Here is a 72,089-nt window from a genome sequence, read left to right as displayed (position 1 = left end):
AAATTGTTATATACATTTTATTTATGCGTTCATATCAAATCTATAAATTATGTGTTCAGTTTTTACATTTTTCATAATAAACATATTTATATTGTTTACTAAAATACAGAAAACTCAAAGCTTGAAAAAAAGTACCAAAAAACTAATCATTATTATCATATAAATCCATCATTTCAAATACCAAAAAAATATTAAAACATGAATTAAATTTAAACTTTTCACAATTCATTAACTTTTAATTATCGTTATATAACAACTAGCAAAAAAATAATAAGAGTGCAAAATAATTTTATTCTGATATCTCACGAACCGTATCGTGAGCCATTGTTATAATTTCATGTCTTTGTGATACGAATGTTGGAAATAACTCGATGTTTTGTCCTAAACAAAAATTTAATTGTGTTTCTGAACAAAGACGATATTTTGCTTTGACATTAACGAATTTCCGACAGTGATCGAATGAAAAATAATAGTTAAATCGATTCTGTAACGGAATAAATAATTATATTTCAGTTAAGTAGATGGGAATTTAGTTTAACTTTTGTTTCCTGGTAGAATTCCAAAAATAATGTTTGTTATAAATTCATATAATATTATTGGTACCATTATATTATTGGACCACCACTGTGTTTTCTGATACATCTTTTCTTTCTTCCAAAAAAAAATTACTTGATGTCATATTATTAGACAGTTGTAATTATTAAAATAAAATTAAATTAAATCTAAAAATTCAAGATATAAAAATAAATATTAAATAAAAATTCAAAATAATATTAACAAACTAACAGATTAATAATATTAATAGTCTGTGAGGCTTTTATAAACGAAGAATTAAGTTTATTATAATTTATAATATTATACCCTTAGAGTATCAGAAGCTTAAGTTCATATAGTATCACTTATATTACCAAAAAAAAAAATAAACTAAAAGCTTCGACCATATGTTCTACAATGCAAAGAAACATGGTTCCTTCATTTTTTAAACAATTAGATGCACTGTTTGCTTATGTAAATTATTCATAAAATAATTTCTTTCGGCAAACCTAATCAGTAGCATGTATGCGACCTTCAAATTTCTATGTCAAGATTATCAACTAATAAAAATTAATAAAAAAAAAAGCTTTATACCGAGTGCGTAGTCGTAATCAACCATGTCAAAAGTCAATGCCAAAAATGTTTTTATCAAATAACTGTAGTTAACGGTACCAAAATAAACAGTTATCTTAGGTAAATAATATAAATTTATAGCAATGTAATAACAAATTTACAACTTTTGGTATAAAAAAGTGTAAAATGAAATATTTGGAGTTGAGGAATTCAGATTGCCTTCAAAAATACCCAAAATATTTCTTAAGTCAATTTTTTTTCAAGCCACATATAATTAGCAGTGTGTATTATGTGTATTTATTATGAATTATTAAAACCTTTAGCATCTAATATGCAATGATATTTTCAAAGAAATTTTATCTTAGTGATCTTAATGATCTTTCTAAAAATTATTACTACTAGTTATTATTTAGGTAAGGAAGACATATGTTTCTAGCAATATAGAGTCTAGTGTTTTCAAAGAGAACAACATTTATATAAATTGAATAAGACACTTATTGAAACTGGAAATTAGTTGATATATAATATCCTACAAAGTATAAATGAAATATCAAGTTCTATTAAACATTATATGAATTCTAATAATAACTAGTAGTAATAATTTTTAGAAAGATCATTAAGATCACTAAGATAAAATTTCTTTGAAAATATCATTGCATATTAGATGCTAAAGGTTTTAATAATTCATAATAAATACACATAATACACACTGCTAATTATATGTGGCTTGAAAAAAAATTGACTTAAGAATATTTTGGGTATTTCTGAAGGAAATCTGAATTCCTCAACTCCAAATATTTCTCTGCAGTACAGAACGTGTTCTTAATGATTCTCTTTGGAAATTGATCATTACAAAATCCAAAATCAAGTATTAGCAATGACCATTATTTCTTAAGGCAATCACAACAGATTATCCTACAGGCTGATGTGACGATTTAACTTTACTAACTCTTTCGATTTTTATAGATGGCAACCCGAACAGTTGTCCTATCTAAATGGTGAACTATACATTTTATTTATTGAAGCAGTAATATCAGGTAAGGGCTATTTTCACTTGGAAGCATATTACTGCCTATATATTTAAGTGGAAACCTGTGTCATTGCGGCTTGATATCAGCCTGTCCAAGACGGACATAAATCCTGAAACTTCTGATAGAATTCCCATAGCATTCAACACTAAAGGATATAAAAATACTTTGACGATAATATGTTTCATATCATTATACTGCAATTTGTTTCCATTGAAGCAATTAAATTGTTACCAATTTAATACTAATTGTTATGAATAAAGATGGAAACGTTCTGTAAATTTTGTTCTGCAGAATTTCCATCAAGGATCTAACAGATCGATGTTCTAGTTTCTAGTATGAAAGTAAGGACATAGAAACTCAAAAATTAAACTAACGACCCATCGATCAATTAACTTGCCCGATACAGTTTTTAGCATTGAACTAAGCAATTAGAAAAAATCTTGATAAGAACTACCAATGACAAAGAATTGATACAAGTATGCGCGGAAGGTCAAACAACGCAAACACATTGTACCACGCGCATACAAAAACAATCGTAATGAAAGAAATCAATACGATCGGCTTTATTACTTATTTTGCAGCCAGGTGAAAGTTGCGCACATGTTGGAGAAGAGTTGATAAGACATTCGTCTGCAGATGTGGTAAGCTTTGGAACGTGATTTTTACCGATACCGATCTTTCTACGAGGAATCATGATCGGTTTGACGTATTATAATACTAATTTAAATGAAAAACAAGGAAATAATTTATATTTACTGTTGGGGATCACGTGGTAACACACACAATAAAGTTTGAAGAATTTTGTGGTATAGATTAAAAATCAACATTGCACATCATTACTTTCATCATTCTTGCTATAAATTTCATATGGTGCCATAAAGCTCCCCCGGAATAATAAACTAAAATCTTCTTGCTATACTATTACGTGGACTTTTGCTGTCTTTTACTCCGAAGGATTTCAGGTTGATGATCAAATCTTTGCCCTATATTAGGAAACCTTTATTTTCAAATATTTATTTTATTTACTTCATAGCTCAAAAATATATTGAACAAGAATTCTATTAGAAGCAAGAATAATATGTACCCAAAGTATAATAAACAAAAAAATTGGGAAGTATGTATACTGCATCAAAAACATGAAAGAATGTAAGAAATGCTTTTACTATTACAGCATATAAAGCCATAGTTAGTCTAATGGCACTAAACTGACTAATTTAGTCATCAATTAATTTATTAATTAATTCAATAATTTCATAAGAAGACCTATTTTTTCATGTTTATGAAGTAAACGAATAATGCACGGGTAAACTGCACAAATATACCATATTTTCATTGACAAATTGTAAGAAGTCTCAACGAAATTCAGGCTTTATACTAAAATTTTTAGTTACATCTTTACATATTTTATTTACGAATTTGAAGTTGAGAATACATGATCAGATACAATTTATAGAACAGTGGTCGGTAAATCGGGGTAAATTACCCAGAATCGGGTAAAAATGGAATTTTTTATGGTAAAAAGTATATATTTTTAATTGACATTTGCTACATAGTTGTGCTTATAGGAGTAATCTCTCTTCGCCATTGGGTAATATCAACTTAAACAAAAAAAAATTAGGAAAATGATTAAAAAATTTTCCGGACTGCTGTTATAGAGTGTAATATTTTTTACTTGGTTCCAAGACAAGTGCAATACTACCATACACGGAATCTTTTAATGTAAACATTTTTTGAAAATCAGTAACGCCACTGTCGGCATTTAAGTAGCCTTGAATAAAAGACATCCTATGAAAGCATTTAAAAATTTTATAACCCCTTGGTTATATTGGCCCATGGTTTGAATCAAAGTTGTAACATGGGAAGAGAGTAGCAATAATATTTCCAGAAACTAGCTCATCTATTGGCGGACTTTGCAGTTGTCCAAAAAAGAATGGTTTCGGTATTGTCTGATAGAATAAGGCATTTAAAGGAGATTGGTGGACTTCAGACACAACGTGGTGAAACAATAGTCTTTGCCAAAAAAAAAACAATACCAAGCGTTCCTAAATGAACAAAAATCTATTGCTCATCGACGGCCTTATGAACAAGATATCTTTCTTTTGCTTGATTAAACTTAGATTCTAAGACTTAGAATATGGTTCTTTGCTCGCCAAATGTATTAAGTACTATGCTCTCAATTAGGATTTATAACCGTTCAGGTTTTCTTAATAAACTATGATGAAAATAAGTCTAGGTGTAGCCAAATTAATGCTAATAACAAACTTAATTAAAAATAAATATCGACGTAAACATCCGCGCACGAGGCGACGGCACATCACAAGAACCGACGACGCCTACGAAATCGAATGAGATTTTACTTTCACCGTACAATGTACGATTGGAAACAGAATTAATTAATATTGCATATACATATATGCATATGGATATATGTATAGGCATTAAAAACTCGCGATATTTAATAATAGATTAAAATAAAATATAGATTTAATTGTAATCATTTTATAATCAGAATTTGATTTATTTGCGAATAGATTGTCGACTTTCATTTTCATTGATACAAACAATACAATTTTATTGATACAAACAATATATAATTTATAACTTTTTTTCTTATTCAGTAATGAATATGGTCTTATAACAAGAACGTGGGCTAGAACAAACTAGTCCCTACTTTGATCTTAATCTCGGCTAGCTCGCGATGTCAAGCAGTATGATATCAAATTTCCACTTGAGGTCGTAGATCTCAAGTGAAAAATCACTATTCTTATCTAATATAGTCTACACATGAGTTTAGAAGTGATTAACCACTGGGTTACCCTCTCGATAAAAATACTACCTAAGTCAGCAGTTCATCTAACACGTAATTCTAATGACCATTAAATAATCAAATAAAATAAAAAGTTTAATAAAAATAAATAAAATTTGATATTATAAAAAAATGCCCACCTAATATGGAGTCTAGTAATACACATAAATTATAAAACAAAGCTAAACAGAATACAATTGAAATGTACACTATAAAAATTGTATAATGTTATTTACCGTACACTATTATGTTTACATACATATATGTAATCAATAAACAATTATATTAATCATAGGCTTTCCACTTAATTATACTTCGCCAGCATGTTTTTTCTGCATTGTATACTATAAAAAGTGTGTGATAATTATTGCAACCATTAATGTTTTATTATTGGATAATTCATATAATTGAGGACAAACGCATATATACCTGACATAAAGTATGAAAATAATTTGCAATGGAAATTCCAGAATAACGTGTATTTTATTAGTTTTCAGATAAAATTATTACTTTATGCGGTGAAATATTATTTTCAAATACATTGATTGCTTTACTACTCTAAAAATAAGTTATTATTCATTCATTCAACATAATGCATTCAAAATATGTGAAACTAAATCAATTATAGCATTTAAAAAAAATATTTAAATGTAATTTTTTTTAATACTTGAAAATCAATTTATTGAACAACTTGGAAATAGTAATATATTCAATTAAGAATATAAAGCTAACTAAATACTTTGAATGAAATCCGTCAAGGCTTGTTTCTTCGAATTAAAGCTAAATTGATGTTTCTATGAAAGACTTGAGCAATACAAAATATGAAATATATGTATAACCTTTATGAAATATATAACCTTATATATAAAACGAACATAAAATTCTCGTAGTATACTGATATTACAAATGGAAATCAAATGTAAGTTTTTTTTATATATTAATAATAGATATTAAATTATAAAGTAATATTAAATACAATAGGGCTAAGGAAAAATATTGCATACAACACTTCCAGGTGTTGATAAAGTAACGACTTATTTCTCAGGAATCTTTGCTTAAATCATTTTAATTAATATTTTTATATTATATTAAACAAGATACTATAATAAACATATAAATAAGCAAATAAATTCAAAATTGACCATTAATTATCAAAAAATATCTTTCATAATAGTTTTATTAAACGTTTCTCCAAATTATGAATTATGTTTTATTAATTTGAATAAATTAGGCAAAAGCTTATCTTTCTTCATTTAGTAAAAAAAATAGTTGTTTTTTATTTACTTCTTACCTACTGGTATTATTATCATTATTGATAACGTGCGCAAGGAAATCATTAACATTGAATATTATTCAAAACCATAATTGCGGTTTTTAAATATTATCTTGTTCCTAGTAAATTATTTAGCCACATAAACATTTACTATCATTCCAAAGCGATTGTCGTGCTTGAAAAACCCGTTGATAAGTGTGACAAATTTTTAAATTGTCGACGATTCAAGTCCCAAATATGCATGATTGTTTGCTATTTTGCATAATAATACAATATTTTTATGCAAATTATATCTTCAAAAATATAATTGAGCGATTTTCTTGGAAAAACATCGACGTTTTAGTGGAATCACAAATTATGCTTTGGATATTTTGGATAGTTTCTCATTTATATGAACAATAACATTGTAATAAACTGTATACTCAAACGAACCTAATAATTCGCACTTTCATTCATGAATTAAATAAATTAATTAATTAATTAAAATATTATTTGAGAAATATAATGAACTAATTTTGATTATTCGGTTTATTAAGGACTTTATCTTATTACGATAAATTATTTCTTGTCATATTAGATTATATAAAATAAATCATATAAATAAGTATTTTTCAGTATTTGTTGAGAGAGATGAGCAATAATCACGAAAGATACACTTTAAAAAATTCCATCAAAGGAATAATGTAAACAATTCGAAAACAATACCAAACTTGATTGTTTTTCTTTATCAGTATATAAACTTAGAAACAAAAATAGTAAATACAAATATAATGTGTAGAGTTTATTAGTTATGTTTTTTTGTTTGTTTTGTTTTAGTTATGTTTGTTTTGTTTTAGTTATGTTTGAGTGGAATTCGAGGCTTTAATATTTCTTTCTAAAACAAAGCTTCAAAGTTTCATCATTTTTATGATAATCTGAGGAAGAACTAGAAGATATTAAAAACCATTGAATAATTATATGTAATAATCTTTAGAATTTTTTTAATCATTATTTTTGAAGAGCAATCAGAACTTAAGGGATTTATGAGCTTTTGCAATTAATTTCTTCAATACTACGTTAGTTTTTTAAACCCAAATAATTGTCATCTCTATGTGATTATTTTTATTATTACAACTATTCTGACAATGACATTTTTTATTGGTACAGCAATGAAGGGTAAAGGCTATTTTCACTTGGAAACATTTTGCTATATATATTTCCAGATGAAAACCGATGTCACTACTGCTTGACATCAAATTGTTTGAAATGGGAATCGAACCCAGAATCTCTGATTCAATGAGTAAACCCATTCATTTGCACATGCAGGTATTGAATAGAAATTCTTGTGAGATATATAGACAATATAGATATATACTACATTATGTAATATATCCATATACTATATATGGACAATTGACAAGACTGAATGAATATAAAAAAAAAATTCCTGAAAGTAGTCCTCATAAGCATGTTATTTCGAAACTGATGGGACTGAAAAGATAAAATACATGGTGATATGTATATGAATAGAAAAATTGGTCATATTGCATCTATTACGATATTTTAGGGCTAATGGCATTAGTTAGCAAAGACAATATGATCTAACAAAAATGGATCAATTTTGTTTGTAATTTACAGTTCTGACACACGTTTGTAATTTGAAACAACGATACAATTACGTACAATAATGCATATAAATATTATTTCTGTGTCAGTTATTAGTCAAATTAATAATAATTAGCACATAATTGAATCAGAGCTATCACATTGCATATCACATTACAAAAGCAAGGCTGTCCAGGTGAAGCGTTTGTTATGATCGATGCAATATTGTTTATCGAACGCGCACGTCAGATCGCGAAGGTTGATATGGGAAAAGCCCCACGATTTATTAATATACAATACTGTTGAAATAGTAGAAGTACTATATAGAGTCAGTTATATGTTTTTCTCATAATATGATTTAAGATAGACGCAAATAGGAAGAAGAATAATACCTAAAACACTCAACAACCTGAGCCTATATATTGAATTATTTTTACTCCACTTTTGTATTGATACAAAATGATATATAAGTAATATATATATATAAAATTTATTTGCTTATAGAAATATATACACTTTATTAGTTTAAGAAAAGAGGAATATGCAAAAAGCATCTAACAAGATATGTTTCCTTACACTGTAAGATCTTTTTTTAATAACTTAGTTTCATAAATGTGGATACAATAACTCATAATTTAATAACGTAACACTCCAAATGTCTGCATAAACTCTTTATTAATCTTTCTATCATAATAAAGAAGTATTAAAAGGTATGGTATTAATCACAGTCAAGATTTCAATATAAGTACCATTTATTTTAAGAAAACACATGTTCTACTTTTTGAGACAGAGTTGCATATTCTGTAATGGCCATCAAAATGGAGCAAAGTGAATTTTATAAAATCAAAAGTTTATAAATCTTCAAAATCGTATCGAATAATTTTGAGTCATATATAAAATTTCAGAAAAATTTAAATAAAATTAATAATATTTTCATAATTAAAATGACAAAAGTTTTACAAGTTGTTAATGTATAATATTGATCGAAATATATTTGAATTGTATAAGGCAAACGCAAAAGGATCATAGAGAAAAGTTTGAGAATTAATTTCAATGTTAAATTTAAACATTTAACCTAAGAAAATATACTATCACTTTAAAAAACTGTATGCATAATGCATAAAGTAGATGTAAATGCATAACTGGTTAATAAAAAGACCCAAAGCCACATAAAATAAATAGAATATTTTTTCAAAAATGTAAAAATTATATTTTTTTTTATAATTACCTGCTTAAAAATAATTAGATAAAAATTAAAATTCTTGTTATATACTAATAGTTTACGTATTTTTAAACCTTTAAATTTGAAATTAATTCCATTTCAAAATTTCCAAGAATTTCAACTTAGCATCACTAGACGTATTATGAAAGAAATATTTCAGGCAACCCAATATAATGGGATCAAAATCCTTGGGAAAAACCAAAAACATTTTCGACAGTCCCTTCGTATTTCCAAATTCCAAAATTCCAATACGTAATCGGTAAATTAGTTATTTTAATGTCACCTGGGCACATTTGTATACAGGTATATGGAATTCATTGATTTTCTGATCATGCACGTAACAGTTTTGTCACAGATTGCAAAATATGTCCAAATTTATATCATTTCAACACAGCAATAAAACTTCTTATTTTAACCTTGTTACACGGAACCAATTTTTTATAATCCAATAATTTTTAAGAATTCGAAGATGATGAAGATACAATCTTGAAAATTCTTTTCAATTGTTCACCAATTAACAAAAACAAAAATTTGGAAGATTTAATGTGTAAAGAAAATGAACATTAATAACCTTTTTGATTTTTCTAAAAAAATGTTCACCAGAAGTATATTAACGTTCCCATTTCTTGAAGAAAATGAACATTAATAACCTTTTTGATTTTTCTAAAAAAATGTACACCAGAAGTATATTAACGTTTCCATTTCTTCTAGTTTAAATTCAGCTATTATTCATACTGTTAGTTTGATCATAAATTATATTTCATTTCTCACTTCAATTATTCGTAACTCTTTTTTTTTATTTATTTATTTTACATGGCTGTGGGTCTTCCGATCAGTATTCGTAACTCTTAATATTATTACTATAAATTCTTAAATTCATAGTAATAAATTCATTATAAAAATTTGCATGATTAAAATCTCTTATTAATTATAATTTCTTGCTCTAAAACGATGAAAGTACCTTCCTGAGAAAATATTCGCGATTTGCGCATTTAAAAAAAATCTCAGTATGAAAACCAAGCCATTCTATTTACACAAATATTTGACACATATATTTGACAATGATGTTTATGTAATTTGCAATAATATTTTTAGAAGACGAATCATCAGAATCAAATTAAAAAACAGGTCAATAGAAGAACGTTCTTGAACGTCAAGTACATGATGCATTGTACATTTAAATACGTCTTCAAGAAGTATAAACCAGTTTGATGAGTTAGAAACGCGCTCGATACGATAATTAGAATTTTTAATTATATATATATATATATATATATATATACATATATATACATATACTATATATATGCTCAAGCATTTATAAATAATTTTATTTTAAGTATCTCATTCTCTAGCAACACTACACTTTTGAGTTTTACTATTACCGAGTAAGTACGTTTTGGAAATTTATTATTTTCATTTTTAGCAATTTACGAAAATCTTAATACCAGACCAGATAATACAAGTTTTAATATAGATAGACTCGAAAATATTTCGATTATAAACTTAAGATTGTAAACAGCAGTGTAAAATAAGCACCAAAACTCATTTCAGAAACTACCTATGTGTATTAATAATTATGTTATAATTCAAAACGACCGCCTATTCTTGATTAAGCTTTCTTTATTATCTGAATACTTGAATGCTCTAAAACACATCATATAATGTCATATAGATCATAAATTCCTGTGTTTTGTTTAAATTACTAAAATTCAATAGTTTTGATGGCATCTCTAAATATATAAAGTTTGACTACAAGGTGTCGTGTTGTCTGTAGGATTTTTCAATAAGAACTTAGAAAAAAATAGAAGAGAGAGAGGGTTTGAGAAAAAATCACATGGGGTAAACGAAGGTCTAATAAGATTTCAAGTGTATTAATTTTTTACGTCAATTTAAAAAAAATACAAAATTTAATAAAAAATCAAAAATTTTTACGATTTTCTAGATACTAGTAACACACATGATATTTTGGGAAGGGTAATTTCAAATATATTAAGGACAATAAGGTGTAACCAAAGGGGAGGAGGTTTCAAAAATTCTTAAAAAAAAATTGATCACGTGATTCATGGACGCCCTCTCATCATGTTTTAATAATACCCCTTTCTCGGATTTAGCCGAAATTTTAGTTCAACAATATTTCCTACATCTTTGATTACTATGTTAATCAATTGAGGGACTCGATTATTTGAAGATGCTTCAAATCAGGCCTCATATTATTATCAAACCTTTTTGGTTTAATTTATTCTTTGATTTTGTTTGTTAATTTTAAAAATTCTGAACATATTTTAATATAATATTGCAAAGTCTTGTAAATTGATATCTAAACGTTTACATCGCAAAGTAAAGAAGTAGAAAGAAAAGCCAATGTGTACAGTTTTTGGCGTTGTTTTGAATAAAAAAAATTTATACTTTTCAAATTTTAAAACAAAAATAATTCAAGATATTTTCATATTTCAAGATATGAAAATTATCTTGTGTTGAAGGTACAAATTATTCCAGAGAAAAAACTTATTGAAGTTTATATCAAAACTGATACAAGCCTTATGATACAAAATAGTGTACTGGAAAAAAGGAAAATTATATAAAAACACAACAAAGAGAAAACAAAACAAGTAATTGAAAAAAAAAATAAAAGTGAGAGTAACATAATAATAATATAATATAAATACAGCAAAGGCATTGTGAAGATCGTCGCAGACTAATTCAAAAATTTAATTCGGATTTATTTTATTTATGGTACTAAAACCATTTTATATTTACTATCAAAAATGATTGATTAATGTAAAAAAAGAATCGCCTTGGATGAGCATCGCTTGCCATCCCGGCGCAATACGCCATTGCTGTGAATAATAACCACGTGCTTAAGACTTCTTAATCAGATCCAAAACTTTCATGTATCTTATTATTAATAATTGTTACTTCTAAATATTTATTTCAAAATTTATTATAGATTATTGTATGTTATAAATACATAATAATATACCAATTGGTCCGCGTTTTTAGATTGATAATTATTGAATGTTTAGGCAAAAAAAATTGCGTGTCAAATATGATGTTTTTATTTTGAATGTCAACAAAAACCAATGCTGTTTTAGTATTACAATAGAAACAAATATGGACTATAGGACGCCTAGCAAAATAGCTTGATAATTAACAATACATACCTATTAACGTCATGATTTTGCACTTATATAACACTTAAACTAATTAAAGAAAAAACCACTTAATATTAATTGCAAATTCTTTAAAATCCGCCTTTTTCCTAATATTCACAAACGATGCTTCACTGACCTATTATTCTTTCAAACTGCAGTTTTCGAAAAGCAGTCCGTCGTGTATATACTAAACAATCGACACGAGACGATGGTAACCGACAGGCCTCGACCGTCGATTTCGTCGAACCAAGCCAATGAAGCGATTTAGTGGTAAATGAAATCTGCGCGATGTAAACAAGTCGAAGAATTCAATTGCTTGGTCACATTAAACGAAAACGGCCGTCAATACCACGTTTGGGTTTTTTGTACAATTAATAACAATTCTGTACTGTTGTATGTAATAACATATGTTAATACGAGAGCACGCGACACACCTGTAAAATAAATAAATATTGTAATGAAAAGTCAGCGAATAGATAAAACCATTTAACTAACCGAAATAGTTCTTCTAGGCTTCTTCGTGGCTCTATAGAAGAGAGTCTATTGCATAGGTGGGAAACCTGCGGCCTCCGCGAGGTTTTTGTGCGGCCCTTTGCCACATAACACAAAATTGTAGAGTTCTTTTCAAACCACTATTGTACATCAACGTCATGATAGTTTCGCGACAAATCCTATCAAAGATAGTCATATTGTAATATGATGTCAGATGCTAGCCAAAAATACACGCATAAATTATTGTTCATTGTATTTTTTGTAATACTTTTATATTGTTTTATATGTATATTATATTTAATATTTTGTAGTATTATATTTTGCTTTTTCTATATAAAGTTGCTAGGTCAATCAGCCTATGCGGTGTCTCCTATTGCCGACCTCTGATGGTAAAAAGGTTCCCCACCTCTGGTCTATACCATCATCTAGTAAGAACTTGGTCTTTGCAACCCAAAGTTCCAAGTATCTGGTATCATCTTGATATCAAACTGCACAGATATCGTTTCCACTTGAAAATATATTTCTAAATAAAATATGTTTACAAGTGAAGATATCCGTTCCCCGGTATTGCTACAAAAAATTAAAAATTAATCATTAGCATTAAAAAAAATTAATAAGAAAAATATATCAATTATAGATAAACCAACCGTAATTAATCACAACTCCTAGGGCTTTTAAGTTCTAATAGCTGTTCGAAATATAAAAAAAATAAAAACATGAAGAACAGTTATCTTCGATTACATAATTATTATTCATAAATTAATTAATTATCTGTATTAATTTGATAGCAATCAAAACTTAACGAGTCGTGTAAGCCGTTGTGCTGACCTCTTAAACGACATGACTTTTTATAAATGGCAACCCAAACGGTTGTTCCATCTTTATGTGATGAATTTATTATTACAAATTACGCATAACTGAATTTTTTATTGATGCAGCAATGACAGGTAAATTTGAAACATCTAGACATATAGGTAAAGCTATTTTCACTTCGAAAAATATTTCAATCAATATTTCCAAGTATGTATCATGTCATTGCTGCTTGACATCAGTCTATTTGAAGCGGGCATCAAACTTAGAACCCAGGATTTAATTTCCATCGCTCTAACCACTATGCCACGAGGAAGCCCATTACAATAAACATGCTTTATTTATATAAGATTAGATTAAGGTGTAACTTACGCTTGCTTATTTTTTTGAATCAGATATATTTTTTTTGTTTCTAATTGTAAGCATTAAAATGAATATCTCATACATCCCTCGTATCGCTCACTGATTCATCATAAGAAGTCTTTTTATTTTATGCAACTAGAAACATTTACAAACATATGTTTTCTAAAATAAATCTAAAACAGTCTAAAAACGAGCAACTTTTTCAAATTGAAATCTTTATTCATAAATGACATATGTTATTTTCCATTCGTTACAAATTAATAAAAAAACAACAGATTTGAAGAGATAAATTTGACACTACATTTTTTCTAGTATGGATGTTGTCACTGAAGAAGACCTATATATATTGCTAGAGCACGTAAACTTATAGCCATATATAGGATTTTTTCTCTGAAATAGTAATAAACGAATGATATCTCATTGTACTTCAAAGAATCCTGTTTAACTACCAAGATTTTTATAGTATACCATTATGAAAGTCGTTTTCAAGTATTTTGAGGGAGTTATGCCTACAAAGTTTTAAAACTAAATAATGGACTTGAGCAATTTTTTTATTAATGATTAGTTTTATTTGAGTATTTTGTAAAAGCGTATACATGTGACTTTTTTCAAGTAAATGCTTCAAGATGACTTAATATGTTGCGTATTTCACCCAATAATTTTAATCCAAAAACAAATTGAAACTCCTTTTGAATACTATACCAATTTCAGTATCTCTGTGTCCCAGACTCTCGGCCCAAACTAGACATATATGTACTCTCGCAGACTAACAACATACACCTCCACAATCCTCTTAACACAGGTTGAACATTAACCGGAACTAACGCACACCGTCATATGAGGAAGATGAATCAGAGTGCTGGACTTTCTTCTGCACAGATATTTTGTTAATGACGATGACGTAAGGATACCACAAGTAGACGTGAGCAGACACAAATCCTAAGATTTTGTACTTGAACACAAAAGACTAGGGAAAAACGTTTATGCGATAACATCTTTTAAGGCAAATTAATAATTACCTGGAATGGCTATTTACTTGTAATGATTTTGAATATTTCTAAAACCACAAAAGATATTATGAGCGAAGCGAAAACAGAAGCTGAAGACAATTGCTAATTAAATTTTAATGTACATGCTATTTAAACCTATCAAGTAGATTTCTTGCATAATTTTTCTTCATACCATGAGTTGTTCTTCATAAAATTATTTCTCAGATACTTTTCTAAATAGTTGTATTGATAAAGCAAAATTCTTATGGAACAATAATTTTGATGTTGAATCGACATATCAAATTTGATCAGTAAGCAATAAACAATAAAGTAAAGTTTTATATGCATTAAAAACCAAAAAGCCAAAATAAATAGCAAGTGAATTGACAATCAAATTGTTCGCATAAGGGTCTAATCAAAGAAGAAACGTTTACACATAAAAAATAAATTTGTGAATTATAAATAACAAAATATATCTTGAACAAGCGGTACCTGCATAACGCATATAGAGTTTCTCTATTTAAGAGTTCAACGACTTGGAAAAACTGGGCCGACAATAACATGCTTTCCACGTTTGTGGAAATCGTTCCCGTTGACATTATTTGAATCTCAATTATTCAAAGTATCAATATTAGCCAATCAATGGATGAAGGCCAATTTGATAAGTGAATGAAATTTTAACCAATTTGACTATTTCTAATAGTACCTGACAGACATATTGTCAATGTGTGGTTTGATAACAAACGGTTAATGAATTATTCAAATGTTGTCACAGACATTACAAAAAACCGCTGTCGAAAATTTTTAGCTGATAGCTTTTATGTAGTATGATGTGATGTACATTTTCATGACGTAATAATGAAATACATAAAAATATTTCCAAGACTTATTATTTTTTATTTATTCCTATATTGGAATTACCTAAAATCAGCCAATTGAATATAACAGGAATACTTTATAAACCATAAATTTTATGATAAATTCTGTAGTTGAAGAAATTGTATAAGTATTAATAAGAAAAATTATTTAAATCAGTTAGACTCATGCATGGATGATATTTTCATTGGTATATCCCACAAAACTTATAATTGACTGATAAAGTAAACTAGTGGGGTGGGTGGCATCGTGCCTTAAGGCAAATTGCTGGAACTTCCCGTACCGTAACGAAACGTTCGAGGAATATTGAATGTTTTCAAATAGATTATTATAAATATTGTATTTTTGTCTAATATTTATAATAATTATATAAACTGAATTGCAGAGTTGAAATTATTTGTTTAAAGTATATTAGAACTATAGTCAGAATTAAAAATAAAATCTGAATTATTTTCGATATACAAAAAATTTAAAAAAAAAAAAAAAAAAAAAAAAAAAAAAAAAAAAAATGGTACAAATTTTTTTTTTCCAAAATCAATTATTTTGTTAAGACAAGCAGAAAGTTCTTTGAATCAATTGAATCGGACGCTTAGTTCTCTCAAAAACTGCCATTTTTTGTACATTTAGCTCTGTATCTCCGAAATGGCTGGGCCTGCCTTTGCGAAAAACTAATAACCCTTTCTCCCAATCATTACTAATGGAATGTTTTTTAGATCATTCAAATCGGATGCTCCGTTCTCTCCAAAACTCGATTTCTATTTTCTGCACTCTTTGCTCCTTATCTCCGTAACTGCTGGACCTGGCTTTGCCAAAAACTAATCAGCTCTTCTCCTTATTAATAGGAATCGAATGTTTTTTAAACCATTCAAATCGGTTGATCCGTACGCCCGAAAACGTGGACGAAAATTTGTATCCATACATACATACACACACACACACACACACACACACACACACACACACACACATCCATTTTTTCTGAGGTATGCCAAAACGTTCAGAAACCTTCAAAACGTCGAGAAATGTAAAAATTTTCAATTCCGATTTTCGGCCCATTACAATAACTTACCCTACGGGAAGTTAAAAAAGGAATTCCTATAGATAATTTAGTAGTTGAACGAATTTATAAAGATTTGTGCATGGATTGATTATTTCAGTTAGATAATTCATGCACAGGTGATATTTTTTATTAGCATATTCCTCAAAAATTATAATTTACGGACCAAGTTAAATAAATATATCTATTGGATACCTTTTCCAAAAAGGCACAAAATACACTTACTAGAACCCTGCTACGTAGAAGAAATTTAATTTTTTTTAATAATTTTCTTTGTAAAAACTTTTTTTACCATTGCTCAATTATATTCTACTAATTACCTATCATTCATTTATTATATTTTGGTTATTCTATTTTAATACGTTGTAAATTAAATGGTAAAATAAAAAAAAAGTGTAACCAACCTAAGAACGAGCATTCAACATGAAAATCTGCAATTTCCATTTGTACTTTATTTTAACAGTTTAATCGTAACATCAACAATAAGTCGAATATCGGCAACAATATATTTTAAATAGCTATATAAATTTTACGGAAATTGCATCTATTAAAAAATGTTGAATATTCTGTATATTTCCCAAATGTTTCAAGTTCAAACAATCCCTCTTAAACATTTGGAGAATATACATTATATCAAAATATTTTTCTAGATGCCAAGTCTGTAAATTTCAAAACATATTTATATACATACCATGGTATTTCAAAATTCTATAAGTTCATCTACTAATAAATTAGAGTATAATATATAAATATCGTTCATGTTTATACTGTAGGAGTTTGACCTGTCCAAGTTATTTTTGCATCCTGCCATCTGAAATAAAATGCTTCAAACATTATTTAAGAACAAACATAAATTAAATTACCTTTTTATAATAATATTACTTTGTATGTATTAATTTTTCAAGAGGTGTAGAAGCCATATCATCTTTGCAGGAAGGTGATCCATCATCATCACATTCTTCATTCTGGCCACGTGTATCCACAGTGAAGACCACGTGGTTACCACTTGTGGTGCAGTACTGCAATTCGAATCTAAAAAAGTGATATGATAAACAGATTATGAGCCAAAAAATAGCTATTTTACTTCATATATTCATGTCCAATTAACACTTTGACTGCGGAAGTGTTTGGAACCAGCGGTCAACGTGTTAAGAAAGCTATCAAACATTGATTAAATATAGCATTTTAGTAATATATTGTCAATCAATAATATTGCAATTTTATTTTATTTGTTGGCGTTGAAAAATAGTAATAAATAAATAGTAAAATAGTGGCGATCAAAAATAGTAATTCATTTACCTTGAATAAATTTTGTATATAATTCGTTATAGCATGATACAATATAGTAAAAAAACACGCGACAATGTAATCAAGTTGTTATTCGATAATGAAGAAATGGTTTCGGTTAATGTTTCTAATAAAGGTATACACCAAACATGCATTTGATTCAGATATGGCGATAAGATTCATTATTTGGGAATGAAATACTTTTACTTTCAGTAAAATGGATTAAAGTTATGTTAAAACCAAGCCAAAAATCAAGACAAGTTAAAAAAATATCTATATATTTATCTAAACGTTAAAGGCGCGTTTAGTGGCTGAGTTTTTTTTAGTTTAGTTGGTTAATGAATAAAAAAATTATTTTAATAATGTATGTCAAAACTAAATGTTTACTATGAGCCACTCCCTTTTGGCAATCTCAACAACATTGTACTGTCAAAATTAATGGATATCTTATGCTTACACACTTCAGGAAGACAGGCTTTGGTTAACCTTTAAAGAATTTGCATACAATGTAAATTATAGAAACAATCTAATTGTTATATAAGGTGGACAATATGCCACATTGTCATCTATAATTGTAACATTGAATTACTATAATTCAGTGCAAAATCATCACGTCCTTCTGAGGAAGGTTACAAATATGCATTACTTATGACAGCAATAAAGTTAAATTGCTTTCGAGAACTGGGAAATTTTGCTTCTCATAATAAATAATTGCATCAGTCTCCGGTATTGATTTGATGATAGGCATCAGCGGTTTATTAAGTGACGTTTGAATAAAATATTTATATTATGATAAACATATTTCAATTTGAAATATAAAATCAATCAAATGCCAAAAAACTATCAATGCCTTAAGAGATACACCAGTTCTTTGAAAATGCATAATAGATATATCGAACCAATAACGAGATAAAGTTATATGGGGAACCATTGAGTTTCAGGTTTTCTTTTGCAATTTTTTAGAGAAATTTTAAAATTTGATTAGGCTTTTCAGTTCATAGCTTCAAATTAACTTTTACTTGTAAAAAATCGAATAAAATCATTTTTAAAATTATCAATATCTGTTTCGATGGAATTCTACCAGGATTTCTGAAAAGAATGAGGTCATCGAAAAAATAATGAGGACGACAATAAGACAATAAATAATGTACCGTAATAAAAAAAGAGATAATGTTATCATATTTGGGTTTCTTGGATTAAACGCATGCAGCGATTATGCAAAAACAGACAGCTTTACACTTTTGAATGGCACAAGTAATTGGACTTTGAATAAAAGAGTTGGGTACACATTTTTTGTAATATAAATAAAATTATTTTAAATGTGCTTTTTCAGAATTACTAAATAAAAATTAAAATTTTCAGTACACACATACGATTTCTAAGCTGTGCTTAAATTAATGTTGCGTTGGCATAAGTTTAGGCAAATAAGTATGTTGTTGGGGGCTTCAACAAACTTTTATTTACTAAATCAATTATCTATTATATCAGAACAGTTGTTTAATTTTTATTTTCACTACTCATATAAAGCACGAACTCTACAGTACCACAGATTTAATACTAGCAGATAGTCAGAGAAGACCCTTTCAAAATAAATTACAAAAAAAACCTTTATTTTGCAATTATCGAATTACGTAAATTCTACAAACGTTAGTATGTTAGAGATCTATAAACGCAATTGATTAAAGAAATGAAGCATTTCTATACTTATCATAACCAAAGAGAAACTCTCAAAACCTGGTATTTGTTTTCATCTAACCTTTTTTCGGCATGATAATTTCTAAGCAATTCCATATTGGTGTTGAACATAACACCGTAATGCCCCTGACAACTCGTCACCCACACTGGCAGCCCGGGGGTCTTCAACCTCGAACCAGGTCGCCGAGACTCTTCGCCTGGTCCAAGAGCTGCATCGCCATCGTACACTAACAGACCTACCGCACTCCTGGACAACACTCCAAATTGCGGCATAGCCTTTAAGAGAAATATGATTTTATTTGAATGCGTAAATTATTATGACATAATTGTATTCTTCTTGTTTTACGAGTTTTCTTTTTCATCTTAATATAGTATTTATATTCAAAAAAATGAAAAATAGTCTTACTATAAATAGAAAATATTTTGCGAAAATCTTCAGTAACAAATTTAATTCGCACGCGCATATTCAAAACTTAGCATTTATTGGGAAGGGGTAGTTCGCAACCTGTTCGACTAGCTTAATTTTTTTTTAAATATAGTATTTTACAAATTTAAAATTCAGTTTTATACACGGGAGAAATTCTATAATTTGAATATATTCTTCTGATGTGAAAAATGATTTTATAAACGTAAAAAAGGCGGTGTTTATGCACGATTTATAGTCAAAGGTAATTACGTTTGAGCGAAAGTCTAAGTTCATATAGAAGTTTAAAAGGAGACCTCTCAGAAAGCATCACACCCATAACCAAAAACCACAAGGGATTTTGGCGAACGGTCATCGATAATGATCAAACTCGAAATGAAGTTCGAAAATCCTTCTCACGCTCAGGGTGCGACGCTACAACTCATCGTCGAGGTCGCATCAACTCCACTTTTGAGTGAAGAGATTGTGAAGACATACTACAGAAATGATCCTGTGAAGTATGATCTTGCCGAACCGACGTTTCGAACGAGCCAAGCTGATTCCTGTCAGGTTTGTGCGGCAATCACAGGTACAACGTGACGCTGGTATACGAACTGGAGACATCTACCGTCCTCTTTAACTGCTGCTAGTTATAGAAGAAGCGTTGTGCGTAATGCTCGTTTTTACTTTTATTATCACTTTTAACCCTTTCGACTCGGATGCCGCCGCTCCGACGACAAAATCCATAAATCTCGCAATTCGCGAGTGGAATGGGTAAAACTAAACACTGTATCATATATTTTATTAACAAGACTATATTATGAATTATGTATTAGAGTAAAATACCCCACTATATGTCAGTATTATTGCATCACAATTTTATTTATCACAAAGTTTATATGCGTTTATGTTATTGTTGTAAAAGTGTGTTTGAAAAATGAGTTCCTGAAGATAGAAATAAGTAAATGATAGGATATCTATATCATTCTTTCTAATTCAGCATTTATAATATTTTCTAAAATTTAATTCCAAACTTGATAAACCACCTTATCAAGTTAATACTGATAGTAAAATCATATATAACTAAATGTTTGAGTTTTATTTTTCTATGTAGCGCATGCCTTATCAGAATTATTCTGCCGTTCAGTCAGGTTGGCCGAGCGGTCTAAGGCGCCAGATTTAAGCTCTGGTTCCCGAGAGGGAGCGTGGGTTCGAACCCCACACCTGACAAAGCATTTTTTGTGTTTGATTACATAAAAATTTATTTCTTCGATATAAGCATCATTACCATTGGAGCACCAAATAAAAAAACATATATATCGGATTTTCTTTTTGTAAATTATAGTACAGATGTTTTAATTTTGGAACTAATTTAAATGATGAGTATATTAAATTTCGAGCAGTTTGAAATATGAAGAAGAGCATTGACAAATCTTTGTCAACGAATTTGATATTTTTATCAATTGATTTTTGATATTAGTCTTATAAGTCATTGAAGGTATTCCTGTTGAGAAAAGAAAGTTCTAACACGGAGCTGTTTTATACCCAAAGCGATCAATTTTATTTAACTTTGATCTCATTGTAAACATTTAATTGCTTTATTATTCTAGTACAACAAATAAAATAAAGTCAAATTGAGTAAGTTAAAAACGTATTTTATTTGATTGAACTAATAGCGTGTAACCATTTCTCGTCACATTTATTTTTTTGTACAAAATAATTTTATGTACATGTAAGGGAATTACAATAATTTAAATGCTATAAAACTAAAAAGCCAAACGACTATTAGCAGAATCTCAAAAAAAACATAGTTGACGAATGTCATTACAAATTTTGGAAGCAGTTAAGACAAGATAATATAATATTTAAAAGAGACCTCTCAGAAAGCGTCACACCCATGACCAAAACCCACGAGGGATTTTGGCGAACGGTCATCGATGACGATCAAACTCCAAATGAAGTTCGAACGTCTTTCTCACGCTCAGGGTGCGACGCTACGACTCATCGTCGAGGTCGCATCAACTCCACGTTTGAGTGAAGAGATTGTGAAGACATACTACAGAAATGATCCTGTGAAGTATGATCTTGCCGAACGGACGTTTAGCACGGAGTTATAACATATTCTGGCAGAACTATGCGGCGATCACAAGAATACCGTGATAAAATACGAAGCGGAGTCATCTGCCGTTTTATTTCGAACGCTAGCTATTTACAGACTCGTTGTAAGTGTATGTAATTTTTATGCGTGCGTAGTGGTTCGATATTTACGGCGAGATAGTAGGACGCATGTATATATACCATACAATCAAATTTGTATATTTATATACATACATATATTCTTGATAACATTTTTTAAACATAATTTGACATATTATATATCATCATTTATTGAATGAATTTCTTTTCCATTTTATTCACGTTTTTCTTCATGATTACTATATTTATTAATTTCAGAACCACTATTGTATATAAATGCATTGACACACGCTAAAATAATTTATCAAAATTCGAATAGCCGTTTTAGGAGCAGTTTAGTGACAACACACGTACAGTATATTAGATTTATGTAGATCTCCATTGTTTTTTTGGCGTTGAAAGATATTTGATATAATTAGCAACCATGGTATAATTTTTTTTTTACATTCCAACAATTAATATGTATCATGAATTAGTAAATCTAAGTAACAAATAGTTATTTCAAACCTTGAATATAATTTTTGAAATATCTTAAATCATTATTTTTTTAAATTTAAATTAAGTCAAAGTATGCATACAAAATTAGCTAAAACCCAAAAAAACAAAATTTTAACATATTTTTCAATAAGTAAATTTCGGTGTTAATTGCATATTGAGAAAAATTATGAATAGGAACAAAATATTGAACTAGTGGGGCGCATGGCATCGTGCTTTAAGGCAAATTGCTGGAACTTTCCGTACCATAACGAAATGTTCGCGGAATAATAAATGTTTTCAAACAGATTATTATAAATTCTGTAATATCGTTAAATATTTATAAGAATTATATAAACTGAATTGCAAGGTTGAAATTATTTGTTTAAAGTATATTAGAACTTCAGTCAGAATTAAAAATAAAATCTGAATTATTTTCGATATACAACAAATTTTTTTTGAAAAAAAAAATTGAAAAAATATTCTGAAACAATTTTGTTTTCAAAAATCAATTATTTTGTTAAAACAAGCAGAAAGTTCTTTGAATCATTCAAATCGGACGCTTAGTTTTCTCAAAAACTGCCATTTTTGCACATTTAGCTCTGTATCTTCGAAATGGCTGGGCCCGCTTTTGCTAAAAACTAATAACCACTTCTCCCAATCATTACTAAATGAATGTTTTTAGATGATTTAAATCGGATGCTCCGTTCTCTCAAAAACTCGATTTCTATTTTCTGCACTCTTTGCTCTTTAACTCTGTAACTGCTGGACCTGCCTTTGCTAAAAACTAATCAGCACATCTCCCTATCAATAGGAATCGAATGGTTTCTGAACCATTCAAATCGGTTGATCCGTGCGCCCGAAAACGTGAACGAAAAAATGCGGTCACACAAAACACACACACACACACACACACGTACACACGCATCCATTTTTTCTGTGGTATGCCAAAATGTTCAGAAACCTTCAAAACGTCGAGAAATGCAAAAAATTTCAATTTCGATTTTTCGACGATTACAATAACTAACCCTACTGGAAGTTCATAAAGCGAACATATTCACTACACTTTGAATAAATTTAAAAGAAAAAGTTTCATGAGGCAGTAATCAAAATATATCTAAATTTTAATACTTTTAAATCTATTACTAAATAACTCACATAATGGTCTTCATCACCGGCGTAGACAACACCATTGTGCAAAAATGGAGTCGCTCTTCCAGACACCAGCAAAGTCACTACACAAAGTGATCCTTCCTCATCAGGTCCTACCAGATGCACGTCAACAGGCTGGTCAAGATCACGCAATACTCTAATATTTAAAGAAAAAAATAATTTATATTGAAAGTTGAAGAAGTTGTATTGATATCTATATCTCGGAATAACAACAGCAAATAACTTAACAAATGTAGTCGATTTTAGATTAATGTTTAAAATAAAATAGGTTGTTATATTTTGCTCCCAAGATTATGAGATAGCAATATTAATAGTATATTACATAATATATTAATTTCCACATCGTTAATTAACTTACACAGGCGGTGATCTGGTAAGAACTGCTCCATATAATAATAACAGTGCACCGGCTCCCGGTTGCTCTTGAAACTATGCAGAAAAAACAGTATATTGTATTCAAAATCATATATATATATATATATATATATATATATATATATATATATTAGGGTGGTCCTTAATATGGACATTTTCAAATTTCCTTGCTACCAAGGGCTCAAATGGTTCCAAATTGATAAAAAAACAGTTCTCTAAAAGTTTTAGCTCTTAATATTAACTTTTAGATAGTGCGCAATTCAATCAAACTTCGTATGGAAATAGCATGGAAATAATTTTGAAAATTAAAAAAAAAAACAAAAAGTTTTAGGTATAACTTACCGACAAATTTTGAATAAAACTCATTCGTTTGTTCGCTAAATTATATCTAAAAACATTTTTAAAAATTTTGAAATTTTTTTCATGCTATTTCCATACAAAACTTTGATTGAATTGCGCTCTATCTAAAAGACTCTAAAGAGAATTGTTTTTTTATCAATATGGAACCATATGAGCCCTTGGGAGCAAGGAAATTCGAAAATGTCTATATTAAGGACCACCCTAATATATATATATATATATTAACAAAGTCTAATAATCGGGCATAACATCAATAAAAAACATGAATTTCTTTCAAAAATTTATTTTAAATCCATACGTTTCGGCTATAATCCTAGCCTTCATTCAGTGGAAACTAAAAATAAAATTAAAAACTAAAACAATTGAATTGGAGTGAAAAGAAAAAATAAAATAGTAATTAGTACTTACAATTAGTTGATCTTAGTGTTAATTTGGAAAACTTTAGTAAAAATATATATATATATATATATATATATATATATATATATATATATATATATATATATATATATATATATATATATATATATGAAATAAATATAAATTTATAAGAAGTTATGTTTTACCTACCATATGAAGATATAGCTTTATGAAGATCTGCAAGTCTTCCAAATGATTGAACTCAAATATTTTTAACTGCAAAAAATAATTAATCAATAATATATTTCCTTGATTAGTTTCAAGTAAATTATTCGAAACATTACTATTTTTTACCAGAATTATTTGCTACTTTACTAGTAATTAATTTATGCCTAAGGAAAATAAATCTATTTTTTTTCTGTTTACCTATTTTGATTTGGTAAATGAAAATATAATACACACGGTATTAAGGTAACCTGTTGTAGATTTTGTAAGCAATTAATTTCCTTTTCAAATGACTTCGATGACCAACAGTTAAAGAAACGTAATTAACATTGTTAACTTAACAAATTAAAATAGTTAGGTATTAGAATCAATTTTAATTGAAATGCGATGTTAAAAATAATTAAATTATGAGTATATTTACTTTTTCTGTAATGCCATCATGAAAATATAGATGTGACTGTTCGACAAATATTGTTTCGTCAGGTAATGCAACGCAAGCCGATCGTTTCTCGCCGACTGTCCATAATATAGAAGCAATGCAGGTGCATAAAGCCTCCGTTTGTGCAGCCTGTGATGGCTTCAGAAGACTGAAAAATTGACATCGTTAAATAATACTCCATTAACTTTGGCCTCTAGAATTTTACTCAGTTTTATATACTCACATTTCGGGAGGGATGCTTTTGCCTGTAGGGCGTTTATCAAAAAGAAAATGTTTGATCAGGTATGCCTGAAGCACGGATAATAGTCCACGACAAGCACTTCTTGGAGCACGAAGACAATATGCAAATTCCTTTAGTCCAAAGAGATGATTATTTTAGAATGAAAAAGTGTTATTTTAGCTTTATAAAGTTAATATATTACTTGTCCAGGTGTTGAGAATACGAAGCCCGTACGTAACCATTCTCCCTTCAGAGGTGAAGTAGCGGATCCAAATATTACTGTGCGCAACTCCTATAATAAAATTAGAAGTAATTGTAATAATATAAGAAATATTTTTATTGCCTATCATTTAACATTTAATCAATGATAAATTATCTTACTTATTACTAAAGTAAACTGGTAAACAAAAAACACTCACCAAAAGTAAAACATTATATTCAAAATGTTTCAAAAAAATTACATACCAAAATGACCCTATGACTAAAATCTGCAAGGGTTGAAAAGACTTACATAAATAATATTTCGTTTCAAATTATTATTTTACTTTATCTACAAATTGGCAAATGCGAAAGATAATCTTGCAGCAAGAACTAATGAATTACAAATACTACAGTTTTTTAATATTCTAATCTAACTGCATGTAAATAAACTCATCATCAAATTCAAGGCTTGATGTTTATAATAAAGTATTATTTAATGAATTGTCAAAAAATTAACAATAATATCGTGGAATTGAGTTCAGTTTTTGACTTCAGAGATATTATCATTCAACTAGACCTTAAAACTTCTGTTATGAAATGCATTAGCGTGTTTACCTTATAACAAAGTTTACCTTAATTTTGAAAATGAATTTGCTATAATGTTGCTTTTTATGTTTTATGGGAAAGCAGCAAATGAAGATAATATGTATATACGAACAACAATTATCAACAAATGGTGATCAAAACTATGGAAAGTAGACAAGGTAATATTATCATATTTAATAGGAGACCTCTCAGAAAGCATCACACCCATGACCAAAATCCAGGAAAGATTTCGGCGAACGGTCATCGATGATGATCAAACTCCAACTGAAGTTCGAACGTCTTTCTCACGCTCAGGGTACGACGCTAAGACTCATCGTCGGGGTCGCATCAACTCCACGTTTGAGTGAAGAGATTGTGAAGACATACTACAGAAATGATCCTGTGAAGTATGATCTTGCCGAACCGACGTTTTGACCGAGCTAAACCGATTCCTGTCAGGTTTGTGCGGCAATCACAGGTATAACCTGACGCAGGTACACGAAGAGGAGACATCTACCGTGTTCTTTACAATTCTTGCTCTTTATAGAAAGAATCTTGAGCGTATATGCGCGTTTCAGCCATAGTTTGTAAATGGCGTTTTGAAAATTGCAACCGCTTCTAATTATAAATAGAAAATAATTGGCCTACGTATACATTTAATATTTTATTGATTCTGATAATTGTTAGGTTCAATAAATCATTGAAAAAAGATATCAGGTTAAAATTTTGCGGATTTGTTATTTTTCTGAAATGGTTTGAATATATGCGCACAGGTAAATGCAAACGTTTTCTTTACGTCAAAAATCTATATCAGTATAAGGCCAATTAAAATTTACGAAAATTAAAATCAGTTAATTTTATATATGTGTGTATCGAGTTATCTATATATACATATATATATATATATATATATATATATATATATAGGGTGTCCCGGACTTGGACAATCCAAAACAGCTGTTGGGACGCCCTGTATATATGTATACATATTTGTGTTTTTGCGTGTGTATAATTAACAGCATAATCAATTAATAAATCCATCAATTATATCCCAGAAAAGTCAATGTTTATTATATGTAAAAAATGAAGAATAATTATAGATTCATGCGTCTATTGATACTTCTTGAATTTAAAAAGGCAACATAAAATAAAGCAAAATCTAAAGTACGACTGGGATTACCAGTATGATCACGCATACAAAAAACTTTATAATTATATTATATCTTGTTCGATTGATATACTAAACAAAAATTTAAGACAATGTGAATAAAGTGATGTAGTTTAACGAAATACATAATGAATAATTATTACAATAATGTACTACAGTATTTATTTATTTGGTAATATTTATTATTTACCACAGCTTCTGTTTGGGTTATGGGACGACCACCAGTAACGCGAGGTTTCGAGGACATTCCGCCTCGGCCACGTGGGTAAAGAATTCTTTCTGAAAGAATAAAAAGTTATTATGTTTATTAAATTAATTATTGATTCTATAAAACATTGAAATTTATGCAAAAAATAACACTAACAACACGTAATTAATTGAATACAAAAAATATTATTATTAATTATTTGTAAAAGTATTGCAATATTTCCAAAATGGTTTTTGATAAGTAAAAAGATTTAAGAACAAATTCTAAACTTTCGCACTTACTGCTTGCTCGATTTCGACTGACCGTATAAATTTGAAATTGAACTTTCAGCTACTTTTCTAGCTAAATACGAATACACTTTATATTGCATTGGCTATTAACACGTCAAAAGCTTGCATTGATGTTATACGATTTTCCTATAACTGACTCGTGAACTGATTTCAATAAAATATACTCATACGATTGTCTAACTGCACAAAACAAGTAATATAATGCATCGTATTTTACAATATTAAAAATTTAAATTTTTAATGTTATCTAAAACGTTTAAAACATAAGCACTATTCAAAGTATGTACGGAATAAATAAAAAAATCTAATGAAAAATGATAATTAACTATAATAAAAAATACGCTTTGAAAAAAGTTAGCACTTATTTTTATTTAATTTAAATAAATTTATTCAAATTTAGTTCAAGATTGATGACTAATAAAATCTGCTTGTTAGGAGATCTTGCATACAAATTCATTAATTATTTGTAAATGTATTTTTAATAATAAATCTTATAATTATAGTTGTCTTGTAACTATTTAGAAATAAGTTTTATAATTATTGCTGGCAATACAAGTGTAATATATTTTTGTTCAATTTATGATTTTTGTTACATTGTATATGAGTACTAATTATAATAGGGGATTTCAATAATGTATAGCAATTAAATCAATCATATGTTATATTTTTATCGATATACTTCCTGGAATTTGATGTTATAAAGTCTTGTAAATTAATGTGTGAATAACATTTAAAAAATGACAATATGTTGCTAATTAACATTATTACACCATTTCATGTACGATAACGAGTTTATATAAGCTTACGGTTTTAAAAAGTTTTGAAAAACATGTATTTCATTATTCGTAACATATTAAGAATCTTTTGTAGCCATATATGCATAAAATGTTCGTGTTCGTAAGGCATAAACGAATAACATCGTTTCAACGCGTTTGATTACAAATATGAATTGTCTATATAACACATAAGTAAAACATTCAGCCGATCAATCAATGATGACAATGTGATTGCTCTAATTCGTTATAATGCTGTTGGATTGTGCCATAGAATAATTTGGTATATGTCAGAGAAAATTGTTAATAATAATATTTCCAGTAAATTCAAAACACGAAAATATTTCTACAATTGGGATGGATGTCAATTTTCTTGGCGATCACTGAAATCGTTGTCGATTCAAATTATGTAAGCAATAAATAAAAAGCAAGTATACTTGATCCAACTAATAAAGCAAGTATACTTGATCCAACTGTGCTTAAATTTTAACTACATCCTGCTTATCTATCTTTTGAATATTATGATAGTTAAAGAACGCAAAGGCATTGCATTGGAAAGTTATGCCAATAAAGAAAGAAGAGGAAAATTAAGATAATAACATAGAAGCAAGTCAAGAGACCTCTCAGAAAGCATCACACCCATGACCAAAACCCACGAGGGGTTTTGGCGAACGGTCATCGATGATGATCAAACTCCAGATGAAGTTCGAAAATCCTTCTCACGCTCAGAGTGCGACGCTACGACTCATCGTCGAGGTCGCAGGAACTCATTCTTCTAACACACTTTTACAACTATAACATGAACTAGCATATATAAGTTCAAATTCAATACAATTTATTACTTACTATTAGACCCTAGATCAGTTTACTACAGGAGGTATTTTACACTAATAAATTGTTCATAACGTGGTCTTGTTTTTCAAATATATCATACAGTGATTTGAATTTAAAGTAACAATAAAAGAAAAAAAGCGCATTAAGCACAACTGAGCTGCAGTTGAAGAGGACGGTAGATGTCTCCTCCCGTCTGAGTGAAGAGATTGTGAAGACATACTACAGAAATGATCCTGTGAAGTATGATCTTGCCGAACGGACGTTTCGACCGAGCCAAGCCGATTCCTGTCAGGTTTGTGCGACAATCACAGGTATAACCTGACGCAGGTATACGAAGAGGAGACATCTACCGTCCTCTTCAACTGCAGCTCAGTTGTGCTTAATGCGCTTTTTTTCTTTTATTGTTACTTTAAATTCAAATCACTGTATGATATATTTGAAAAACAAGACCACGTTATGAACAATTTATTAGTGTAAAATACCTCCTGTAGTAAACTGATCTAGGGTCTAATAGTAAGTAATAAATTGTATTGAATTTGAACTTATATATGCTAGTTCATGTTATAGTTGTAAAAGTGTGTTAGAAGAATGAGTTCCTGCAATAAGTAAATCATAGAATATCTATATTTTTTTTCTAATTTAGCATTTATCATATTTTCTGAAATATTCTTCAAAACTGATAATCGACATCATCTACTGGATGCAGATAGTATAATCATATGAAACTAATATTTATTATATAAAACGATTTGTGGTAGTTTGAGTTTTTTCTATGGAGCCAATGCCTTGTCAGAATCTTTCTATCGTTCAGTCAGGTTGGCCGAGCGGTCTAAGGCGCCAGATTTAAGCTCTGGTTCCCGAGAGGGAGCGTGGGTTCGAACCCCACACCTGACAAAGCATTTTTTGTGTTTGATTACATAAAGATTTAATATTAGCATTACTTATAATACCATTAGGACAGCAAGCACGAACACTTATTACATCATACTTATTTCTTATAAATTATAGATGAATGTTTTAATTTTAGAACTAATTTAAATGATGCGAATTTTAAATTTCGCACGATTTTGATATATGCAGAAAAAAAAGAACGTTGACAAAATATCTTTGATTTTAGATATTATCTCCATAAATCAACGAAGATGCTTCTGTTGAAAAAAAACTTAAAGCGAAGTTAATTTATACGCAATGAGATCAATGTTATCTAACTTTGATCTCATTATCGGCGAACTTTTATGGACCGGTTCTGACAAGAAATAGACCAATGTGATGGCAAGGCTTAGTTACGTCGCGCTTGTCATTCAAAATTGGTACTAAATTCAGTCAAAATGCAATGTGTGTGCTATGAGATCAGGCGTTTCACACATAAAATATTACTTCAGTCATATGTTATCATGCCACATCACAAAGATGCAGATGTGGTAATATTGTTTTTTTACATTAGTGTGGTTTCATAATTATACAGTTAAACATAATGAATTATAACAAATATATGATGTAAATGAAAATTAATAAATGTTAATTAAAAACAATATCGATACAGTATACAGTAGTAACAGGATTCTAAAAAGTCTATATAGAAAATGTTTCTAAAGAAGGAAGAACTGTTCAAGCATCGATAATTCAAAAAAGAAATATTAGAAAGCAGTAAGATAATATACAATTGTTTGAATGGAGACCTCTCAGAAAGCGTCACACCCATGACCAAAATCCACGAGGGATTTTGGCGAACGGTCATCGATGATGATCAAACTCCAGATGAAGTTCGAAAATCCTTCTCACGCTCAGGGTACGATGCTACGACTCATCGTCGAGGTCGCATCAACTCCACGTTTGAGTGAAGAGATTGTGAAGACATACTACAGAAATGATCCTGTGAAGTATGATCTTGCCGAACCGACGTTTCGACCGAGCCAAGGCGATTCCTGTCAGGTTTGTGCGGCAATCACAGATATAACGTGATCCAGGTATACGTATTGGAGACATCTACGGTTTCATTTTGTATATATAAAAGGAGTATACGTGGTAGAGTTGATAAAAGGCGTTTTAAAAATTATGATAGTCTTTAATTATGAGAATCAACAAATTATTGAACATATATTATTATTATATAATTTATTCTATAAGTAATTTTACTACAAGAAGAAGATTATTGCAGACATCTTGTATGCGTTCGTATACTCTCGATAGTGTTCAAATTAAAAAATAAAGAAAATATAAATTGTTTATTTATATATTATTTTCATCGGGGAAAGCTAATCGATTTTTTTTACATTCTGAGCTAGAAATTAAACTTATCGTAATAGAAATGGTGTGATCAGAAGGCTCTAAAAAAACGGCAAAAGCATTTCATAAACTGAATATTTCCGTATTGATATAATAAAACCTTGAATGTAATTTTTAACCATGTTGAAAATTAAATTAAGTTTAGTAACGTGTTAATATTTTTAAATACTATGCTCTTCATACCTAGTGCAATTAAAATTTTAAAATAAATCCTAATTAAATTTAACACGCAAGAAAACACATGAACATTTAAATTGCGTACCTTTTCGTACCCTTGTAATAGGTGGAGCTATATCTTTTGGCTTGGTATCATTGTTTACAAGGTTTGGGGTATTATTTTTGGTAAATGATAAGCTTGATATAGGCTGTCCTCTTATCTCACATATCATTTTGGCTGGTTCTTCACTCGTATCTTCATCCATAGTTTCTGTAAATAGAGTATATCATAACTAAATAGCCAAAAAAGTCAAAATTCATTTGAAGACTTTAGCATAACTTCTTTTTTTTTAAAAAAAAAACAAATACGGTATGTTTTTCACTTCGATCATATTCTATATGAAAAATCAAATAAATAATAATACAAAATTTTCTCTTGCAATCAGTTTTATCTTCTACCAGTTGTTAACAATTTCAAGTAATTTCGTATTTCCTACATTACATAATCTCAGTAATAGTTATTTGCCCATAAAATTTCCAAATATAATAATTATTTAATCATTCGTTTCATAATTAAATAAAATTATACTCACTAGGCTTTATTATAATATTTCTACAACATAGCTGAATTCGATAAACTTTCATGTAAAAAAGTATATCTTTTGCATATAATATATAATGACAAAAAACGGAAAAATTAGTTAAAAATGCAATATTAAATTTGTAATAAATTTCGTCATATAACACATGTTCACTAGTACTAATTGGTCCATAAATATTAACTATAATTATTAAATATATTAATTTGTGTGATAAAAAAATAAAAACGTACTTACTAATAAGCTTATTATAATACTACAAGTACAAAATTGTACATAAGTTAGATAAAACTTTATTTTAAAAAATATAAAGATTGTTTCTTATGACATAATGTATATATGTAAAAACATAAAATGTGAAAAAAGAAAAGTTCATGAAATCGCCCACGACGTTGTGCTTTGCAGCTTTTACTTATATCAATGCACATAATAATGATTGTACAATAATTATTTATTTTTAAAACAATATGTGAAAAAAAAATATCTATAAATTTCTACACTAAATTTCAGTTTATTTTTAGACTTATTTGTACTTACTTTTACAAAATTAGAGTTTAAGCATATGCCACTAACATTAACTTTATTCAAAGGTTTGTATTAAAATAAAACAGATATGAATGAAGCTACGAAAAATAAGTGCCCTTCGTCGGACTTTGCTTCAGACTGAAATATGAGTTCTTTTAAAGGTAAAATATGCTCTATTCATAAAGTGCTTGTAATAATAGCGCGGAATATAATGGTTTTTGATTACTTACAAGTGGTGGTATGGTCGATACCTCACAACGGGCTAAAAGTTTTGTTGCTCAAACAATTCACGCTTAAATTCGTTCGCAGATAATTGCTTTATAATTGGAAAACTTTTTAATTGAGCACCTTGAGGTGTATTTCACAAAATCAATTGCGATGTGGAAAATCTATGAATGAATTTCTAATTGATCGGAAAATAATTTTATTTATTGCTCATGTGAGAATAATAACTGGTATCAAAAATATAAATTGGTATATGGTTGGTATAGTTCCTTAGTACCTTGTGGATGTATGCATATAATAATTCGGACATGATATGGATGATATATGTACAAAGGACAAGGCAAAACTCCCTGTTTATTTATTTTGCTGCAAACTACAAGCAGAGTACATTTTGATAATACCAATAAAGTGGACTTTGATGTTCCTCTCTTCATGGGGGATTCCAAATGTAAAATTAACGCCACAAATAGTCCACAAATTGTTCATGTGCATTGTCTATTTTGGTTTTATTAAATACATTTTTTAATTGACTCAATTCATGTATGTAAACGAACATGTCATATAGTTTTACAACACGTGCAAACCAATCAATCGATTGTAATGAAGCCTAACATTGCACTAAATTTAGATTCTGCAGTTTGACGCTTTGATTGACTGCGTCCATTACTCCTCTATCTACTACTACTATACATCATGTTTTAAAAGTTTATAAATAAATGAATTTAAGAATGCGCATTTAAAGTAAGTTTATAATTTATATCTAAACGAAAAGGTTGAAAGCTACAATAAATGTAAAAAATGCAGTTTACAAATTTTAATAATCTATTACCATTCAAAGCTTTCCGAAGGAAATATTTATGTCTATACCAGAAAACGTGATTGGTTCCCGAGGGTAAGAAAAAGGTATGAACATGTTTAAAAATTTTTACGTTTCAAAGGTTTCTGAACATTTATCCATATCTTAAAAAAATGGATTTATATGTGAGTGTGTGTGCGGATATGCATTTTTGTCAACAGTTCCGAGAGCGCGGATCAACCGATTTGAATGCAAATACATTTGATTGCTATTGATGGGGAAACGAGCTTAAAAAATAGATGAATGAATTCTTATTACCAATCCAAACTTTTTAGGACATCTAAAAATTTCAGTTTGTTCATTATTGCTTGCAAGAATATTCTTAAATTTTTGATTATTTCTAACGCATGTGTAATATTAATATTTGGGTTTTGAAATAATTTATTTATTTTAGGGGTTTTATGCGATTTCATATCCGAATCTCGGTGTTGGCGCCCCCTAAAGCGTGCGCCCGCGTTTTTCGCATGCATTGCATTTAAGGTATGACTGACCCTGTATGTGTGCATGTGTGTGCGGATACCAATTTATATCGATGGTTTCGAAAGCGCGTATCAACCGATTTGAATTCATCAAAAAAACATTCGATTGCTATTGATGGGGACACTTGCTGAATAGTTTTTGATGCAAGCAGGTTCTGACCATGGAAGATATACGGTGCAAAGGTGCAAAAAATAGCCATTCAGTCTGTATGAGAACCAAGGGTCAAATTTAAATTATTAAAAAAACATTTCAATTCCATAGATGGAGTGAAGAACTGGTTCAATTTTTAGGAATGCGGTCTCGAAAATTCAGAAAAAAAGTAAATGAAATGCTGCAAGAAATGTAAGAAATACATTTTACAAATTATAATAAGCCAATATCATTCTGAGCTTCTCGAAGGAAAAAATTAAGTCTTTACCAGAAAACCCGATTAGTTTACTTCCCGTAGGGTAATTTATAGTAATCTCAAATAATCGAAAATAAAGTTTTTTGAAAAATTACGTTTCAAAGGTTTCTGAACATTTTGGTATACCTTAGAAAAAATGGATGTATGTGTGTGTGTGCGGATACAAATTTTCGTCAACGATTCCGAGAGCACGGATCAACCGATTTGAATGATTCAAAAAACATTCGATTGCTATTGATGGTGATACGTGCTGATTAGTTTTTGGCACAAGCAGATTCAGACCATGTGCAGTCGTTTTGAAGCTACTGGGCAAAAAGTGACCATTCAGTTTATGAGAGAATCGAGGATCAAATTTAAATGATTCAATAAATATTTCAATTATATTGATGGAAAACTGGTTAAAACTTTAGGGAGGCAGGTCAGCGGTTTGAAAAAAAGTAAACAAAACGCCATTTGGCAGTTAATCATGTTTCCAAACTATAATGTTTACGCCAAATATTCGATAGATGGAAATATAATCTCTTTCATAGTTGCACGCTTCATAACCTAAAAACTTTTACATTTGCATGCTTTGCAGTAAATATAAAATAATGTTATTTACAAGTTATGTTTGTTAGTAAATAAATAAGAAAATGAAGTTTGCATATAAGGTGAATAGTAATAATAGATTTTCGATTATTTCTCATAGTTAATTATCAAGATGTGTGATTTATACTAATTTTATATCTATCAACTATCACAAAGTGATGTATCTATTAATAATTATTTATTACAGTTTAGTAATTTACTGGGAACAGTTTATAGACAAGGAGATTTAAAATTCACTCCAGATGGATATTCTGTAATTAGTCCTGTGGGTAACAGAATTACTATTTTTGATTTGAAAAAGTAAGTTATATTATCTCTGTTCTTATTGATAAATAGTTAATGTATATATATATATACATATATGCATGTATATATATATATATATATATATATAATATAAATAATATAAATTAATATTCTAGTAACAAGTCATCAACACTTGCAATTGAAAGCCGATTTAATTATGTCTCATTGGATTTATCCCCTAACGGCAATGCCCTAGTTGCAGTTAATGAAGGTAATGTGTAATTTATTACGAATAGAGAATAAGTTAATAAATTTTTGGTTTTAATATAGATGGTGAGGCTTATTTTATTAGTTTAATATCAAGGACTGTCGTGCACAAGTATCATTTCAAAAGACCAGTACCAGCGATTAAATTTAGCCCTGATGGCAAACATTTTGCAGCTTGTAAAGAAAACAATGGTATGTAAGCAGCAGTGTTGTAAATCAATTCAACAAAGTTAAATATAATTTTACTTATTTTTATGTTTTAGTGTTTATATTCAAAGCTCCAGGGCCATACAGTGGAGAAGTCAATGCATTTGCAATGGAAAGAGTTTTTCATGGTTCATTTGATGCAACGACATGCATTGAATGGGCTCAAAACTCTGAAATATTGGCTGTCGGCTCAAAAGACATGTCTACTAGAATATATAGTTTGAAAAAATACAAAAACTTTAGGCCATTTTCATTGGGTTCTCACACCGACATCATTGTTGCATGCTTTTTTGAAGAGAACAGCCTAGATCTTATCACCATATCACGCAATGGACAAGTAATATATATTTGAATTTAACATATACTGAATTGTTTAAATCCTTACAATTATGAATTTGAAATATTTATCTTTAACAGGTGTGTATGTGGGATTGCAATATCAAACTTACGTCTTTAGTTCCTTTTGAGGAAGATGCATCAATAAAAAAAGCTAGAGTTGATGAAGAAGATGTAGAAGATGATGGTCCCGAAGAATCAATTGAGAAATCTCAATCTAAAGAATCAAATAACATGAATAATCAAGAGAAAATTACTGAATTCGTAGAAGATGAGACTGTTCAAGAAAGGGATGATCAAGGAAAGGTAGAAATTTTGTTTACACATATTAATTGAAGATATTATGATAAAAATATGAAATTACAAAATATTTTTCTATTATATAAGCATATGTATTAAATATCAAGCATTTGTTTTAGATTATATTGAAAACAGATGATCAGAAGCATAGTTTCTTTTATCGAAGACATTCCAGACATTATTTAGCTGATGAAGTAAGAAAGGAGGATAAAAATGCTGTATTAACAGCTGCAACATACCATAAAAAGACAAAGATTTTAGTTACAGGTAATAATATAAATAAACTAGTGGTTAGCTGGAACTTTGAAAAAATTAGGTTTTTGAGAAATTTAAAATTTTTGAAAAAAAATTACTTTTTCTCAAAGCCAATCGCACTGCTTTAGCTGCATAGAAACGCAGTATCGAAGCGCGTAAGCGTCGCGTCGCCGTCTAACGGACAAACGATGTTACGAAACCCATAGAAATGTAAACAAAATTGATACACATTATTAAAATCTCCATAAAATATCTGATAATTGGATGTGCATATGTCTAATGATCATTTTTGACCTCAAAATGGCATTTTCTTTTACTTTTTATATCAGATCTCCGAAATCGCTAGACCTGCCTTCCCAAAAATATAATCAGTTTTTCATCTTGCCAAAAAATGTTTTTCGAGTTATTAAAATCGGACGCTTTTGGCACTTTTTGCCCTGTACCGAATGTTCCCGAAATTGTCGACGAAAATTTGTATCCGCACACACACACATACATCAATTTTTTCTAAGGTATGCCAAAATGTTCAGAAACGTCTGAAACGTAAAGATATATGAAAATTTTCATTGCCGATTTTTTTGCGATTACTATAAAATGCCCTACTGGAAGTTAATAAATTATTATTTAGATTTACTGAAATTAATATTAAATTTAAAAAAATGTAATACATTACAGGTTTCTCCAATGGGTCATTTTTCTTACATGAGATGCCTGAAGTCAACATGATCCACTCGCTTAGCATATCACAACAAAATATTACAGCATTGAGCATAAATAATACGGGAGATTGGATAGCACTCGGATGCTCTGGTGTTGGTCAATTACTAGTCTGGGAATGGCAATGTAAGTGCTATTGTGATGAAATCAAAATATACCTTGCATATTTTCAAAAATTGAAATTAATTCATATTTTTAACTCTTAGGTGAACAATATGTAATGAAACAACAAGGACACTCTTCAAATATGACTTGTTTGAGTTATTCTCCAGATTCTGAATTTATAGTCACTGGCGGACTAGATGGAAAATTAAAGCTTTGGAATACATCAACTGGATTTTGTGTTGTTACTTTCAGTGAACACACAAGTGCAATAACACAAGTTCAATTCAGCAAGAAATGTTTCATCAGCTCATCATTGGATGGTACTGTACGAGCATTTGATATAACGAGGTAAATTTAAGATTTGAATGGAATTTTAATTTTATTATTAATGTACAGATAACGCCCTTAAAACACCATAGTTACGTTCCAAAAATGTAGTGTGTTATGCGAATACGTGTTATACGGGATAAAGAACTAGTACAAAAAGGGGTTACGTTCCAAGAATTCAAAAAAATATGCAACATATCATGATTTTATAATAAATATTGTTATATTTATCAACTTTTTTAAGAAGTAATATACAACACATAAATTATAAATTTTAACTTCCCGTAGTGTAAGTTATAGTAATCGCAAAAAAATCGAAAATGAAAATTTTTATATAAATTTACTTTTCAAAGGTTTTTGAATATTTTAGCATACTTTAGAAAAAATGGATGTATGTGTGTATCTTCGGAACGGCTACACTTGCCTTCGCCAAAAACTAATCAGCACGTCTCCTTATCCTTATCAATACGAATCGAATGTTTTTTGAATTATTCAAATCGGTTGATCGGTGTTCCCGAAATCGTCGACGAAAATTTGTACCCGCACACACACACACATACATACATCCATTTTTTCTAAGGTATGCCAAAATGTTCAACCTTTTTAAACGTAAAGATATATAAAAAATTAAATTTTCGATTTTTTTGCGATTAATTTAACTTACCGTACGCGAAGTTAAAAAAGAACAAGTACGCTATCAAATGGAGAAGAACCAGGGCCGGTCCTACTTTGAATGCAATGCATGCGAAAAATGCTGGCGCACGCATTAGGGGGCGCCAAAACGAGATTCGGAAATAAAATTTACTATGTATTATTTATATTAGGTTGTCAAATATCTCCCTTCCGCTTTTTTGCTCTTGGTTTATAATAAAAAAAGGCGGAAGGGAGATATTTGACAACCTTATATTTATATCTTTTAAAACACGTTAAAAATGTAACTTTAAAACAACAATCTGATGGGAAAGTAAAGATGTTAAAACAGTTAACATGAGGGGCGGGTACGCTAGAAAAAAATATTGCATACGGGCGCTGAGGACTCCAGGACCGGCCCTGATAATAACTATTACACTCTGGAAAGGTGTAATGAATGAATTAAATTAAATTAAGTGATTAATTAAAATTAATAATAAAAATTTATAAATAGATATCGCAATTTTCGAACGTTTACCTCACCATCGCGCCCTGTGCAGTTTTCTTGTGTCGCTGTAGACTCTTCTGGTGAATTGGTTTGTGCTGGAGGCCAAGATATTTTTGAACTTTATCTGTGGAGTATGAAAATGGGCAGATTATTGGAAGTGCTTAGTGGTCATGAAGGACCTGTTGTAAGTAATAATTTGAAGTTTAATAAATAAATGCTATTATGTAATAGACAAAAAGGTGACACATCTTAATTGTTGTCCAAGACACAACAATTTTACCATAATATTTTAGTATTAAATTATCCATTGACATTTTCCAGGTTAGTATAAGTTTTTCTCCAAGTCCTGGTTCATCATGTCTTGTATCATGTTCATGGGATGGAACGATTCGTGTATGGAACGCACTGGAAAGCAGTGCTCAAAATGAACCGATTATACTTGGCTCTGATGCGTTGTGTGTCACTTTTAGGCCTGATGGAGAAGAAGTAAGTATATACAGGAAAAGCGCTCCTTATTTGTTAATCTAAAAAATGCGACTCAATTTCGATATTAATTGTAAAACTGAGAAGTTCTCATTGGAGTTCTTCTTAGGCATTACTCATATATATTGTCATTTTAGCTCATAGGAATCTTTATGTATTTCTGATTGCTAAATAAAACTGAGTCAAAAAAAAAAAAAAAAAATTCGATATTCAGCTAAAAATTTATTTCTTAACTGATCTAATAATAAGTACAGTATAAAATTCAATTTTTACATGTAGTGACTTTTATTTATAGATTGCAGTTGCAACATTGGATGGTCAGATAACTATGTTTCATGTAAAAAGTGGTTCACAAACTCATAGTATAGAAGGAAGGAATGATTTAGGCTCTGGCCGAACAGAAACTGACCTAGTTACAGCTAAGCAGAGTTTGAAGGGAAAGTAAGTTAAAATTGTGATACCAAATTATTTTACAATGTGGTTATAAATATATATGAGTAATTCAAATGTTCTTTTTTATTGTTTTTAGAGCTTTTACCTCCTTGTGTTATTCCGCCGACGGAGAGTGCATATTGGCAGGAGGCCAATCTAAAAATGTTTGTATATATAATGTGCAGGAAGGAATTTTATTAAAGAAATTCCAAATAACACAAAATAGATCTTTTGATGCGGTGGATGTGAGTCTTGTTTTATACATTTTTGAAATTTGTTAAAAATTAATTTGTACAATTCTAACACTTGTAGGATTTTATTAATCGACGAAAAATGACAGAATTTGGTAATATTGCATTAATTGAAGAAAGAGAAATATCAGAAGGTGGAAATGTAGCTATAAAACTGCCTGGTGTGAAAAGTGGTGATATGGCCTCAAGATCAGTGAAACCTGAGGTAGGATTAAAATTGAATTATTATCTATAATTTTATATAAAGTATACTTTAAAATTCATTTCTGTATATGAACAATGTTGATGTTTATATAAGTATTTTATTATTTTGTAGGTGCGAGTTTTATGCTTACAATTTTCACCTGCTGGTCATTCCTGGGCTGCTTGTACGACTGAAGGGTTGTTGCTTTATTCTCTAGATAATGCTTTTGTTTTTGATCCATTTTTATTGGATCTTGGAACAACCCCTGATGCAGCAAGAAATTGTCTTAAGGAACAACAATATTCCATGGCATTAATTATGGCATTGAGACTTAATGAACTTGCACTTATACATGAGATAATTGAACAAATACCTTATGCTGACAGTACGTTACAATTATAAATTATTGTGTATTATTGTTAAAATTATGGGTAGAACCATTACGTTAAAAATAGTTAATGCTTTCCGTTATAGTTTATGCTTGGGCTTCAAAATATTTTAAAAGTCTTTTTTTTCTTCTATTTATCTTTAAATAGAATATAGCATATAAGTAATATTTTTTGTTGCGTTTCAATTTAATATTTTTATATTATCTTTTTATTTTATATTTGCAGTTGAAATCACTGCCAACTCGCTTCCTCAAGAATATGCCAAGCGTGCTTTGAAATTCATTTCCAAAACGCTTGAGGGAACAACACATATTCAATTTTACCTGCGATGGACAACGGCCTTTCTTGAAATGTTAGGACCTCGTGACCGTGGAACTATTTTGCCTGAGACATTAGTTGCTTTAGAAAAAAGTTTGCTGAGAAAATATGATGCACTTAGTAAAATGTGAATATACATTTTTGTTTATTATGTTAATAACTTACCTCAAGTTCTGAAGAAATATTATTAATTTCAGTTGTGATTTTAATAAATACACTCTTCAATGGGTCAAGAAAATGGGTGAATTGGAAGAAGCTAAACAAACCCAAGTGATCAATGATGATGATTCAAATGAAGATGAGATGGATTATTCCGATCATGATGATAGTGAAACAGAAATTACTGATCTTTTATCTGTAAAATTATAAATTATATTAATAAACAAAATTAATAAATAATGATTTTCTTATTTTAATATAAATAATTATAACCTTAAATGTTGATTAATTTAAGTTCAAGATTACCGGATTTAGGATTACTACAATTTGATAACTGAATAAAATGAGTGAGCAAAACTTAAATGATAAAATTTTATGAAGATGTATGATATAAATTATGCAAACGTGCAACAAAAATAACGCTAGATAATTTTATTATATTATTTTTATTTAGATTAATTGTGGAAAGCTTCATCTTATTAAAATATATGACTGAATACATATTCTGAATGATATATAACTTATTTTTGTAATACTACTTTATTGTGCATTTGAAAATAGCAGCACAATTTTTAATAATTTTCATCAATTATTTAACTATTTCTATATATTTTATACATTGAAACTATGTTTGATGTTAAATATTTATGAAAATAGATTGGAATGACATTATGTATTTGATCTTTATTTTAACAGTGAAACATGTCAATAGTAATGAGTGTTTTAATATGTAATTATAGAAGTAATTGAAAATATTCTATATAATATATTATTTACAATGCGCGAAAAAGAAAAAAAAAATATTTAAAAAATTATACTATTTTAAAACTTTACATTAAATAAATTTGTTGTTTTACATTCAAAAATTGGATGCTATATAATAAATCAATCTATTTGCACAATATTGTCATATTTCTTGTAAGACACGGTATACATGATATTGTCAATAACGGCTGTACTAACATAAAATAAGAATGCAATTATGAAAATTGCATAATTGGTAGTGGTTTTATTTGTAATTATATATATATATATATATATATATATATATATATATATATATCAAACAAAATCCTGGTTCATTCGTATAGTTCTATAAAAGTAACCCCCACAGGAAATTACAGGCTGTATATATCTTTACGTTTAAGCGATCTTAGCTGAGAAAAAAATTGACAATAATATACTAATATCTTATTTACATCATATCTTATCATGTTCGCAAGAAACTCAAAGTATCACTTGCTCAATTATATTTGTTCATCTTATTTATCTACATCAAAAAGAAATAAATATATTTGGTTGTACAAGATCACAGATATACTAAAGTCAGCATTAGATATTAAATAAAATAACTACTTATTAACCCAAGCTGTTGATTAAAAGTTTCTACCTATTAATATGAGATTTTCATACTAATACTTATTAATTATTAGGCATTATAATATGTACATCATATTTTACCTATCAATAATATATAGGCACTAAAAAGGCTTAGTAGATAGAATTATTTTATACACAGATCATTCTATTCAATATGTAAAAATATAGTCTTCGAGCCAAGGTTGCAAATATTATCAATAATATTATTTAATTTGCAGTATAATCGAAAAAATGCCACGATAAAAATATCAAGCAAAAAGCGAATTCCAAAGCATTGTTCAAAAATCAACATCGAAAATCGTGCGACCCCATGTCTTTTACATAGGTTTTGGCGAATCAACGAATTTAAAAATGAATTATTTAGTTAAAAGTGTGTATTCATTAATAATTAAGTATTAACTAATTTTATATAAATTTCAAATTTGCTAAATGTTATTCTAATAATTTGTTAAGTTATGCCCATAAAGGATTCAATGTACATGCAACTTTCTAAATCATTTATTATCGATATTTCCATCATCTTAAAATATTGAAGTTTTTTCAAATGCATATTATTATTATTAATATTATTATACAATTGTTATTTACAAAGAACAACAAAAAATATGTAAAATCCAGGCACAGAAATTTACTATATAAATAATTACAGCTATTTAATCTGTTAAATTACATTAAAGGCAGTTTGTACACGCGAATCTTGAAGACCTTATTGATACAACCTTTTTTTTATCCTTTGGTTAATTCAGCTTTCGGGAAATTTATTTTACTATTTCTAAAACATTTAATAAATCAAGTATACCTATTATGATATTTTAAAACTTGTTTTACTACCATGGTTCTGGGAAGCTATTCTTAGAAAGACGCAATGAAATAAAAATATGTATTAAAATGTGTAATGTTCAGCATATTCTGATATTATATGTTGCCGATATTGGCGAAGTATAGAAAAATAATTGTGGTTCTACTTTTGAAAAAAACTTTCTTTAAGAATCGACACATTTTCTGTACATTCAATGTATATTGCAATGGTTGTTGTAAGTAACGAATAAACTTGTCCTGTTTGTATTTGCATAAAACAGTCAGATCGCCACAAATTTCTCCAAAATAGAAACTTCTTCTATCTTCAGAATATTTTCTATGAGCACATATAATTTTAGAACCAAGTTGATCAGTATAATATGTATTTAAAAAAAACTATTTGTTGAACTAGCATGAAAACTTATGATTAATTATCAAATTAATTTTAGCTCACAACCTAGAAATTAACTTTGCGTGCAAAATATACATGATTAAAAATTGATAAATCTTTATAGAGAATCATTGTATGAATGTCAATATGTATGTAAGCTTCATTACTAAAATATAAATTTATGTTAATAATATTTTAGTGACTTTTAGTTTGATGTGATAACAAGAATTTTTCTAACGCCTTCGCTAAGAGCGACATATATATACCGCCATTTTAACTCATTGCGATACCGTTCCATCCCCATAGCATACTCGTATTGAACCCGTTGGGTTGACCATGGGTCAAACTACGGTTCTGACGTAAGTGTCGCTATGGGTTCACATATGTTCATATATGGTACCAGTGGGTTGACCATAGGTTAAATCTACAGCCCATTGTGACGACCATAGGTCGACCCTATGTCAACCATGTGCTGTGTGGGTTGACAACCGGGTGTACGAGTATCACCTATAGACCACACTCGACATGCAGGTATCGACCATTGATAATGATTGAAAAATCATTGTGTAAAAACTACCTGGGCGGCTGCCTGGCCCGTACAGCAGTGTCACTCCTGAGGACAATACTCTAATAACAAAAAGGTCAATGCATATATGTAATAATTCTTTAGAAGAAATGCTCAATGTAAACCCATTTTATTTACGCACATTAACTTTTGCCCAGAAACAAAAATGTCTCTAACTTCCAACAATTATTCTCAAAAATAATTATTATTTCTATTACCCAACCTTGCTACCTACATACTGAATCATTAACCACGTCTTCAACAAGATGATCCGCAGTGACGTCCGGCATTTCAAAGTCGTCCTCATAGGACGGAACGCCACTGGGACCCCTGTCTCACGATGCTGCCGTTTTCAGCAAAAGCACAGGCCAATAGACGATCACGAATAGTAAGAATAATGCGGGGAAAACTATGCGGGACATTTTGTCTATCTCTCGCCACATCACTTTCTCCAGTCCGGTATCGGTGTCCGTCCAAGCCACGCTCAGCATACTCTGACGCCTTGTGGGACCCCTAAAATAATAGATACATAATAATTAACTTTCGGAAAGAGAAGTAACTTGCCTTAAGGCCACTAATAACTAATTATCTTATTAAAAGTAATATTTGGATCTATATGAGATTGGGTACCTGTGAGGCACCGGAGGTCCTTGGGTAGCATTTGAATTAGTGGAACAGTTGTTTTTCGTGGAAGCAGCGCTGCTTTGCAAAGGAAGTGGTGTAACTGCTGTCCCAGGCGGAGTTTTCCGGCTTCGCACACCAGCATTTGGACCTTCCCAAGTTGCTACTGTGTTGCACTGACCTTTCTCCATCGCATTTATTCGCTGCATAAGATGATTCCATATAATTTAATGACAATAATATAATAATAAGAATAAAACTTAATTATCTCCAATGCTATGCAGAATAATGTAAATGGAATTATCTCAATACATTAAATATAAAGCAGTAAACAGATATCAAATTGATATTTTTTCTATTTACTATGGTATCACTTGGGGCACAACTAGTGTGAAATTTTCAAAAAATCGAATTTTCAATTTTTCCCTATTTCGATAAGTTATACCTTTAAAAATAACATACCAAAATTTTAAATCTATATCTTAAATAGTTTTTGAGTCATAGCCATTTAAAGAGTATATATATAGTATATAGTATAACGATCATTTAATCTTTAAACGCGTTTTTCTCGAAACAGCATTTTCCGAATTAGCTGCAACGATTACTCAAAAACAAATGATCCCATCGCTATCAATTTTATTTAAATGTTCTATATATAGTTCTCCGTAAAATGAACTATCGATTTTTTGATCGGATCAAAAATCGAATTTTGGCAGTCCAAAAACGACCAAAATTTTGGGTAAAATTTTACTTTTAAAAAAACAACGCCGTCATTTTGTCAATTTTTGATTTTTTTTCGTAGTTCATTTTACAGACAATATTATCTAGTTTAACGAGAATTTTTTTTTTAAAATTTCATCCACGTAGAAGGCCGGAATCACTGCAGCAGTTAATGGCCCTTTTTGTCGCGCCGTTGGAGATCGACGATGATTTAAAAAATATCTAATTTTTTTCTTTAAAAATTTTACTATGTATTCTCAAAACATGTATAAATATATTTCTGAAGTTTTGAAATGATTGATAAAGTAGTTTTTTTGATATAAATTCCCAAAAATCACCTTTTTTTCGGCGGTTACACTAGTTGTGCCCCTTAATGCCTGATTAATAAATGCAGCTTAACTTGCACAGAATTGTTTTAATATATTAGCAAAAATGTTGACTCCTTTTATATTTTTTGCTTATTTTTAAACTGCAATTAAAACTAAGAGCACTTAGAAAATTTGTGATTCTCATGGTTTTGTAATAGTTGGTCTATCTTTGACATAGTTTTGGCCAACCCTGTAATTGTCCTTTTTTAATATTAATAATATATTTTAAATTATAATAGCAATGTCGGAAAGAACTCAATTTATATGGTAACATACTTTGAAAATTTGAAAAACTTGGTGTCACTATGGTGACACACTTGAAAATTTCAAGTTAAAATGAATACCACTTACAGATAAAAAAGATTATACCTTGAGTTGCTTGAATTAAAATATACAGGTTGATATACATATATTATTATAATTGGAATTAAATAAAGAATACAATAAGTCAGTTGAATGGATAAATCATCAAATCATTTATAAAAGTTAATCGTAAGTTGATGAATTAAATAAGGTAGTTAGAACAGTTCTTGCTAAATAATTTAATTAATTCAAAATTAAAATTTATGATCCATAAATTTGTTTTTACTCGTATTGATGTTACGTCCAATTATTAGACTCTCCATGCACATGGCTTAATAGTATTTTGAGTCTTTTATCCTGTTCTTCATTGCACTTAATGAGTTATCAAAAGCCTTTCTAATATTTCTCACTTTTTTCAGATATAACAGATTTGTTCCGGTTTTCTTGTTTATTTAAATAAATGAGATTTTAATTCAGATTTATAAAAAGCAAATATCAAGAAATTTTGAAACTGAATGCAGTCAAACACTGAATGTATCAGAATTGATCATGTTTTTCACAAATCGATTTGGGCTATATAATGATATATGCTGAAATTATAACAATATCATATACGAAAAATTATAACAATTATTCAGAATATGCCATTATGTTATACCTCAATCGTAAATAAAGATTTTTCTATTATCAGGTAAATAAAAGTCTACTTTCTTGTCATACCAGACATGACGAGCACTTACAAGTTGATATATTAAGTTATTATTACTGTTTGTAACATAAATGATGCCAATAATTCCCGGCTACCGCGAGAGCAATTGGCCCCCGGCGAGAGATGCAATCAGCGACTCACCATATTGGGAAGTACTTTGCTGATCGCGCCGCGGTTTACTTGGTACTGCACTTGGAGAACCTTCACCACAACGAATTCGCCCAAAGCGGCGAACACGAACACCATGCAACCGGCCATCCATAGGTCAAGTGCCTGTAATCAATTGTAATTTAGAAATAATCAATAGATGATGTAATTACAGGCGCAGTAAATCTTTTCTAAGTGCATCTAGTTAATTACAAAGTTGTGGATTAGCAAAACGAAAGCTATTGTTAATAATGTTCAGAAAAGCAGATTTAGAAAGATTTTGTTAGTCAAGAGTCAAGTCTGACTGACTGTCAATTGTCTGACTGAGATACAGTATGTATGAATTATACCAAATAAATAAATTAAAAAAAAAAAAAGTCATTTGTTTGATTGCTGTAGATAACCAATGTATTGGCAAAATGCATACATACACACAAACATACACAAACACACGCACACACACACACACATATATATATATATATATATATATATATATGTATTTATAAATATTTGTATTACTAATATTTTTTATTTATGTAATTTCTGATGCGACGAATGATTAAATGGATTCATTCATTGAAATATTTTTATGAATATTTTATTAATGTTAATATATATTTAATTAGTATATACTATATACTATAGTATATACTATATAATAATATATATTTAATTAATATGTATATTTATATCTATGTATTTTTATATTTAAATATATATTATATATATATATATATATATATATATATATATATATATATTATATATATTAGGGTGGTTCGAATTTCTTTGCTCCCATATATATTAGGACATTTTCGAATTTCTTTGCTCCCAAGGGCGCAAATTCTTCCAAATGAATAAAACAATGAATCTCTATTAGTATTAGCTCTTAATATTTGAGTTTCAGCATCAGCAATTAAATAAATATTTTGCAGCAAAATTAATCTTGATTCCATGATGAATAGAATTTAAGTGGTTTATGAATATTCTTATGTGTCATAATATTTGAGTTCACGAAATATTAAATAATAATAATTGTTATTTCTGATGGATCGAATCGTTAAATTTATTTGTTCAATAAAATCAATTATCAAATCTGGATATTTTTGAAAATATTTTAATTAATTTATTATATTATATTAATTATTATATTAATATAATTAATTATTAACAATTAATTATAATATATATTATGTATTGTTTATTTGATATTATTCATTAGGTTAGGTAAATATGTTCATTCAAGAATATTTTGATTAATTCATGAAATAAATTAATTGTTATTTTAATTTTAATAAATTCGCAAAATTATTCATTTGCGCCGGAAATATTAACAATCATTTATTTTTTGTCATTTTGTTGAAAGACTGTGATACCATAAATAGGGTTAAATGTATTAAATTATTAACAAAGACAAAAATCAGTTGAATTATGATTAAAGGTTATCGAACCCTGATATTAAAAATGTTTGTCTATATTAACAGAAAGTGAAAAGAGTTATTTATATGATTCCGAAAATCATTATTCGAAACTCATTAAGCATTTCACACACATTCGATAATGTGTGCAATTAAATAGTAATTAAGACCAACTATTATTGATGATGTTAGGTAAATCGACATATTTATTTGGTGTTTGACATATATTAATCACATGATTCATTAGCTTTTTACAAAGAATAGTAAATAGAATAGAATCTACGATCACTGCATGTTATGTATTTTGCATATTATAGCAGTATTAAGAGAAACACAGCCGCGAAGCTGGATAAAATTATTTGGTTTCAAAGTTCAAATATCATTTATTAGTTTACTAGTTAGCTTTAAATAGTTATGCATTTATTTAAATGGCATAACTAGCCATTAATAAAGAATATCAGTACCATATTAATATACTACAAATAACTGTTCACACAATGTATAAAATTAAGAATATAAAATCATTCCCCCTTTTTTTTAAATAAACTGATAATTACTTCTATTGTGTACAATCATTCCAACATTCAAAAAATAAAGTGAAATTCAAAACATATATATTTCTAATTTTACTCACTTTAACATATGCAACTGGAGGTATATCGGCTCTCAACCCTGTAAACATAGTAACCAATGTCAACATGCAGGTTACTAGTAAAGTGACACGTCCAGGAATAGCGTCCAGACCCAACCAGAAGCTGAACCAACTTAACATTACCACAAGAGATGATGGTGCAAATGTCTGAATTAAATGATGGCCTATTTGTCGTTCGAAACGAAAGTATACAGCTAGACGAGAGAAATTTCCTAGAATGAAAATTAATTTAGGTCTTTTTTTGATGAAGTTTTTTGATGAAGAGGTTTATTTTTTATTTATTTTTTTAAATAGTTCACTCGCTTAATAATTATATAGTAATTGCTTAGTTAATTATGAGCACGTGTATCAATTGCTCAATATCGATCCGAAGATTTCTGATCAAAACTTTATGAAAAATAAGTGTAATTTTCATAATTTAATATTTTAATAACTTTCATTACTCATTGTAAAATATAATAATAAAATAGTTATTTTACTTACCATGTTTTTCACTCATGTAAGCATTAGACTCTTCCAACTGCAAAGGTCTGCCAATATTGTACTGTAAAAGTTTTAGTTCTGGATTTACTGTAACACCAGACCTACTCCAACGCAAACGCACTTTCTGATTTGGATAAGAAACTGAAAAAGGAATCATACGAATTTAATAATAATGAAATAAATAAAAGAGGCTAATTACGAAATTAGAGGAAGTCCTTTCTCTATTATGATCTATAAAGGCGGTTTTTTTCAATTCATGTAACGAGACTTTCACATTTGAAAATGCGCCAATATAATAGTGATAAAGAGTAACAAAAGCATAAGGAAGCAAAATCTAATCTCAATCAAAAGGTAGTATAACTTAAAGCTGTAAATATTAATGGTTCGAAGAGTAATAGATAATAAAACAAAAATAAAATTCGTTATTATATAATTAATAAAATTATCATTGGTATTTTATCAATCGCTTGTTACTTCTTTTTTTTTTAATAATAATCAGCATATAAAGAAAATTATTTTATAAGATTTAAGACACATTTTAATAGTTTTAAAATTCTCTCTTAATATGGACATTCTCGAACTTCGTTGCTCCCAAGGGCTCAAATGGTTTCAAATTGATAAAAAATAATTCTCTAAAAGTTTTAGCTATTAATATTAACTTTCAGATAGTGCGCAATTCAATCAAACTTCGTATGGCATGTAAAAATAGCATGGAAAAAATGTTGAAAATTTAAAAAAAAAAATTAGGTATAACTTAGCGACAAATGAATTAAAAGTGAAAATTCGTGTCATTTTTTACTGAAAATTCGGCGCTCTGCAAAATTTTTGAAATTTTTTTCATACTATTTCTATACAAAACTTTGATTGAATTGCGCTCTATCTAAAAGACAATATTAAGAGCTAAAACTTTCAGAGAATTGTTTTTTATAAATTTGGAACCATTTGAGTCCTTGGGAGCAAGGAAGTTCGAAAATGTCCATCGTAAGGACCACCCTAATGTATATATTGAACGGTGAATTCCAATTATGAATTAGACATAACTTGAGATGAGAAATCCAATTCAAAGATTACCAATTTTTATATGCAAATCAAAAATTTAATTAATATCAAAAATATAAGTTTTAAGTAGTTGAATCTAAAAAATAAGTTTTAAACAGATATGGATTTTAATTTTATACACGAATGTCCTCTGTTTCTGCTTTTTAACATTGAAACTGATTTTATTTTGTCTCTTATTATGAGAAAGTGATATGTAAAAATTAAATATAAAGATACTTAATTCAAACTTTAAAATAATCATTTTGCCAAAAAATGTATTGATAATTTTGTGATAAAAATTATAAAACAAGGGAATGTAAGCAGAAAGTGGACATGCGAATACAAAATGCTGTTTTATTTTATTGCGAATTATGATTTTTTCTGAGTAAAATTAACTTTAAATAGTTTTATTTAATTTTGTTAATGAAATATTTTAATTAATTTCGAATATTTAATGAAATCATTAAAGGAGTGATTGTATTACAGAAAACTATGTAATTATAAGCGAATAATATGTAAAATATGATAGCCCTGATCTAACTCCAATATAACCATTTTATAATTTTAAATTTATTGATATTTAATTAAATGTTATGTGCTTATTGAATATAATTTATATAGTTATATTGGTATTTATGTGGTTGCTCCATTGTGTAATGGAGCGTGTGAACGGGGTCGTGAGTTCCAATTCTAATCTGGACAATATGACATCGTGCAGTATCAATGTCCATTATTACTTGAAAAAAAATAGGTAAAAAATATCAAAATTATCAAAAATATATTTGCAATTGAAATAGCCCATTTCGGTCACTGCGGTATGAAATGGCAATGAGAAACCTCCCACACTATTCATTCCTTAATCTAGCTGGACTTTAACTCAGCTCATGAACCTGCCCTAGGGCAGTACTATCCATTTATTGGTATTTATAAGCTAATTAGAATTCTAATATAAAACGTTTTTTGTTTTTGGTAAATTTTGATAAACTTTGGAAAATTTACTATATTACTTTAGCATTTGCCAGTGCAAGGGTGCAATCAGTGTCCAATCATAAATTATAGTTGACAAATTAATCGCAACTACAATAGGCAATACTTTAAAGGCATCGCGTGCGTTTTCTTCGGATTAGAAACTAGTATATCTAAATGCATTAAATTTGCATAAAAAGCCAAAGCTATCTAATTGGTAATTAAGGATCTACTTTAGTAGACATTAAATTCAGCATAATAAATTTAGTCGGTGTGACTTACAGCTTTCTATATATATGGGGCAATCTTGAATATCCATGGGGTATAGCTGGAACTCCATCTGGCACGCTATTATAGCATGCATGCGAGCTGCATATCGCACGGTTTTGTTCCGGTAAAGAGTCACTGAAGAGAATTTATGCTCCAGAGCGGCAATTTCTAAAATGAAAAACAAGAAAAGCGATTAAACTCATTTATGCTTCGATAATAAAAATTATAGTTAGTCAGATAACGATTGGTTAATAAGTAATAACTTAGAGATATAAACTTATGAAAAACTTCAATGACGAGATAGAGATTGGAGAAAGTACTGTGAAATTAATATATTATATATCCTTGATAAAACAGCTATTTCATTGTGATAGTGTCATTATACATATTATTTTATTATCGTTTTCTTGAAATAATTATGACTTTATAAAATGTTCAATTCATTTTGTAGTAGCAGTATTTGTATGGCATTTGTAGGCATTTTCATTATCTTTTTTAGTTTTCACTAAAACTAGCAAACAAACAGATAATTGATCAAAAATGATCTATTATTATTATTATAGAGTCATAGAGCAAAAAGAATTAATAGAAATGCATCTTCAGAAAATAAAAGTTTTACTCTAAAAATATAAAAAACATGAAAACTTATAGTTCTTAAGCGACATGACTTGTCCCATTGGACTATATTTTAACCGTGATACACAGTGAAAATCTTTTTCTAAAACAAACATAAGAGATATTTGAATATTAAAATGTTTTTTGTTTAGAAAAATCTATCGAAATGTTGAAAAATTAAGATTCTGTATATTAAAAAAAATCAAATAGGGATTACAGATTGCATATATATATTATGTTTTATTCCAGAAAACTCACATAGGGGTCTTAGGATTTTTGCATATACAATTTGGTAATCATGCGACTACAACTACATAATTTTATTATTTAACTTTTAGTTTAATATTTTATTTTATCTAATGTTTTGAATTTTCAATTAAATAATGTTTTTAAATAATATTTTTTAAATTTGGTATATCTTCTAGTAATTTTGCATTTTTATAAACTTGTAAAATATTTTTTAGTTATTTATCGCATTTCATTTCAATTATTTGGTTGCAAATAAAGATTTCAAGAATATGTTTCAATGTCGAATAAAAAAAGTGAAATTTTTCATATATATAATTATAGATTAAAAATATCTAATAGGCAACTATCCTGTAATTAATAAAAAAAATAATAATATAACTGCAACTAAAGTAAAACTATCATATAAGAATATTTTGTTTTGAATGACCAGTGTTGAAACATATGAACTCATAACATTCAATATTCAATCAATAATTAGAAACTTTAATTGACAAGAATTAGTTCAACTGTGCATTTCGAGTAAGAAAAAAATTAATTGGTTTAAATTTAGTTCAAATTACCACTGAAGATGACATAATATGTGTTTTATTTTGGCGCATTGGCTGATAAGTAAATTATATACAGATACAGGGCATTATATATATTCGTATTTTACATTGAATAAATAATGTAGCTATTGTTTAGTGAAATCTCTATAAAAAGAAAAAATACGTTGGATCTGTTTGCCTCCTGACAGTATCTTTTCTCACTCTGCGCATTGGGCAAAAAGGGTCGGATGACAAGCTATTAGAAAAAAAATGTGAAAAAAAAGTATTTTCATAATTCGGAAGACTGGACTCTCATTCGAACCCCTCTATAGTAGAAATTACTAAACCTTATGGTACAAGAAGATTAAAACGACAATGGCCTTTAGACTTGGTCTTAGATTAGGTCTAATATAATATTATTATATTAATTGTTAAACTGAGATGATCTCATTGGAGCTCTTCTTAGGCATCGCTCTTACATTGTCATTTTAGCTCATAGGAATGTTTATGTATTTCTGATTGCTAAATAAAACGAGTTAAAAAAAAAAAAAAAAAAAAAAGAAAAAGAAAAAAAAATCGGAAGAGTTAACTGAGAATTTTACTGAACATAGTTGAATAGTTGGTAGTTTGATACGTGATGTGTTCTATTTGAAAGTCCAATTGGACCTTAGTGCCCTCCCGCCTTACCATATATATATATATTTATATATATATATATACAAAATTATATATATATATATATTTACAATATATATATATATATATATATTATACATATATAAGTTATTGTTTAATGAATAGCAGAATAATGAAAAAACAGATTTTTACAAGATTTGCAAATTACTTTTATACATACTTCAATTATAGAATCGTAATATCATCAATACTGACAAGTGAATGTTATGTTAATAAATTATCCCGATCGAGAAACTTATATTAATCTCCGATAGTATTAAATCCCAGTAACTCACCTGCCACTTTGGAATTGAGGAAGTAAGGATCCGGATGCCATAAGTTATCAAAGAATTCCGGAGGAAGTGTTACATAATCATCTCCTTCTTCAAATATATCATCCGGAATGGAAAGGCGAGATTCAAGCCAATTTTGCCTCACAAACATATCCACGCTGCAATGAAAAGCGAAAATTAATTATCATCAGCCAAAGCTATTAAAGACCTGTTAATAGTGTAAATTTAATTTGCAAAATGATTTAGAGCTGAAATTAGTAATTTATAATATTAATTATAAAATGTAATAGCTAATTCACTACTGGAATGCTGACTGAGTTTATGAGTTTAATGATTAATAAGAGTCATTTGTCTCGTAACCCGTGTTAGCAATATGAATAAGAAGTCGATGTGAGAAAGAGAACTACTGGATATTTGATTTTACATAGAGATATAATAGGTAAAAAACTCACTATTACACCGATACTTACGTTTATAACAGGGGCTAACCAAAAATTAAAAAAAACTGTTGAGTCTGAATAATAAACTAGTGGGGCGCATGGCATCGTGCCTTAAGGCAAATTGCTGGAACTTCCCGTACCAAAAGATATTTTTTTTAAAAAGATTAACATTTTTGAAAAAAATTTACTCTGAAAAAATTAGATTTTTGAGAAACTATAAATTTTTGACAAAAATTTACTTTTTTTTGAACAAAAAAAAACCTTTTTGAAGAAAAATTGATTTTGAAATATTTTGGAAATTCAGAACATTTTTTCAAAGCAATCGTACTGCTTTAACTGCATAGAGAAGAAATGTCGAAGCGCGTAAGCGCCGCGTCGCCGTCTAACGGATAAACATTGATAAAAATTTATACTTATTGTTAAAATCTCTATAAAATATCTAATAATTTGATATGCATATGTCTAATGATCATTTTTGACCGTCAAATGGCATTCTTTTTTACTTTTTTTACTAGATCTCCGAAACCGCTAGACCTGCCTTCATGAAAATTTGATCAGTTCTTGTTGTAAAATGTTTTTTGAATTATTCAAATCGGACGCTCCATTATCTTAAAAATTGAGTTACCGTTTTTGGCACTTTTTGTCCCATATCTTCGGAACGGCTAGACCTGCCTTTGCCAAAAACTAATCAGCACGTCTCCTTATCAATACAAATCGAATGTTTTTTGAATTATTCAAATCGCTTCATCCGTGTTCCCGAAATCGTCGACAAAAATTTGTATCCGTACACACACACACATACATCCATTTTATCTAAGGTGTGCCAAAATGTTCAGAAGGTTTCAAAACGTAATAATATATAAAAAAAATTATTTTCGATTTTTTTTGCTATTACTACAACTTGCCTTACGGGAGGTTAATAAAAGTAAAAAAATTGACTTCTAAGTCAAACTTATTTTTGTATTTTATGACTAGCAAATATTTTCATATTAGTGAAAAAAACCTATTTTTATATTTTATGACGAGCAATCATAAAAGTATACGCTTCAGCATAAAAAGCATCAAGCAACAAGCATCAAGCATTCGTTTATATATAGCGCTAAATAAATATTAATTAAATCTAAGGTCTAAAACAAATCAAAACTCGTAGTTGTCGGTAAAATATCGATATGCCATAAACAAACTGACGCCAGACATTTTTGAGTATCACATATTTGCGATGTATAAACTGTACAAATAAATTATTTACACTTCGTCCAGCGGAAGCGCTATTGCGAATTAGTATTTCATATATGCATATGTTAATGTTAAAATTGCGAATACAAATACAGGCCACGGTTGTTTAGAAATACTCTGCATGCGTTCTGAATGTATTAATCTAAAATTCATATGCATCATTACATTGATGGTCGATCTAGTTGCTTGGGCCAAGGTTAGCGAAAGCAAAATAGGGTAAACATAAAAAGGGTTGAGCATAATTTAAAACTAGTTGAAAGTTGAATTTTTCCTTAAAGCAATTTGAATAAAAGTCGTGCAAAACTGACAAACGCTAGTCTGTAATATCGAGTTACATCTAATGGGTTTTAAAATTTTGAAATCGGTTCATCCGTTTTTGAGAAAACGTCGACTGAACGTCATAAATCGGCTCGCATACATGCACATACTTTTTCCAAATTTGGTATAATTCGATTCAGAATAGCTTGAAACATCGACAAAACATAAAACTAGCCAATCGGATTTTTTGGTAAAAACATGAACTTCTCCTTTGGGAAGTAAATAAATAAGAGAAAGAAGGAGCTCAAGTTGAGCCTAATGGAATAAAAAATTTTTTTTAATTTTTTTTTTATTTGATCATCTATCTACAAGAAATATAAAATCAATTGCATGACATAGAATTGAACAAAGAAAAAAAAGCTAAGATTTACATTCATTGATGCAGTTCTTTACAGTATGATATATGGATTGTCAAAAAGAAGAAAAACAAAAAAAAAAAAAAATTAGTACTCATTATTAAACCTAAAACAAGTCGTGGGGGCAATTTTTTTTCAGTCATCTGAATTGGATTGGTTCTAGCAGCTTTCTTGCAAGGCTATTTGGGTGAAAGGTGAGCCTGTTACGGTACTTTAGTCAAAGTCTGGGAATCTCTTCTTTAATAAAAGAGACACCCAGTTGAATAAAAAAAATATATTCCTTGATCTTTCTTTTAAGGTAGGATACAAATTAAGAGAATTCAAAAATATTGAATTAACGTTTTTATTATGTTACGAGATAATTGTGAAAACAAACAATGTTCTTTGTGTTCGCAAAATAAGACAGAAATAGGAGAATAACGTTTCAAACAACATTCAGTGCTTTGGCATAAGTAGAATTATAATATGAAAAGACTATTTATTATTTTGACCTTGTTAATTTCATGTTACGAATATTTATTTATAAACATACTTTATTATTGTCAGTATTATAAGTCGTTATGCAAAAAAGTCTCAACTAAAGTGCAACTAATATGCTTTGAATATAAGAATAAATAATTAGGAACAAAAATATACAGTTTTGAAAAAAACGGTTAACATTCATTTCATTTTGTCTGAATGTAGAAAAATCGTCAAAAAGACGTAGAAAACTGAGAATGCAATACCCTTTGAACAAGTAAGATTTTGAGAAAAAGAATATGATTTTAGAGTGCTAAATAGCGATTACTTAGTTAGCTTAAAGAATATCTAATATTAAATATTAAATAATTACAAAGTTGCAAATTTAATTACAAAATAATGAAACAATAAGTAGTCTTGTATAATAATGAAATAATAAGTAGTATTGTATTTGCGGCATTATGTTTCCCAATGTGGTTTTTACAGCTAAACACGAATCAAAATTGACGAAAGTCAAAATTGAGGAATTTATTTATCATTCCTTCTGATAATGAAAGTCCTATGATTTTTATCGTTTCCTGGGCTTTTTTATTTTAAATAACTTCTGATTTACTTAAGTGATCTATCAAGTTTTTTTTGTAGAATGCAGCAGTAATTTGCAAACATATTTTTAAATATTCAATTTCAAACCTGTTTGCAGATTACTCAGGAGCAATAGGGAGTAAGTATGTTTTACCTTGGCATAATATGAAATTATATTTCCCAAACCCTGGTGTTCAGATCTGATCCTTTCGAGCAAAAAATATTAGACATTGTATTTATGTAAAATGTACTATGAACTGAGCATTCGCATGTTCGCTTAGTAATGCAATCGTTTCAATTGTAAGTAATTGTTTAAGTGTGCCTTGTAATTATACTCAATGACTTCTAATTCATATAATAGTTCGAAAGGCGGTTTTTATTTGAATGTCACTTCTCTTTAATAATATAATAGTGACATAACAAATGAAATGAAATATTTGATATTTTGAAGAAATAAAAGCTTTGGGAAGTTTTGGATTGATGCAGTCGTAAAAAATAAGCTTTGTAGAAATCAGTTGTAACATCTGCTGATAAAATTAAATGATCAAATATTTTTGGTAAAATTAAATATTAAAATTCTTTAAATTCAAATTCAAGCACTATATATTACAAAGGTATCGATTCTATTAATGTAATTTGTCATCCGAAAATGGAATATATTAATGTATTCATGTATGCAGAATCACCCGACATTACGCAAAACCAACTAAATTTTTGAGTATACACGTAATTGTTTTTTTTTGTCCAGACAATGGAATAAATATTGATTTTTTTTAAATTACGAAATCACAAAACATTGCTAAATATTACGTTGGACTGCATATTTCGTCTAATATGGTAATTGTATTTGTAGAAAATATTATTTTACTTGCATGCTCATGGACTGATATAGACAGTATGTTATAAATATAGTAATAATTTTAATAGAAGGTAACAAATGTAGTAAAGAAATCTGTCATGTTTGCAAAATTGGACAGAAAAATGTATTGTTGACTGAATAACTTTTCGAAGTAGAAGTTTGTGTTCTCGCCGTTCCGAGTCTTTCTCAAAAACGTCGTTTTCTCAAAAACGACTGCACCGAATTCAAAATTTTAAATTTGTTTTACATTTGTTTATATTTAATTAAACTCAATAAGGACTCAAGTTGATTAGTTTAACGAGACGATCAGCCGATCCATTTCTCTACAATTACCACAAATCTGCACAATTTTTCATATATGTTCTCGCTAAAAATCTTGAACCGATTTTGAAAGTTCAAAAACTGTTCGAAATATATCAGTTGAGAATGATATGCAGATAAGTTTTTGGTTTAGATTCGTCGAGCCATCTCATAGTAATGAATTGCTAAATTTCTTTCTCATGATTTTTTATGAAATTGTTTAAAAAAATGGTTTGAAGTTTAAAAAGATGAAGGGCCGCGCTTTACGTTCCGGATTGGTCCCGGATTGGCCGGGACAGTCCTGGATTTTCACTTTGTTTTCCGGGTTATTTTAAAAGCATGATGTGTATCGGATTCGGATTTAAATATTTTGACCCGGATTTCTAGAAATTAGTAGATGAATTAACAAATATTATGAAAACAAACAAGTGCTAATTTTTTAAAAATATTTATGAATAAAATTAAATAGAATATTATACAAGGCACAAAAGCTCAAAAAACATATAGATCCATATAAGATATAAAATCATAGTTGAAAAAATAAAACATATAATCGAATAATAAAGTTCTTACTAAAAGCCCGTAATTATTATAAAAAAATTATATAAAGAAACTGTTATTATATATATACCCCCCGTCTTGGATTAGCATAACTAAAATTTGCCGTCCCGGTTTTGACTTAGAAATATATGGTCATGCACTAACAAAATATCATATTTGTGATAAATTAGAAATATGTTTATATTAATAATAATATCAAGTTCTATGTATTTATGTTACGTAGTTATGAAATTTATTAAAACTCTCCTTCGTTAACTCAGGTTGTTTGGTTATAATTTAACCCTTGTTTCTTGGACTGTATTGAACACTTATTTCTTTGTATATTATGTATTTGTTTCAGTTTTTATTACAATCACTGATTTGTCACTAAGTTATAAGTGAAGAAGATATATTTATTTGATATTTATTATATATGTTGTTTCGCGGACTTTACTTTTAGAAGTAAACAATTAGTTCCATTAAAACACTCTGCCACCCCCTCTACCAGGGGTAGCAACCATCTCGTGCAAAAGCTCAATGCCATGAAGATTGTCACCTTCATGGCCAATATAATAAAACGAAAATACGTCCTAACATTCAATTTTATTTTATCCTAATCATGCAACCTTTACTTAAGGTTGTGCGGTATTCTATTCAATTTTTTATTTTTTAACCACTTCTAAAGTGATATAGATTATAGATAGCACGTTTGGAAGGTTATTGATCTGGTGACATTCGATAAGTAATTTTAGAACGTTATTTGTTACTAAAAACTAATGTTACTTGATTGCTCTTCTGGACAGATGAAAATTTTAAAAGCCAGTATCATCTTCAATTTGGTTCCGTGTCTTGTTCGAGAAATTTCTCTTAAGAATCAAGACAAAGTCAATTCTGCTACCGGAAACCGATCTAAATTTGCGGATATCCTTCGACGAATGTCGACATGCACGTTGCCGAAAGATCCTAAATGAGCTGTTACAGTTAATTGCATCGTGTGTTGTCAGTTGTCAGACACGCGAACTTCATAAATGTACCGGACAAATACCATCAACTCGAATTACAAGATTAATGGCCGAGACGTATTACCGAACGCTCTGCCCTGAGAGAGGCATCCGACCATCCGACATCGGCGGAGTCGCCCACGCCTCCACTCCAACGAATTCTTGTTGCTTTGTATTAATGTTCAAATTACGATATCAAAGTAAGTTGAATTATTCATTTATTTTTTGCCTTTAATGTATTTCTTTATATTTTGTTACACTGACATTTAGAAATGAGGTCGTAAACAAAGATATGGGTTAAGTGTCTTCAAAAATAAATGCAGATAAATAAGGAAATATTTTGAAGGTATAGGAAATTCTGAAAGTAAATTAAATTGATTTTATTTGCAATGCTATAGCTAGTACAATATAATTTTATAACATGATTTTATCTGCATTTACATAAGCAATTTAAATTAAAGAAATATATATTAAGTTGCAAGAGAAGAAAATAATATTTATTGTGTCCATTTTGCGTTATGAATCTAATTCTCGTAAATGATTAAATGCAATATGAATTTTAATATAATAAAAAATAATTAACGGAAAAAACACTACTAAATGAGATAATAATTTAATAATTGTGGGAATTTTGCATCCTTGCTTAACTTTTGCTTTTCTTTGTTTTTGAACAGCTATCAAATCTTAAAAGTTCTATGCGCTGTCATGTTACATAACTTCCTAAGTAATCATACTTCTTAAAAAACTTCCAAGTGGTTGACCTATCTATATTTTTATAAATTTTATAATACCAGCAAAAACTAATTATTGGTTGGTAGCACATTTAGATCTATATTATATCAATTAAAAACTGATATCACCACTTTTGTATGGGGTGAGTATCGTACCTGGATCATAAGGTTGTAAGATCAAAGACTTTACCACTGTGTTGAGTAAAAACCCCGAATATGTTGTTTAAGTATTAACCCTGAATATAATGTTTCATTCCTTTAATAGATAATTACATATATAAACTTTATCGGAAAATATAGCTCTAAATATAGGGGGAAGTCCCTGAGTGCCGGACACCTGAGGTTATTTATAAATAAATAAAAAAATATTTTACGATATGTTTATTAAATTATGACTTATGTTAGATAACAAAGTTAGAAATCAAACTAAATTACCAAAAACGCAACCTGTAAATTTTAAAAATAATAAATGCTATCATTCAAACTTTGGTAATTAAAAAGATGATTTTACAAAGTGGCACCTAGTACCGGACATTTCAAAATAACCAGCATTGAACACATATGTAGCCATCTCCACACTCTGGAATGTCTGCACATGTGTGTTTGACGAATATTCTTAGATATTGCAAAAAAAACAACTCTTTTGGCTGGACCACACCGATGCCTCAGCTGGAGCATTCATCATAAGATTTTCATTCTTTAACTAGGAAAAACAAAAAATGGGAATATGCAGTGGCCGTTAGCTTTCATACAGACAAAAATTAAATAATTAGAATAAATTACGTCAATTCTCACAAGAAATATCAATATGTTTACTGTCCGGCTCTAAGGGACGACTTAGTGTTCGGTGCTAAGGGACAGCCATGTTCGTTCATTTGATGGTGTCTACTAAAATTGTTTAAAATACCTAATAATATTCTACTATTTTACGGATAACAATCAAGTACTACTCTTATCTTTGAATGCCACTCAAAAGTAAATGCATAAATATACTAGAATTACTTCCATTGTTATTTAGGTGACGCCATGATTTTGCGCCTAAAACTGCAAAGGGTACCTCCCGCCGTGGCGGTGTGTATCACAGGTGAGTCTTGGCGCGTGATCCTGCACCTGTGTGCCCCCCGCGCCCCTTTCACTCGTATTTTTAAATATAAAGATTTATACTCGCTTAAATAATACGTGTTAAATAGAGTGTCCGGCGGTAGGTGCCGTCCGGCGGTAGGTGCCGTCCGGCGTTTCGTGACTTCCACCTAAGTAACATTAGGAAGTAAATGATTATTGGCAAATCAAATAAGTCGTATCAAATTAGTAGACGCGGAAATATATATTCTGTAATCAAATAAAAGTCATACATTAATAGCATTTTTTATTTTTATATATATATATATATATATATATATATATATATATATATATATATATTTATACGCGGGTAAAATTTTTTTGTCAGTATGACATTGTGCAATTCAGAATCAATATAAATCTACGGATAATGCCAGCTTATAGATTATTCTACAATTTTTATAGAATGTAGTATCACGTACTCGCACAAAAAAAAATTTTTTCTATGATAAATTAATTCAAAACGATATTGAAGATTAACCACTAACAAGTAAAACGGTTATAATTCTTTCAGTTGAAAATAGCTAAATTTTTGTACAAAAAATACATACATTATATATATATATATATATATATATATATATATATATATATATATAAGTACACTTGTGTAGTTTTAATTAGAAACGAACTAAAATAAAGCCACATTACCGTTGCGAAAACTACAATGTGATTGTCATTCTGCTTCATAACAATCCAAGCGCCGCTATTTTAACAGTAGCAAAGTTATTTAAAGTAGAATGTAGTTTTCACAAACGATATTACGATCAGTAATTACATTGTTCCAAGTGCTAAGAAGCCTGTAAACGAACTAACTAATCCATTCTTTGTTAAACTAGCACAATATTCTCTTTTGTTTAAATTACAAACATAAACTTACTGTAATTTCCGCTAGAAGTGGATTGTGGAACAATAAACGAAATGAGCAAGTAACGACAATGAAGGAATAACAAAATATTTGAATATTTTTCTTTAAATTTCAGTACTTTTGAAGTACATATTTTTTGTGAATTATAATTATTTTTTGAATGAATAAAAAAATTTTTGTGAGAAAATCTGCAAAAAGTTGCATTTGCAAAATACTGATCAAATAAAAATTGAAATATGACATATTTATGTCTTTTGTTACTCCGTTAACTACATACATTCATAATAAAAACAAAGTAAACTAGTGGGGTGTATGGCATCGTGCCTTAAGGCAAATTGTTGGAACTTCCCGTACCGTAACGAAATGTTCGAGAAATATTAAATGTTTTCAAATAGATTAATATACATTGTTTAATATTTATAAGAATTATATAAACTGAATTGCAATGTTGAAACTATTTGTTTAAAGTATATTACAACTTTAGTTCATTCAAACCGAATGCTCCATTCTCTCAAAAACTCGATTTCTATTTTTTGCACTCTTTTCTCTTTATATCCGTAACTGCTGGACCTGCCTTTGCCAAAAACTAGTCAGCACATTTCGCAATCAATAGGAATCGAATATTTTTTGAACCATTCAAATCGGTTGATCGCTGCGCCCGAAAACTTGACCGAAAATTTGTATCCATATATACACATACACACACATCCATTTTTTCTGAGGTATGCCAAAAAGTTCAGAAACCTTTAAAACGTCGAGAAATGCAAAAATTTTCATTTTGATTTCTGGACGATTACAATAACTTACCCTATGGGAAGTTAATAAAACAAAGGACGAAAATTTCAAAAGATAAGATGTAATTAATAATCAAATCAATGATTAATATATACCCAATTAACTAATCGAATACTTAATTAAATTGAGAAATATTAAATAAATTTACCATACAGGTAATAAATAATGGTCCCAAGGAGTACTTCTGTGTTACGCACATAATTTTTTCATGGGTAGGTATGTTCATTATCATTAAATGAAAAAGATTTAGAAAAATGCACAAAAAAGTATTTTGTAAGTAACAAAAGGTTGTAATGTTGATTAAATTATCATTTTAATCATTAAAATATCATTGCCTTTGGTGATCCAAAATTCCAAAACTGGATAAGTATTTCCCTATTTTAATTTTACTTATTTGTATTACTGATTACAGTATTACTTTTACTTTTAATTATATTTTTAATTGCTGTTGTTGAAATTAAAATGAAAATAACTAACAAGTTTTATTTCTAGAAATTAATCAGTAATGAACTTATTAGATACATATATGTAGATCATACTATCTGAAAGGATTGCTCATCTATTTCAATTTTTTTGTCTTCCAATCACTTGCAAAATGAAAGTTTTGATTTGTAAAAAATCCATCCATAATGACTGACAATAAATGCCGAAGAATTTTATATTGAATAACACAGTGTCTATATACTGGGAACATAATTACAATTTTGATTAGAAATATGTGGAACTAATATAAACGTAGAAAGCTGAATAAAACGTATCCTCATTCATCTCGAACGGCGTGAATAGCAAAACTTTCGATTGGAATAGAAATTATGGTTTAATAAGCGATTTGAATTTGGCTCATTAAATTTAATATACAATGTAAAAGCAAAAAGTTTTTGTTAGTACGATATATTGTCAATAAATATTTACTTGTTGTGTAATATTTATTTTTAAAAGGATTGAATTTACTAGTTATTGATAATACAAACTGAAAGCGAAAGTTCTATTGTTAATTAATATGAAAGGTTAGAGTCCGTTGGTAATAAATTTAAAATGTACACTTATAAATATAGTATGGACGATTTAATTTTATAAAATGATTTTAAAATATCTTATAACAATTAATTGATTAATAAATATTTATAATTTGCAAATCATTTGCACATAAACTTGACAAATATTACTGTAACTTCTCGTAGGGTACGTTATAGTGATCGCAAAATAATGGAACATGAAAATTTTTGAATTCGATTCTTATTGATTTAGTGAATATCTTGTTACATTTTTGCGAATCGGAGATATGCAGCAAAAAGGGTAGTTTGAGAAAATGGCGTATCCGATTAGAGTGACTCAAAAAGCATATTGCTTGTGTCGTTTATGATGTTTTTGTTCTTGTAGAGAAATATAGATAAAAATCGTCGCCTAAATATAAGCACTTATATTGTGTTAAATCTATAAAATACGATTTACAGCATTTATAATAATCATTTTAAAATTTTTAAAACAAATTGTTCTTGCTCATTGATAACTTTTTATTGAAAATTGGGAATGTTTAACTCAGAAGTTCCAGCAATTTGTTTAGGACACATGCTATGGTCCATTAGTTGTAGTAATAACGCAAGTAATACATATTCTAATAAAACAATGAGAAAGATTTTTTTGTAAAAAATTATGACAGTAGTAAATAAAATAACTTTTGTTAAGTATACCCAGAAAGGAAAGAAAAATGATAGTTATGTAAAGGTAATTTTACTTCGAGTATATGTTTTTAGCAATATTGGTTTACTTAAACCAAACAAAATTTGAGGACCATTTATCGCAAAAAGTCATCAATAAAGAATGATAAACGAATCGAAATCATATAAAGTTATTTCAATTAACAATTTAACACCAGAAAAAAATTGGATATGATTGGATCTCGATAAGGTGAATATCATTGCCCTTTCATGGGAAAGTAAATTTTTTTTTTTAACAATTACTTTATCCAATGGATTGAACCCTGATTTTGTTCGAAAACCTATGAGCAGTTATGGATGTATTTTTCGAGTATTTCATTAATATTTACAAATTTGCGCGCAGTAAAGCAAGCAAAAAGCTTTGCCTACCTTTTTCTCAAATACCGTAAATTGTATATTTCATTATACATTATGTGTGTTGCCGTGTAAAAGCTCCAAAGAAATTATACAGCTTTTTTGTTCTTATTTTATAATGGGCTAAGATAAGAAAACGAGCCATGAACAGCTCGTACATATTCTAGCTTTTGTTCAATATAATATACACCGTGTGCAATAAATTTTGATATGCACAATTACTGTTCACGAAACAACATCGCAAATTATTCATTTTAAATACTGATACAGGAAAAAATGTAGTAATGAAGACATTAAAACGATATAAACGATAAACCAGTCTACGTTATAAAGGAAAGGAAAGATTTTATCGCTTCGTGAAAAGTAGCTAATGTTACACTTTTTTCGTGATATATTACAAAGTACACAATTTTGCTTGAAGTGCTAAGTGCTCGTTCTAAATTTAATCAAATTTATTATAATTGTAAATGAATCCAGGATTTTTAATTATTCATAAAAAAGCAAGTAAGTCGGAGTTTGAACGTATTGTTTTCAAGGCATAATTTTACAAAATATATCCATAAAATTTACTCTAATTAAAAAACATTACAATATTTATGTAGTTATTTTTTATATGATAGCTAATGAAAATATATAATCTATGATGGAATCGATATATATATATATATATATATATATATATATTTATAAAGTCCAGTATCATCAGTACATATGTGTTCGCAAATATAAAGCCACAATCTAGCCGGTTTGTGTAAAAATGAATCCGACAAACCAATATTGGGTTAGCATACAAATCGCCCAAGATCAACACAAAAATAGGAAAAGAAAATGAGAAGTAATATATTTTGGAATATAAAAGATTTAGCTAGATAAAAATATATAACCGTTGTTTATAAAATAAAGTAATTTAAAATAATTCATCTATTTTAATCCGTTTTATTGAGAGTACTGCCCATTTGTTTATAATTTTCTTAATTTTATTTAATTTGTGGAATGAAGGTAAAAAATAACTACAGAAGAGAAAGTCAAATTACTCTTTATGCCATGATATTTTATTATATTACTTTTGTAACTGAAATTAATTATAAGTAATGTAAGTATTATTATTATTAAAGGAATCGAAAATAGTCGCATTGTGGATTATTGAATAGAGACATTTTCATTTTTATAACATTATTAGTATTCAGACAAATTCAGAATAAATTGAGAATGCGAATGCTTAACAAAAGGAAGTAAAGACAAGGTTTTGATTTTATTATATAAATGTTTTCTGAATATCAATAATATCTGATATAAGCAATTGTAGATTAATAATTCATAGAAACCTTTAAAATAAATTTAAACAGTAATATTTTATTTTATTGAGAAATGCGTAGAGCGTATAACGTCGATTATTAGAAATTGTATCCTTAGCAATAAGGATGTTCCAACTATTCAAATATTTGTACATATCTATTCATAATTTACATCATAGTAGTAACATATTCATATTCATACACTGTCAGTAACTGTCGGTAAGGTAATGCATAAATTAACAATAATAAATGAATTATTTTCCATGCATATGTCTGTTTCATCATCTACTGAATGGTTTAAATTACTATTCAATTCAAAAAATAAAAACTTACCGAAAATCCATGTCTTCTACATTGATTGAATTTATGTCTACTACATAAATGCTAAAGTCGACAATTACTGGATGTCCTTTCCGAGAAGGTGGTCGAACTTCTGCAAGAACAAACAATTTATAAATTATAAGATACTTTTAATTGTAATAAGATCTAAGTACTAAATACTGTTACTGGGCAATTTTGAATCAAACATAATTAAAAAATATTAATTTCAATGTGAGATACCACATAATATAATGAAATATTCAATTTAATTAAAAATATTTCCATGTTATATTCCACACTTACTATAGTTGGAAAACTGCAATTGTTTTAGATAATTCAATGTAATTTTAATTATATATAATTGTATTAAATTAAATTCAAGAATAAGATTCAAGAATAAGTCTAATTTGTTCACCTTTAACATAGTGTTCAGGTAGAACAACTCTTGGTTTGATGCTGTAATTCTTTTTGCAACCAACTTTGTTGCAAACACTGTGAAAAGAAAAAAAAACATGTTAATAAGGTAGAGACAGTTTGGAAATGAAAAAATATTTTTGATAAATATCTTTAAAATGTAATAAAATAAGTTTCATACTAAAAGTTTAGCTAAAGAAATGTCACAATTAATTAAATTATAATATAGCATAAACAAGACGAGCCTGAATAAAATATTCAAGAATATATTCATAGTATATAAAATAAAAAATGTTAAAATCATTGTATAAACATTTTGCTAATATATTAATAATGCGATTGTTTTGTGAAGAAGTTTTGCATATATTTATGATTGAGAATCAAGACAACAAACTTTTTTAAAACTTCCGTGATTTTAATTATGGCTGTAAATAGTTTATATAAAGCAGAAAATATTACTATAATATTGGAAAGAAATTTGCTTATCGAGTGAAAAAGTTGCGTGAATTGAAAAAAAATTTAAATCATAATTGTGAATTTTTGTGAAGCAGAAGATATTATAATATTGGAAAGAAAGTCTTATTTAATCAAGCCAAAATAGTCTGATAAATTTCTAGAAGGAATCATTGATTTCAATATTTTTGTTTATTTATAAAAATGAAGATAAAATTGCAAGGTTATACCTATGGTTGTGAATATATTTTTAAATTCATTTATAAGTTTAATTTAATAAAAGCAATATCTATTTTTATCAGAAATACGTAAAATGACAAAACGCCCCGGTTTGGCCGGGACAGTCCCGGATTTTCACCTTGTGTCCCGGGTTTTTCTGAAAGCAATATTTGCAGGGTTTCGAAAAAGTACATGTATAAATTGCAGTTACTTAATAATAAAATTACAACAATCCATAAAATATTTGATATATACAACGAGTATCGTTACCTACCTAAACAATATCTTTTAAATGAAAAAATTGCCTAATGCAAAATTCCAAAAGCCGATTAAAATAGCAACTCACATTGATAAATTTGTACTTTCATTTTCAATTTTACGAAAATTACTAAAAATTATGAAAACAAACTTTTACTAAAGTTAATTATAAAGAAATAATATATGATATATTTAAAATAGCAAAACTTAAAGTTGCCGTCCCGGCTTTGTCTCAAAAAATACGGTCACCTTAATATGATATAGGCCTATTAGATAAACATAACAATTTTCTATTTTGAATATTGTTAATAAAAAGCACCCATCATTTTTCATCATTTGAAGAGTAACTTTAACTATGAAGAAAGATTTTATGCTTGATATGAAAATCGTATAATTAATCTTACAATTAGTATGTCAACATAAATTATTTTATTTGACTATGACATATGTGATTGAGGTACGTAATTGATTACATATTTATCTCGAAACATGAAGATAAAGTATGATTTTATACAAAGACTATAAACTGTAGATTTCCATCTTCCATTCTCGGCTTAGCAAATTGTGACTTACGTTGTTAGTAATGAATAAATAGGAAGATCTTTCGGTTTGCAATAAGCCATTTGCATACTAAAGAAGTAATTTGCTATGCGCATTCGAGTGCGAACAATAAAAGAAGTCTTCTCGAGGCGCTGGATGCTGCAAGTAATATAATGAGGATATGCGTCGAGACAGCGCGAGGTAAAACTGCCTACTGCAAAGGCAAATAAAACAAATAATTTATTGATATTGACGGCTTTATACCAAGCGCAAAGTGGTAATAAAATGGATTTTATTATTCAATAAATGTTTAAATCAAAATATAAATGAGATAAATGGCTTGTTTTACATGTATGATGATTAATTTGAAAGGCTTGCGTATAAAATGATTTTGTGATCATATTGAATTGTGAAGTGCATAGGAGCTACGTTTTCTAAAAAGATTAGACAATTTATCATAGTAAGTAACAAATGTAGTCAAGTGAAAACTTGTACAATTTTACAAAAATGTTTTATATACATCTTTTACGTAAGATTGTGTTTGCTCTTCATTTTACTTGAACAACAATGATAAACTGAAATTATTTATTCGTCAGAAGTAAATCACTGCAATATAAAACTAAACTATTATCTTTAAAAATTATCTATTGAGTTTTTTTTTCATATGTCATTATCAAATATAATTCCGTTCATAAAAAATCGGCTAACATACACACAAACATACACATACTTTTTCCAAATTTGGTCTCATTCGATTCAGAATAGCTTGAAAAGTCGAGAAAAAATAAAACTAATGAATCGGATTTTTTATGAAAATAAACTTCTTCGGAAGTTAATATTTGATATTCTACAATAATCTAAACACTAATTTTGTTTAGAATTTTCTTTTATTTTTTCACTTCCAACATCAATCAAAACTTATACGTTAGTAGTTCTACGAGCTATTAATTAATAATTATTAATGAACTTTTTCGTATTTTAGAATGCCCATCGGTTGGCTTTTTATATTTGATATGTTTGTATTATTAGAATTTAGTTAATTTATAATAATATATTAGAATTTAGTTATTTTTAATAATAATAATTTGTTTTGAGGCAGCAATGCCAGGAAAAAGCTTTTCACACTTGTAGACATATTTTCATCTAAGTATTCAAGTAAAATTCGATATCACTACTGCTTGGTATCAGACTGTTCGATACGTTCTAGTTGCAAGGCAGAAGCTCTTACCACTTAGCTATGAAAAATCTCTTCTTTATGAATATATTTCATGTGTTAAGTTTTATACGATCATTTCTTCCGATCTGATTTAATGCAAACTCTTAATTAGCACGTGATAATATCGAGCAATAAAAATGCATTAAGCCACTTAAAGAAGTGCGTCATTCGCATTTCGTTAAGTAAAATCAAAAACCTAAATCTATAAAATATACAATGAATCTTAATAGTTTTAAT

The 72,089-nt window shown here is 28.6% G+C and overlaps 3 protein-coding genes, 7 non-coding genes and 1 pseudogene across 10 annotated transcripts; 3 read left to right on the top strand and 8 right to left on the bottom strand.

Annotated features, from left to right (window-relative positions):
* Positions 1-17,527: 17,527 nt before the first annotated feature.
* On the bottom strand, positions 17,528-32,739 carry LOC113371084 (inactive ubiquitin carboxyl-terminal hydrolase MINDY-4B-like). Its single transcript, XM_026611730.1, has 11 exons — positions 32,580-32,739; positions 28,117-28,205; positions 26,175-26,264; positions 25,976-26,103; positions 25,735-25,900; positions 25,299-25,364; positions 24,352-24,422; positions 23,979-24,129; positions 19,809-20,023; positions 17,648-17,797; positions 17,528-17,576 (listed from the first exon to the last, which is right to left on the bottom strand). The coding sequence occupies exons 1-11, from the start codon at positions 32,737-32,739 to the stop codon at positions 17,528-17,530; spliced, it is 1,335 nt and encodes a 444-aa protein (XP_026467515.1).
* Positions 20,466-20,678, bottom strand: LOC113371721. Its single transcript, XR_003366661.1, has one exon. It is a non-coding gene; the product is annotated as a small nucleolar RNA U3 (small nucleolar RNA).
* Positions 21,297-21,380, top strand: Trnal-uaa. The gene has a single exon. It is a non-coding gene; the product is annotated as a tRNA-Leu (tRNA).
* Positions 22,025-22,237, bottom strand: LOC113371720. Its single transcript, XR_003366660.1, has one exon. It is a non-coding gene; the product is annotated as a small nucleolar RNA U3 (small nucleolar RNA).
* On the bottom strand, positions 26,963-27,175 carry LOC113371723. The gene has a single exon (XR_003366663.1). It is a non-coding gene; the product is annotated as a small nucleolar RNA U3 (small nucleolar RNA).
* On the bottom strand, positions 29,816-30,024 carry LOC113371725. The gene has a single exon (XR_003366665.1). It is a non-coding gene; the product is annotated as a small nucleolar RNA U3 (small nucleolar RNA).
* On the bottom strand, positions 30,204-30,281 carry LOC113371726 (annotated as a pseudogene).
* Positions 30,842-30,925, top strand: Trnal-uaa. The gene has a single exon. It is a non-coding gene; the product is annotated as a tRNA-Leu (tRNA).
* On the bottom strand, positions 31,709-31,921 carry LOC113371722. Its single transcript, XR_003366662.1, has one exon. It is a non-coding gene; the product is annotated as a small nucleolar RNA U3 (small nucleolar RNA).
* Positions 32,740-35,450: 2,711 nt separating the features above from the next.
* On the top strand, positions 35,451-42,476 carry LOC113371083 (periodic tryptophan protein 2 homolog). The gene is made up of 17 exons (XM_026611729.1): positions 35,451-35,500; positions 36,309-36,452; positions 36,575-36,669; positions 36,729-36,857; positions 36,929-37,209; positions 37,290-37,514; positions 37,628-37,775; positions 38,439-38,606; positions 38,687-38,933; positions 40,057-40,234; positions 40,372-40,536; positions 40,829-40,974; positions 41,063-41,210; positions 41,278-41,421; positions 41,533-41,785; positions 42,015-42,234; positions 42,305-42,476. Exons 1-17 carry the CDS (start codon positions 35,451-35,453, stop codon positions 42,474-42,476), a joined length of 2,913 nt encoding a protein of 970 aa, XP_026467514.1.
* A 3,108-nt stretch (positions 42,477-45,584) lies between these two features.
* LOC113371082 (glycine receptor subunit alpha-4) lies at positions 45,585-70,719 on the bottom strand. The gene is made up of 10 exons (XM_026611728.1): positions 70,670-70,719; positions 69,168-69,244; positions 68,765-68,864; positions 55,461-55,615; positions 53,111-53,266; positions 50,825-50,965; positions 50,324-50,553; positions 48,263-48,394; positions 46,031-46,224; positions 45,585-45,913 (listed from the first exon to the last, which is right to left on the bottom strand). The coding sequence occupies exons 1-10, from the start codon at positions 70,717-70,719 to the stop codon at positions 45,736-45,738; spliced, it is 1,413 nt and encodes a 470-aa protein (XP_026467513.1). The 3' UTR covers positions 45,585-45,735.
* Positions 70,720-72,089: the final 1,370 nt, after the last annotated feature.

The sequence above is a fragment of the Ctenocephalides felis genome, unplaced genomic scaffold, assembly GCF_003426905.1.
Source record: "Ctenocephalides felis isolate EL2017-DRISC unplaced genomic scaffold, ASM342690v1 CF-g0.4_SCAFFOLD_01492, whole genome shotgun sequence".
In the NCBI taxonomy this organism is placed as follows: Eukaryota; Metazoa; Arthropoda; class Insecta; order Siphonaptera; family Pulicidae; genus Ctenocephalides; species Ctenocephalides felis.
The sequence above is the reverse complement of the archived record's forward strand: the minus strand, read 5'-3'. Positions and strand labels throughout refer to the sequence as shown.

What these genes read in the sequence shown, in the direction of transcription:
- LOC113371084 (XM_026611730.1), bottom strand. Translation starts at nt 32,739, where the DNA reads ATGGATGAAGATACGAGTGAAGAACCAGCCAAAATGATATGTGAGATA. An exon ending in TATTACAAGGGTACGAAAAG is followed by an intron (nt 28,206 to 32,579) that starts GTACGCAATTTA and finishes TTATTCTTTCAG; the next exon opens with AAAGAATTCTTTACCCACGT. An exon ending in AATTATCATGCCGAAAAAAG is followed by an intron (nt 17,798 to 19,808) that starts GTTAGATGAAAA and finishes TCACTTTTTTAG; the next exon opens with ATTCGAATTGCAGTACTGCA.
- LOC113371083 (XM_026611729.1), top strand. Translation starts at nt 35,451, where the DNA reads ATGCGGTCTCGAAAATTCAGAAAAAAAGTAAATGAAATGCTGCAAGAA. An exon ending in TTAGGCCTGATGGAGAAGAA is followed by an intron (nt 40,537 to 40,828) that starts GTAAGTATATAC and finishes TTTTATTTATAG; the next exon opens with ATTGCAGTTGCAACATTGGA. An exon ending in CAAGATCAGTGAAACCTGAG is followed by an intron (nt 41,422 to 41,532) that starts GTAGGATTAAAA and finishes ATTATTTTGTAG; the next exon opens with GTGCGAGTTTTATGCTTACA.
- LOC113371082 (XM_026611728.1), bottom strand. Translation starts at nt 70,719, where the DNA reads ATGGCTTATTGCAAACCGAAAGATCTTCCTATTTATTCATTACTAACA. An exon ending in CCCCATATATATAGAAAGCT is followed by an intron (nt 50,966 to 53,110) that starts GTAAGTCACACC and finishes TTCCTTTTTCAG; the next exon opens with TTTCTTATCCAAATCAGAAA. An exon ending in GGACCTCCGGTGCCTCACAG is followed by an intron (nt 45,914 to 46,030) that starts GTACCCAATCTC and finishes CTATTATTTTAG; the next exon opens with GGGTCCCACAAGGCGTCAGA.